Source organism: Myzus persicae, unplaced genomic scaffold, assembly GCF_001856785.1.
Source record: "Myzus persicae strain clone G006 unplaced genomic scaffold, MPER_G0061.0, whole genome shotgun sequence".
NCBI classification, from domain to species: domain Eukaryota; kingdom Metazoa; phylum Arthropoda; class Insecta; order Hemiptera; family Aphididae; genus Myzus; species Myzus persicae.
In genome coordinates, this window is record NW_019103174.1 from 95,270 (window position 1) to 156,217 (window position 60,948).

Here is a 60,948-nt window from a genome sequence, read left to right on the forward strand (position 1 = left end):
TTTGAACTGTATTCGTCGACTAATTAATGTGTTAAGTTACAACAAAATATATTATATTCCCATCTCTTTTCAACTTTTTAAGTAATATATTTTCAAATAACAGTTTCTTGATTCAAAGCCCTGCAATACTGTATTTATATATCTTTTTTTTTTTTGTTAATTATGGACATTTTTAAAACATTGGGTGGTTTATTAAATTGTGGACGGTAATTTTTTTAAGTTTACTTTGAGAACTAAATTATAACTTATAAGTTAATTACTTTTGTGTACTTGTTTTGATTACTTACAAAGCTTTATAGATGCAACAAAAACTTTACAGTAAACTCAGATAAGAATCTTATCAATTGTATATAATTAGTCTGGTCGTCAATTTTAGTCCAGGTGTTTCTTATAACAATCAATTTATTCTTTATAATATAATCTACGTTTAAGATTATTTTAATGGTTGTTTTTTACAGTACAAAATCATAAAAATGGCGTTGATAATCAGTAGACTTAAAATACCTATGCTTATAATGTATCATAAGGTATAGTTTTGTGAAATCATTTCAAGTTTAGTACTAAAAGTTATTGCTCATATTTATACATTAACGTTATTGAATTATGTTCATGATTTACATGCCATTCAAAAAAATGCTATTGTCGCAAAAAAACTAATAAAATACCCATCGTATATACTGCCAAAAGGTTATTTGAAGTAAATTTAGTAGTATTCAAATAATATTTGAATACTAAAATGGAAAATTAAATTAATTTAAAAGATTAATAAGTGTACATACTTGTCATTATAGGTTAACATTTTATTTAACATGTAAATAATACGCAAACAATAAATTTGATAAATTAATTCAAAAGAAAAGTAATTTTTATCAATATTCTAAATGCATTATAAATAATGTGATATATTTTAATGTATTTATTATGTAATCTATGAATATAAAAATGAATGTATTAATCAGTATTATTTTGTTTATTTATGCGATTCAATCCGTCAAAATAAATATTGTAAAATATTTTATAAAGGTAACAATTTTAACATTTATTTAAAGCTATTTTGTAACAGTATATTTTCTGATTATAATAATGGCTATTTGCAATATTGCAAATTCAAGAACTCCAACATATAATATTTTATCATCGATAAATATTACGTTGTATTTCTAAAAATTTTCAATTAACTCCAATGTTTAAAATAATATTAAAGTGATTGTATATAGTGTATACATGTATATTTTATTTGAATGGGTTTCAATGAATCGCGTTTTATATTATCAAATGCAAATGCGATAAAAAAAACGTATTAATTTATTTTTATCGTGTTATTATTTACTTAAGCAGAATTAATGTATTTTGTTTGACCTTTTTTTTTAATGAAATGCCATGTACCAAGAATATTTTATTTACGCTTTCAAATAACTTATATTTATTTTATATCATAATCTTTTTTTTTTTTTTTTGTAGGACATGTAGTTTGGTTTATTATTTTTTTAAACTATTATACTTTAAACTCCGTATTTGGAAACACATACTTATTACGAGGCGTATAATATTATTTCAAAGAAATAAATAGTGGGTGGTACCTATTAGTTCAATCAACGGTTTGTACAGCCAAGTGTTCGACAAACAAACTGCATAAAAATAGACTGTATGTTTATATTATGTGACAAATGTACACAGAACAAGTGCTTATAGTAGTGAGCATGCTCTCAGGCTCACAATTAAATTCAATGGATATATTATACTGGTGTAAATTAACTTTTTTACTCGAATTTTGAAGCGCATATTTAATTCAATTCGAATCCGAAACCCTATTAACTCGAGCACTAAAGAGTGTGATATAAAATATGGTAATGCAATTAATGAATGGTTGGGCTATAAACTATATATTCTATATTCATATATGTGTATTATATTTTATGTGTGAGCATGTATTTTTGGGTGTGTGAGTGTGTTAAAAAGGTACACAATATATGTTGCATCGAAGCAGGTGGGGTGGGTGCAAATATAAAAGCTCGACGGAAATATTGCTATGGATTAATTTCGAAGCCATGATGACAATAATTTGCTGTGCCCGAAAATGGGACAAGAGCAAAAATTAACGTACAATTAGTCTCACTGATTTCCGGAATATTAAATCATGCCATACAAAATGACATCGACCGTTTTCCAGCAGTTTAGCAATAGACGGCAATGTCCTTTCCCAATTCATACCATTGAAGAATATAAATGAACAACGAATTCCAACATCCAACACAGTCACACAGATGTTCGGTAAAAACAGTTTAGCGCGCAGCAGGAAGGGTTCTTCCGGCAAACCATTAAAACGCAACACGGCACGTCGCTTGCCCAAAGCATATTATTTTAAAAACACACGCGATCGCATAATCCTATCATCCGCCCGACAATATTTTTGAGTCGCGATATTGTTTGTGATCAGCTGTTGCACATGTACAATTTGAACACGGTTTTCTTAGAAAGAAATGACTGTAACATATTATTTAATCATTTCAAAAACAACCCACCAGAGACCATACCATAATATAATTATAGTTTAGCGTACAGTACGACACACTATTTCAGTGCGAAAATATAATTTAATTTTAAATATGTATAGAAACAGGTTTTTCAGTATTTAAATTGTCGTTAATAACGTTATATTTGTAACATCATTGTTGACATGTGAGCACTGACCGTTCTGCTCACATATTAAAAAGATTAGTATTTGTTGATATGAATAAATTTGTCAAATATTATAAGTGCATTGAAAATTACTAACTGACAACAATTTTCTTGAAAAAAAAAAAATTTACATTTAAAAATATAGAAAATAAGGAATTCTTTTAAATTAAACTAGTTTTGCTGTATGGTATATGTCAAATGAAGTTCGTCATTGAGTAGGTCACTGAAATTGACATGTTCAATTTAAATTCAACGAAAAATCATTGCAATTTTTAAATACGTTCTTAAGTTAAGACTAGTCAGCCAGTTTATGTATCTAAGGATATTGTATTATATAATATTTATATTGCTATAAGTAATTTATGTTTATATTCAAGTTACTAATTTCAATGATAACCAAATTGCATTTATAATATAATAATTATTTCTATTTAAGAATGATATTACTAGATAATTTTTACACATAAGTAAATAGTGTACAACGGTGATAATAGGTTCTTGAATCGTTTTATAAATAGATTAAAATTAAGCACAATGATTTGTAAATGTCCTTTGAAATGTCCCCACAAACAAAATTTTTTGAATTACAGACAACAAAATTACTAAAGTCGTTTAAATACCCAATTTTGTCAAAATTTTAAATTTAAATGTCTCAAATAAAAATTATGCATAAGTTGTTTCTAGATTTTTTGTTTGTTGTAAGAAAACACTTATAAGGAACCTTGTAATAAATTCGAAACCTTAACTAATTGAAAATGTTATACATATTTAACTACAAACTATGTAGTTTGCAAATTTTATAAATATTTGAAATTCAATAAAATAATTTACATTTTTCCACGGTTTTATAAAAATTAAACTATAAACGCTTATAGTAAATATAATCAAACGTTTTTGATATTTTTTTTAATTACAATAAGTAAAACTTATGAAAAATATCGCATGACATTTTTAAAATTATAACAATAAATAATAGTAGTAATAATGTGTCATCAATAGCAACACGAAAACTTATATTTGATTCATCATTACAAAATTAAGAACAAACAATAATGATTGTTAAATAAACAGCATATATTTTTTCACACAAATGATTATAATGTTTAACGATCGATCCAATCGTTATAATAGCATAGTTATAAGTTATAATAATAATCAACCATCAAATTTAAATATTTCGTATGTCCATTGAAGTCGAAGATGTACTTAAGATCAATAAAAAAAAACTAAAAAAAAGTTCTATTCTATGATAATAAACATTATGCTTTAGAATTATTATCCGTTTAATTGAATATTAAGTTGTAGTATATTAAACATATTCTTTAGACGAAAATTCAAACTGAACAGTATTATCTATTTTTTATCGATTTTGGAAATTTAATAAAATTTAGGGTTGCTATTCACAAGCAATTCAAACAATTTATAATGTGCATTAATTTCAGAATACGGGTTTAATCTTCTGAACTTTTCTGAGAACCGTACCATATTTTTACATGTTTGTTCAAATATCTCTAAAAGTAAGTAATAACGCAATAATAAAAGTAATATACCATAAATTAAGGTTTTTATTATTTAATAGCCATGTAAAAAGCACTAATAAAATCCCAGAGGTAAATGCATTACGTTTGTGTACAAAACATTTTCCATCAAACAATGTAAATGATCAACGCTATTCACGAATGCTCATTTATTATTAATAATGAACGAATAAGAACTATATTGTAAATATTTTTCCATAATTCAAATTTACTACATAATGTTTTTTTTTTTTTTATTGTATATAAAATACAATTGTAAATTTATAAAGTTATTTACTCAAATACTTAAGTAAAATACGAAACGTTAACGAAAACATACGTCTTCTTGTTAGTTCAGTTAATCAGTTTATGCTTCTGTTGACTCGTATTATAGTAATATAATAGCCAAATGTATGGTGTACAAATATAATTTATAATTGTGTAAACAATTAATATACCAATCCAAAACATTCGTAATTAATACGCTTTTGGTCCAATCAACTTTCGAATTATACATGATTAATGAAGCTTATATTATATATCAATTTAATATTCAAGAGTCAATGTTTGTGTAATATATAGTATTCTTTTTTAGTACCCTAAAAAAGTTCTTTTTCATTTTATAATTCCACATAAAAACATTTTTATTTGCAGTAAAATAAAACCATAAAACTACAAATGTAACAATTTAAGAAAAAACAAATATTATATAATAGAAACTTTTTTATTTTTAATAAAAGCTGTGTTTGTATTGCAAAAAAAAATTAAAAGTGTTATAAGATTTTATATATTTTTTTATGTAGACTCAAATAAAATATGCATCTTTTTTTAGTTATCGTACAAATAAATTGCATCAAAATATACTTACACGAAATATTTTTTCATACAATACATTAATATGGACACATGATAATAATTTTTAGGAGCAAGTACATAAAATGCCAATGAAAATAAGATGTTTTTGTTGCACACTGCTAGCGTCATTTTCACCTCCTATTATCTAGAGTGATAAACGTCGCTTGCTATAATTTATTATTATCATGGTGTAGACTCTAAACCTTGATTGTAACTGAAATATTTGTTTTATTATCATTCTAAATAAATTTATCATCATTATTTATTATACCTACGTATATTATTTTTACCCGTAGCCTCATTACCTGGGCATTTTTTAATTTGCAAAAATCTAACGATGGCCTTCTTCAATATGCCATGCCTAATATATATATATATGGCTGTTGTTTTGACTGGCTGTATATCTAATTTAAATGTATAATACTTTGGTAGTCGATCAACTGTTGTATCGTCAAACCACACTGCGCTATATATTTTGTTATATCATACATTTTGTTTTATAATTGCACCTAATTGCGTCTGCATTCCTATTTATTGTTCAGATATACAATATGTTTTACATTCATTATTCATACTAACTACTAAGTAATTTTGGGTAAATATTCATTATATTTACATGGACATTTTATTAATCAATACACGTTACACACATATTGTTATTATTATAAAGTAGTATTATATTATTGCAGGTTTGAGCCCCCTCCCCCTAAATTGACCTTGGTGCTCTAAACATCAACAAACCCACAAAAGTATAACGTGTAATCTATGTACCTATTTTTTTGTTTTTTTTTTTTAGATTCAGTGCTAATAATCGTTTACAGACGATGTAAATTTATTATTGTGTGATTTTTGTTTTGATTGATTGATTTAATTATATATTATATACTCTAACGGCCATTTGCATGTAAGTTTAGATAATTACACATAAATCGAATTGTATAATACAAAGTATAATTAATTTATACCAGTCGTAACTTTTTTTAATTTATCTATGACACAATCTAACGAGTTCAAAACTTCTATATTTAGGAACCTATAATATCAAATACCACAACAATTTTACATCCACATTTATTATTATTATTTTCAATTTATTTATCATCACTATCTACTGATTATCAGTTATTCATTATTATTTGAACTCGTGCACAATGATAAGCCCCGTGATGGTTTTCGTATACACACCCCATGTGCACCTAATTAACATGACTGTGAAATTAATCCACTAAAATACAATTAATTAATTATTAATTACTAAAAACTGACGGGATATGCATTTAAAAATTAAAATATACTTTAATCATTATTAATTAATTTACTTAATTAGTAATTAAGTATTTTACTTATATACTGCATAATATTCAGCTTTCAATTTAAGTTATATATTATGACGTTTGGATTAGTGTATAGAGTTTTGAGAAGTTGAACTCTGAGAGGATATAAGTCAAAATGGAAACATAAGTTATATTTTTAACATTGTATTATTCCGCTCCCGGTGCTGTAGACATTATTCACTGCAGGCCTGTTGTTCACGAAAAATAAAATCCAAATGCTGAAACTCGCATTTTACTAAAAACAAATTATTGAAAAACATTGATTGATTATTTACTTTAAAAAGTTTCCTCGACAGACGGTTTTACTTTATACTATTAGCGTTACTAACTCGTGTTAGATATTATTACATTTCCGTTAAAAGGTTCAATACCATACATAGAATATATGTATATATAATATGTATTATATAGAAATGGCGCCGAATCCTATAACTGGATATTCATCCATGGTGGTTGTCATAGTACATTTTGTTAACTCTAATGTCACTTAGGATAAAGTAGTTAAGAATTGCAATTAATATGGACACATTTCAAGTATATCTCACTATAATGGAGATATATTTTTATTTTTATCGAATAAACTGTATAAGAAAATATATTACAAAAGTAATAATAAACGATTGCCTGGTCAATTTCATTATAAAATGTAAATTTTTTTTCAAATCAAATTTCCTGTTTCTATGAATATTATTGTTCTCTTCCATTTGGACTAAATATAGTAGATATAGGATCATAAATTTACATTTCCCATTATATTATTATATTATATTTGGAAAACGAATATTAAACATTTTGATTTCAACTTTTATAACTCAGAAGATTACATTTTGTTTTTATTACTGCGTGCGAATGAGATTATTATTTTTTTTTATACTTAAGAGATTTAAAATATAATTTCAGTCATATTGAAAGTTGAATCTAAATTTTAAATATTACAATTGAAAATTATTAAGTTGTTCATAATTATAATGTATTCATTTTGTTTTAGAATAATGTGGAAAGCTGCATTGGATTTATTCATTGACAGTATGAAATACATCTGCAATGGTTGCAAAATATTATTGGACGATTTGCAATAAAATGAGATCGCTGTTATTAGATTATGACATTTTTTAATTTGATAGAATTTATTGAAATGCAATTTTCATTCAACTTACTAATAAAAAAAATACTTGTTTATAATTCGTAGAATTTTAAAATTATTGGTATGTTACTTTAATAAAGATAGGTCATTATCGTTACAATCTAATTGCATTTTATGTTTTTAATGAAAAATCCACAGGAAATGGGCTGGACATTTTAAAAGCAAAACATTGCAAATTAATGACTGTTTATGCAAAACATGGAGCTTGTTAAAATATTTAATAAAATTTGTACATTCCAATATTAGCTGTCCCTACCGAGTGCTATTTACTATAGTAACAAGAAAATATTTTATTATTATTCAATCCTTAAATACTCTATACATGAATAAGTTACAAATTTTTGAATTTTTGATTGAATCCAATAACTTTGGTATAATATTATAATCTAGACTCTGATACTCTTATACTATACTATACTATGTACTGTTACACCTTTCAAAGTCAAGTTATTCAAGATATTTAATATTAATGGGAGACTATTTTGAAAGCTCATTTAAAAATAAAATAATTAAAATTACTAATTTTTAATGTTAGTTACCTTATAATTCACATTTCACGCTGAATGATTATATTTTGTTTTATCATAAGTATATATTATTTTGTAAGTACCTACGTTTTATATTTCCGGTTTAACGATGGAAAACTACGTTATTTACATGAATAATGTATGCAATTATCACATAGGTACAGTGTTTGAACTAATTTATGACAATTTAATATAAATTAATAAGCCAGAAATGTCATATTGTATTAAATATTGAACAATAATAATCACAATTAATTGTACATATGTATGTAAATTTTTGATAAATGTAAGATATCTCATTTTTTTATGTAAATATAAAATATGCATAAATATATACATTTACTCTTACTCGTAATAATTAAGGTGCAGGTGAATGAATAAGTTAACGTCAGCAGCGAGTGGTCTAACACGACAGTTGGAAAGAACAAACAAATTCCCCAATAACAAATAGAAAACCCAATAATAATAGTGATATTGTAATTTAACATGTTTTTAATTTAAATAGTAATTCCACATATTATCATGGCCATTATATTATGATGGTTGATCGAACATATAATTTTGATATTTACATGAATTCGATCAATTAAAGACTAACAGAAAAATGACATGATTTATTTATTGAATTAGAACATGCAGGTAATGAATAAAGTGGAACAATAGGTATATAATGCCATTGACACAAATACATAATTGGGTAATTATTATTAGGCTATTGTGTCGATTGGAATTGGTAACAATAATATGATTACATAATAATTAAAAATTGAAATGTTATTTTTCCGATAATAGTTAAAATTAAATTAGGTATGCAAAGCAAAACGATATTTTATTTTTGCTTGAGTTGAAGTTATTAAAATATGTTATTCGTACATATTATGTTAAGTCTTAAATTTGTAAATAAACAGAGCCAATGCAGGGTGCCGGGTCATTTGCTATGGACCACTCTGAAGCCTGAATACATAACAAGCATAAGATTGTTGTGTTATTTTAATAACTTATTAGTTTCCAATCGGTTATTAAAAATTCGTCATCATGAAGTCCAAACCATAATACTATTGTCTGTGGCACGCATAATATTATAAAAGTATTACAATTGTATTTAAAAATAAAACCCAAGGAAATTGATGTGCTTTATAGTAGGTACCTATGTATTTGAGGTGTATCTTGTGGTTTGCCATTGAGTAGGTCATTGTAACAGTGACCTGATATAGTGTTATACTACCGACAATGATTTATTTATTTTTCTATGAGTAATACAATAGTTTAATCTTGAACTATTTTTTAAAAAAACATTGCGTTTATTATAATATTTGTATTAACTTACATAAAGTATAAGTCAATACCAACGAACTGTATTGACTGGTGTAAAGAGGTCTGACGTAAAAATAGCTTAAAACTTAAAAGTAGACAAAATATATTGAAAATAAAATTGTACATAGAAAATAATGTCTTGTAACAAGTTTCGAATCTCTATGGTTATCAATTTATTTTAATTACAACAAAATAACTAATATAATTCAATAAAATTGTTAAATACCCAATTTCATCGAAATTGGAACTTCAGACACTGTGAAAAACTGTGCATATGTACTTTAAATATTTTTGACAATATATTGAAACGGATTTCCACTGTCACTTAAATTGCTAAATATATTATTAATGTTGAAAAAATCGGCTGAAATATTTGTCAGCAGCCACAATGTAAGCGGTGCCAGTTGTGTTCGGGCACACTCAGAGATATTTCCTCGGGTATGCCTTGTCACCCATTCACTACGCAGTGTTAAATGTAGCCTCTATCACTTAGCCAAAGACTGTACTAAGTCCATTGAGCTACCGATCAAATTCGCTCTAGTCCTATCGCGCACCCCACTAACTATAAAAGCTGACCGTCTTATAAAAAGCTACAACTAATCCACAACAAGAAACATTACTTTCTTTCAAACAGTGCAAATAAAAAAAATAAAAGTTTCCTGAGATTCCGAAAACCTAGGTTCAAGAAGCACATGCCTAGAATGCCCAAAATGAGAACTTAAGCAAAAGTCGTGTCAAACGAAAATTCACAGCCAAAAATCGTCTCTACCTTATTATTACAACTAATTTCAAACTTAAATTCAATCATCAATCTACTAATTTCCCTTCTCTCTTTTGTACTAAATTCATTTATCGCTAAAGGTACCATTTCTCCTTAGTCTATCCATGTGTAATAATTTAAAGCCTATAATTATCTCCACTATCAGCCTTATGATTCCGTCACTAGTTCAATTGTATTTATAATCTTTCATTTTAAACACTACTTCTTATTTCCTACTTAATACTTTATCCTTATTTTTAAGTATATTCTACACTCAATCAATTGTTGAGCAATAAAAATATTTGATTAAAAACTAATAAAATATAAAAATAAGTATATATGTTTTTTTGCCCAAAAAAAGTTGTGAAACCCTAAAAGTGATGAATAAATATTTCCATTGTTTTCAATTTGTTTCAAGTTAAATATTTTTATTGAATATAACATGTTATTTAGGTTTGGTTTTATAAATTACCATTTAAAAAAAATCATAAGTTGACAATATTCATAATGTATGTGCTTAGCTTGATTGGTATACATCGAACAGCTGGTAGAAAAAAACACAAGGATAACACAAATGTCAACAGTGGTAAATATTACATACAGTAAATATTTAAGAGAAAAAATAATAGTTATTAATAGAATTTGAGAGAAAGGTGGTAACCGAAAAATGGTGCACTAGTGTGGCACACATGGATTCTAATCCTATACTTGCACCTAATAAAAAGGGATTGGTCTGACGTTTACGACAGACAATATAGTTTCCAAAGTAACTTGAGTCTAATAAGACTGCCCGCGATTAGCCTGTGTGCCCAAGCGAAAATGGTGTCGGAAATGGGACCATGATTGTTGTGAAGAGGAGGGTAGGCTCACTAAATTAGTTGGACAAATATCACGCATATTTATTATAACTTATAGGTGAATAAAATCTTTTGTTTGGCAAGCTTAATCGTAACAAACATGATACACATTATTTTGGCATGAAATTAGTTTATTACCCTCACAGTTTAAGACTTTTTTTTATTTACACTCATGTGTATAGTAAATAATTGATAAGTATAATTTACCTACCATCAAAAATATCATTTTAAATATGACATTTACATTTTTATAAGTTGTTAACAGACTAATATGTTAAAATATTACAAGATTGTAAACACTGAGGAATAAAGTTCTCCTGGGGTATATGTCGAAGATAAATTAAATAACCCAACCTATATTATTGAAATGGAATAAAAGTGAAATATACGATTCCAAAAATCATAGCACGTGGCCTGAAAATAATAAATTTGGGAAAAAATGAAGTTAATAAAATGAGAATAAGCTGTTTTGAAAAACTGGATATTACTAGGTCTAAGAGAGATTGTAAATCTGTTAAAATATTTCTTAGTTTTTAAGAAATCTTGTTAATAGAAACCAATGCCATCCAACTTGGCTTGGTTATTCAAAATCAAAAAATAAAAGATTTTTGTATACCATGCTAAGTTAATAAAAGTATAGTATCATAAGATTTTTTCATTTTGAAAATTCTTTCAATATGCATTTCCTTGCGTAATTCAACACCCACGTGGGTAATATTTATGATTGAAATAAATGATAATGAAGGTTTTCCGAAGATCCAATATAATAGCTTCACGGATTTTTCTGCTCGCGACCGAACATTGCAGATATTCGATCCGTACACTCACAAACGTTTATTTAAAACAATTACTGATTGCTATATTATTATGCACGTGCAGAAGTGTCACTTTTGTTTCTTTTCTTTTTTTTTTTTTTGAAATCGAATCGAAACGCATATTTGCTTACCTAATGCGGTACAGTCAAATACAAGTATTTTCAGACCTGTATGACCGTATTAATAATATGACGTTTCCTTTTTCCGCCATCGCGGAATTTCGCCAGGCACACACCGCACATAGTTGGACCGGTGGAAATTAAAAGATTAACACGTTATATATATATATATATATACTTTCACGGTCGCATTTCATATGCTAAGAAGGCGCATTGTTTAAAAACGCACCGTTGACAATTGATTTGCACGCAAAACCCGTGACACTTTACGGATCACCGTGATATCCAATTCAAAACGACCGATCGTTGCGACTGTTACCAATTGTTATCAAACACAGCATTATGCGTGCGGCGTGTGTGACTTACGAAACGACTTCGTTACAACAGAGTCAATATGTTTATGTAGATCAATGGTTGTAATAGACAAACACCAGAAGACGGGTACACTCTATGTTTGTACGATGAGCGTCTTAAAAACTAGAAAATTGCAGTGTCTCCGGTATGAAAGATTTATAGAGATTTGGCGGTGATTGAAAATTCAACAGCTTACATATTTTCCGACAACAGACGGCCCGAAAGTAACGGATCATTTTGTACTACGAGTGTTAAATAATAATGACAATCATGCATCATAATATATTATATCATATTTATACATACCTATCTGTAGTTACTCGACTTGTATTACACTACCTGTGAATAGTCATAAGCGGCGAATAGGCCTACCGGGAAGCCGGGAAATTCCCTTACAAATGACTCATGTCCTTTTTTAAATTTCCCGGTAGACCAAAAATGGCCTATCCACCCATGTGTTTAGTCGTGTAATATGTATACTGGAATGAATAATACAATTATTAGCATAAAATTCTTTGTATTTATTGCTTTGGTATAATTTAAAATAATTACGTCTGAACATTATGATGGTTGTATTGTTTATTCAATAAGCGGTGTTTCTTTTTATATATAATATTTATACCAATGGAATTATGTTTGAATGAAATAATTGAAATTTAATGAAAGAATTTCTTTGTTTGAAAAATTAACCATTGTTTTCATAATACGGCGTCGCATGCACGTGATGTATTCGCTAAATCAAAAAAATATATATATAATAATATGATTATAAATATTTCAACGAAACGATATTTTGCGTGCGTTAATTTAAAATGTATTACTAGACACTTGTAATAGACCGACTTTTATCCCCATTTTTTTTTCGTAAACTGTGATGGCTGAATTCATAAGAACACATCGAGTCTTCCCAGTACGCACATGGTTAGCATCATTAACAAGGTGTCTACCAGAGCCTCGATATGTGTGTTGACTGCCAATATTGTCAAGATGACGTTTGTACTGTTTGCTGTCTCACCGGAAGGCACTTACAATAAAAATAAAATCATTTCAAAATTTATTGATCCTCTGGGGTTGTATTGGTTGGATAAAAATAAAATAAAAAGGTAAATATAATAGGTACCAGACACTTACCTTGTATAAAATCTAATCGGTGCCAAACCAATGACAAATAAATCATTGATTGAAGTGTCGGAGTGGTTACATAATATAACTCATACTAAAATAATAGAAACATTGAAATCAATAATTGTATAGTATTATAATAAACATTAAATAAAATGTGTTTATTAATATTGTTGAAAGTAGTATTATCTCACTATATTATAGCATGTATCCACATAGTTATTATACAGTAAATTGTTTTTTATCGTCATTAAAAATTCTAAATATATAGATAATAATAAAATATTTCAATTTGAAGGTAATATATATTACATTATATTGTTGAGCAGTCAATATTCAATAAATACAACAATTACCACATTTTTTTTCTTTTTTGTAACTTGATCAATTCATCTATTTTTTCTTCAAAAATAGTGTTTCTTCGAATTAAAGCATTATGTATATAATCGAACTTAACTCTTTGTAAATCTAGAAATTAAAAAAAAAAAAAAATCTAAACGGTATTCAAATTTTTGTTTAAGGTTCAACACTCAAGTAGGAAAAATGTGGTGAGATGTTATCAACAATTATTTAGGCTGATAGAATTTGAAATCTGTCTTTTAACAGCTTCTTCTTAAAAATTCAGAAAATTAGATATTGCCTTATTCGTTTCACACGCCGATTTAAGATATCTCGCATCTCGATATTGTTTCCCTAAATTATAACTTTATGGTATATTAAAATATTATCTACCCTATCAATAACTCCATATGAATATTACTGCTTCATGATTCCATATACTAGTATTATAAAATTCCAATTTCTAAATAGCTATGGTTAAATATTTTTTAGTTAATTATCTTGGAAATATTATACGCTATTGTATATAATTTAAAAGATACAATTTTTATAGTGAACAACATAGTAATATTGTTCATAGGTTATATTTATTTAATTATTCTTAGTAATTTATTATATGCCTTTGGGGCACAATTAATTTCTAACTACGAATTACAGAATCACGAACAAATCACTAATGAAACACAAAACAAACATCTTGGAGGGAGATTTAAGTAATGTTTGTATAAAGTTGTAGTCTGTTTGAATATGGACTGAAAACATACATTCAAAATCTCAAGAACAAAGTACAAGCATTATTCGAAATGTATTTTTAGTTGGAATATTGTATATTTGTGTAAAATATTCAGTTGTCTTATTAATGGTTTTACTTTTTTTTTTAATGTATTTATTCTAGTGCATAATATTATTATTACCTAGGTGATATAAGTAAAATAAGAAAATAATTCAATAGGCAGTAAAAATTACTGTAAATAGAATTTGACTATAATTATTTTTAATAAGTATAATTTATACAATGTTCAACCAAACCTATTAAAGTCTTATTAAATATTTTAGGAGCTTTAGAATGAATAAATATGATTGAATGACATTTTTATAGAAACAACAATATTATTTATTAGTATTCTCATTTTTATAAGAAAAAAATAATTCAAATAGAAGAGCCATTGAAGTGAAACATTTTATTCATACAAAGTTTTTTTAAATTACTTTTCTTTGTTTATTTTAATTAAAATTAAACTGTACACATAATAATTGTCAATAACATTTTATTTTAAGTTTGGACGTAACTTTACAACAACTTTTAAATTACTTAAAAGAACTGATTATCCTTTTGTAAGGAAATATTTCAAAGATTGAAAAACTTAAAGTTATAATAAAAAAGATGTTTTGCAAGGTAAAGCGAATTTTTTTTGCTAAGCTCTGGTCAAGATAATAATAAAATTATTTATTCTACATGAGGTAATAATGAAATAAATTGACGACTGGAAAATATAAGCGTCTACAATGTTGCATGTACAATGAATGGTTGAGGATTTATAGTTATTTCTGAAATTATAATTAGTCCGCAGGACGGAGGGATTAAAAATAAACGTAATATGGTCGAATTGGCCCTCTGGTATGCGTATATTGGCGGTTTATCAAAACGAATGTGGATAAGTACCTACGTCTTTTTCCATAAAAGACATAACTGATTTATTTTAAGACATAATGTACAATTGCCGTACGATACTAATAATTAATAACTCCAAACGTATTTATCATTCAAGGCTTTAACCGGATCAGAATAAGGACATTAATGTACAAACTTCCTGTTATGGTTTGATCCATTGATGACCTTAATTACTATTGATGATATCCTTGAATTTAAATCTTCATCACAGTCAAATCCACCGAATCAAAAATTAATAGCAAATATGTATTTGTATTTTTGCTTTTTAATTACAGTTTTTGTTTATGATAATTAGTAGCATAATATGATGAGAATTAAGGACCAACAACAATTTTTTTTTATGGCTCATATATTATAGAATCCGTCAAGTTTGAGGTATGCAAAGAATTGGGTTTACACTGGTAATATTATTTTTTTTCTTTAAGCAGTATTTCGTGAAATAAAAAAACCCAAAAGTTTAAAGTAATTCAATCTATAGATTGGAAATTGCATTTTGGTACTGTACTCATTTTTCGAATTCTTCAGTACTTTCTTGTACTGAAAAATATTGAAGCGATGTAAAAGCATTATAAACTCAATATATATACAATACTATTAAATATTAATCTGAGTTTTTTTCAGAACCACTTTTGACTGCGATGATTCAACATTGATTTCAAATTCAATCCGATACAAATGAAAAACACTTGGGACAGTAAATTTGGCAATATCCGCCACCTGTCTTATTTGTTACACTTGTTTTCTATTGTATATTATATTAAGTTATAACCACATCATTATATAACCATGTTTTTTGTAGTATAATTTAACACGTAATAATATATAATAAATATAAAATCAAAATTTTATTTTTAACCATTTCTAAGTTTACTTAAGTACAATGTTAGATATCATACACCTTTATTGATTAAAATAAAATAAATGTAACACATTAAAAATATATCGGATTTTATTTGGATAGGAAACTTTGATAATTATTCATTTCATTGAAATCGACGACATCTGGCTATATTAATTGTCTATGTATTGTAAACTTATATTAGTTTCACGCTAATATCTAATAATATTATACTTTGGGATTTTTTTTGTATAATTGTTATTATTTATTTATCATTTCGTATACACCTACTAATCCAGGTTGACAATTTATTTTTGAATATCCATCTAATTATATCAACTCAATCATTTTTTATTTTATGGTTGCCTAATATATTTATTTTATACTGGACTACTTAAGTTCAACGTATGCCTACAAGTAAAGCAAAAACACTTCTGACGGTGTTGTATTTAATTCAAAATATGATAATGTTCATGTCAAATATTCAAATATTCTAATAACATTTAAGTTCAAAAACACAATTCTGTCCTTTAAACTTTATAATATAGAAAAATATCAAAATCAACTACTATTTTTATGATGATTTTTATTTAAGTAAAAAGAATGATAGCACATTATTTTTAATAGATTTTTCTCTTCGAATAATTGTATGAACGTCAAATGATTTATTTAACAGTGTCAAGATAGACTAGCCATGATAACAGTGTTTGTGATTAGTATTTGATATGAAAATATGATTTATAGTACATAAATATCACAAAATATACTTAATATTATCTTCTAAAACGTAGTTGACCTTTTTAGGTAGTCGTTCAACACCAAGACATAAATTTGAATAAAATATATAGAAGTAAATTAGTTAAATGTATGACATTTTGATAATATTTCATCGTCGGCATTAGTATGCCTAAATAGTCAACAATCAGTACAATCACGCGTCATAATTGTACAAAATCATTTATAATTACAAAAAATATACATCATTATTGTATTTTATCATAACTCAAAAATAAATATGTTTATTCAGTAATATCATATTATATTAATGTATATGTTCTATATATGAAATTAAATTGTACGTGTAAACAATATTTTATACCTATATTTTAATTTTTATACTGATACAGAAATCATTCAATTTTTTTGAGCATTTTATAAGTGAATAATGGTTAAAATATTTTTTTTATTATTATTGAGAGTTTTTGTATGAATTACACGTTAAAAATTATTAAACACAAACAAAACTACATTCAAAATATTGTAATTAAATCTGTGCTGATAACATAATTATTCTAATTAGTATTCATAACAATGATAATTTATTAAAGAAAGCTAATAATTGTCAAACTTCGATAATGATGATGACGATGATAATCATGGTATGATAATAATAATTTACAATTAAATTTAGTTAAAGCTAAGAATTTAGTTTTATTAAAACCAAAGTATTTATTTCACATTTAGTTTCACATTACACAAGTCCTGACTTATCATTATGTGCATACTTCTAAATAGTATACGTTTAAATTATCCTAGCGAGTATATTTATCTTTGAAAAAATTTGACTATTTTAAATATTATTTTGTATATTTTGACCATAAACTTAAACTAGAAAGTTAAAAATTGACATAATTTAATAAATATATTGGTTATTAAAATGCTCAGAGTTATTTAATTATCATTAACGTCGGTTTTCACATAAAGTGGTATCTCTGTGTAGAGATTTACATACTTCTGCAAGCATATCAATGTTTTATCTACAAGCATTCATTCGTTAATTAAAATTATTTATAATAATCCGAAATTGTACTCAACTAATTACACTTATTCTGATTCTTAAGTTCAATCTTTTATTCAAATTTGTGTATGGCAGATTTTATTAAATATGTTTAGTGTTATTATAAGTCAATATCGACTTTATCATTATACAAGAATAAAAGATAATTTGTAATTTAATTGTAAGTGCCAAGAAAATAATAGGTCTTTAGCTATCACATATTCAGCTGTTCATAGATTAATCAGTCTCAGATTAAACATTTTATTTTAAAATTATACAGATTTAAAGATGAAATAATAAAAATTATTATATTATATTATCGAATCATTGTGATACACAATCGTATCTATCGTTGATATATCAATATACCTAATGTTGATGTTTAAAATACTATTTTATTAAAATTAAAACTAAACTATGAAACTATTTCGGAAGCGCACAAATGTATATAGATTCGTATTCTTTCCATCTGAGGAGAACGGAAATGTTAGCAACATCTGTGGAGTAGTTATAATCACAATCTTAAATCATAATATAAAAAGATAGATAAGACAATAATGTGATGTAATTTATAAATCAGAAGAGTTGAAGAGAGACAAATCTAGAACTAATTTTATATGAATTTAATTATCTATAACTTAACAAATTTAGTTTAGGATATGAAGAATCAGTCAAGTGAAGTTCATATGTATATATATATATATATAAATAGATTATATTAAAATATATACGATTGTATAGTAAAGTAAAGGGAGTGTGCTTAAGAGTTATTATTGATAATTTACGAATTATTAATAATTAATCTAATCAAGTAGAACATTTCTGAAATAATTATATAAGTATTAGCCATGGACAAATATTTTTTGGACGAGCTTGAATATTTTAATGCAATGTACACTGTAGTTAGTAAATATATTTAATATATATACTAACAATATTTTTTTTTTCAATGGTCATTATAGGGGTTATTGGTGTATTATCTAATATCTTTATTCATCCCCTTAATTTTGATAAATATATCTTCTAATTTCAGGAATCATATAAAAAACATAAGCCATAGTAGATGATTAAAAATAAATTTCCTAATTACTACAATTTACGAGGTATCTTTTAAATAGTTATTTAAATTGTATACCTACCTTGATTTAAAATAATAAAAAAATGATATCTTTAAGTATATCTTAGTATAATACAAATATGTATTATATTAATATACAATAAATACATTACACATATGAAAATGTTATAAAGTTTAAACAATTTAATTTAATTTCGATTTGTCAAATTACAAGTTGTTCGTAGGTGGATTTACTTGCTGACCTAACCTGACTATAGACTGCATACTACATACTTATATACTTGTAATTCAATTTAATATCACAAACAATATTACATAGGTATTTGTTATACAATATAAAAATGTCTAGAAACTTTAAATAACTTTGCCAATTACTTTAACAGAGTACAACTCTGCATTAAGAATATATTGATTAAAAGTAACATATTGAAGTATCGTTAAAAATCATTTTAGTTAAATAATTTAAACTATTTAATATAAAACTCAATGGCACGAGACATATTAGTTGTGTTAATAAGGTATTATTATATTAATGCATACAAATGTTAAGCTTTTTCACTGTTCTTCTTGAGCACCGGCATAAAGATATTTAATAAAAAAAAAAAATTGTAAAATATCTAACTAATAACGTCCTTGATCCAAATACAGTGTAAGATGTATTATTTATTTATTTCTAATTACATTTTGCATATTTTATAACTTACTTCGTACATTCATTAGTAAGGTCTTCGTTTAAATTTGATTAAAATCTTTTCAGTTAGTAATTTAAAGGTTCGTCTATTAATCACCATTTTCTTATCGTGCACTAACCATAAACTATTAAAGAAGTAATATTAGGAACTGTTTTTTTCCATTGGACTAGAAAAAATCAGAACTTTCAAGTTTACGTGAACGAAAACCATCGTTTGCATCTACATGAGGACAACATGGCTGGCCAACACATTATAGCCCATTTACAAATTAGAACAGTCTAATAAATTAATTAATTTCGCCAACGGGACTTTAGGTGAATTTGAAAGTGGTGACATAACTAGTCTAGTCATTAAAAAAGATTTATATATTTTAAGATATTTCACTATGTTTGAGATAGAATTAAATTTTTTCTTATCTCACGAAAATGTAAAATCCAGATGGTGCAACAAATACTTTAAATAATCGATTTATCAGGAGAATTTCGATAGTAGCATTCTGCTTTTTGTCGACTATAGCTGTTTATAATAATAAATAATTATAAGCTATATTGTTATGGACATAATTGTGTTCACGACGTTAACCTGTATTATTTTTTACAACTTTAACATCATTCTCTACAGCTATACAACAATATGACAGCAGAAATATTTTTAATCAATGGTATGTATAAGGTAAGCCACTATAATAATATATGTCTAGTTGGATTAATCGTATGAACAAAAGAAGTAAAAATGATTTATTTTCAATAATTAATACTTATAATAATTTCTAAAATATATAACATAATATTAAAATTATAAATGGACAGATACAATTTATTATTATATATATTTATTATACAATATAATGGCTTAAAAATTAACAACTCAATTTAGTTGTACCAATTTGAATCGATAAAGCACATTATTTTTTTTTGTAAGAAATAATAATTATATTGTACGTACACATTAAAATATTAAATAACTGTCAATTGTATGTTACGATAATTCATAATGAATGTAATTTAATTTTTAAATATTTAATGCTTGCATTTTATTGTGAAATTTACAGTACAGAAAAATGAAATAAACGTTTTATTTTCTGTTAAAAATAAAAAGTAATATACCAGTTCAAAAAACGAAAATATTTACTATGTCAATGTTAAATATTTTATAAGACACGAATTTGTAAATATAAAATTATATTGTTCTCAAACTAGGTTATTTTATTGAATGTATGTATTATACTCTTCAAATTATTTTATTTGTTTTCTAAATTACATTTTACCTGAGTTATCTTATTTCTTTATATTACTTCATTCAAAAATGAATTCAATTTTTAGAAATTTATGAGAATACACAGAATGCTCAATTTACGTATATTTTTAATTATAAAATGTTGTGTAATTACTTTTAACGTTTTTATTAAATAGTTTTCTCTTGAAAACTTTCACCGAATATTTTCCAAAAAATATTTTATTCATTTGAAAAATGTAATCATTTAATCAATTATTCATGTTGAAGTCAATATTATCAAACAATATAAACCGCATTATTTTTTTTTTATCGAATCAAAATCATATTTATGTTTTGAATTTACATAAGGTCAAAATAAATGATTTATCTATCTTTTATAAGCAAACCTTCTGTTGGAGATGGAGAGTTTTATTACTATAAATAAGCCCAATTTTTAAAATACATGTTTACGTACAAAGTAAAATACCTATGGTGACTTGGTTAATTTACTATAACAATATTAATTAACTAATAATTATAAAAATTGTAAGTTAATAGTAATTATTATATCATAAAATACAATGAGAAAGAGAAAATTTACACCAATTATCATATTATATTTAATAAACAGAGAGAAAAGAGAAAAATATGTTATTTACAGTTAATCTAAATAATTATTTATCATAATAGTAGTTGTTAAAATTTTAGATAATTTAAAATTTAAAAGTTTTTCAATTTTCCACTTATTCATATACAATTATTGAAGATTTTTTCTCAATATTACCTAATTATTATATAAACAATTTTTTTTATTTCATCATCCAAGACATTCAAAATAAGGGCCTAAGTGTTCCACAAATCATTGACCAAGCGACGTATTTGTGTCAGATAAGGTGGCATTAATTGACATTTCTTTCAAATACCAATTATTAATATATTTATTTTAAGTTTAATTTGCTTTTAATAACAAAATTGTAGTTATCTGATATTTATTGGAGAAATGAATCAAATCATCTTTTCAACATTGTACACTTAATTTTCATCCCATTGATCCTATTATTTATAATTGATCCTATATTATTTAAAAGGTCATGACAACTATACGACATTAATAGTTATGTTCAGAAAATGTAAATATTTTTTATTCCCTAAAATAGTAAAATTAAAATAGTTAAATGTGTACAATGTACTTTTATTTTATGCTACCGTATTTCACAGATTAAAAACGTTATTATACTTTTTATATTATAGTACAACTAAAAATTATAAAATTAATAATACATTTGGCAATTGAAAGAAAAGTTGGTTTATATTTGCAGTTGACGTTTCATTGATTGATGATAAAACCTAACGTATAATGGTAAACTTAATTAATGAAGTTGCAAGTTGGTATCCGAAAATAATGGTTTAAAGTTTAGCGAAGAAAATAAAGTACCTACAAACAATAATTTAAATTTTTTAAGAAGAAATTGAAAATTTTTGAAATTGATATGCTTCTGTGTTATTAGTTTAACAGTGTAAATAATTATTTTAAAATGGAACAAAAAATTACTGAATCATAAATAAAATTTTTATTTTTATTAATAACTATTTTTATCTTAATTTTTAAGTTTTAAAGGAATAAAATAATGAATTTACGAGGAAATATAAAAATTAATGGGTACTTTCTATGTAATATTAGAATATATAATAATATAAAAGTTTTGGAATACTTAACATAATATAATATAACTATAATATTTACATTTTGTTAAAACAAATATCAACAACAATATTTAATGAAAATAACTAATTTAACATTTAAATGTACAAAAAAGTAATTTTTAAAATTGTCAAATAAACGAAAACTGAAAATTAATCTAAGAATAATTACAAAAAAATAATATTTAAAAAAAAAAACCAGAGTAATAATATTAGTGACATTGATGGATGTGCATTAGGTAAACAAACATTAATTTCATTTATTATTTTTAAAAATATTATTAAAATAAATGTATGACACTTTGTCGGGACAACTCAACGAATTCAATGTTATTTATTAAGAAGTTGTATTATACAATTTATTATGCTCCTTAGGACGTCACTCATACCATAAATAATATAGACAGAAACTATTCTCGGTTTTAATTTTACTAAAAGCTGTTTGCGATTTTCTCGTTAAAGTTATTGACATAACTAAAAGCATATAATAAACGAGTGCTAAATAGTGTACAACTCGAATCCAATTATACGTTATATCTATTCAAATTAACAATAAAGAACTTAGAAAAGTAATAAAATAGTTTTATTATTAATACGATGTAAACAATATTTTATATTGAATCTTTTATTATTATGACAAAATATACAAAATAATACTTCAATCAATACCCCTCTGTAACTATTTACATTTCATATTTTTCATTTTTATAAAAACTATTTTATAGTTATTGGGCTGGATAGTAAAATTTATTGCATGTATTTGTCAGATTATTTTTATCGAAGAAATATGATTAAATTTAAACTGTGTTAGCGAACAAATAAATCACTTGATTAATGAAATAAATTCTTATCCCATATAACTTTGATTTATATCAATTTAATGTAATAATTTTTTCAATGCATATTTAGCTCGTTATTTTAACGGAGTTCATTATGCTGACATAATATTATTAAAGTTAACATGTTTAAAAACAAATCAAAATATACAAATTATTACCTGACCTTTAAATTATTAAAAACAATATTTTATTTAACATAATTATTTTTACAATTTTTACTGCTAGGTGCAATAAGTACTAATGATAAGCAGAATGAAGTACTATATCATAATATATGCATGAATGTTGGAAAATAAAAAAGAACCCAATGGTACCCTACATATTTTATATGATTATTTGAATGAATACTCCTTTTAAAGGTTTTTAGTTGTTTGTGCGTAAGTAGTAAAAGAAAATGGAAATAACAATCGTCTAAAATTATGAGTTATATATCAGGGATTTTTATTCATTTAAAAAAAATCCTCAAAGATACAGTGACGATGCCCTCCCATCCCTGCAGAGAAAAAATACCGTTTCTACCAAGCAGTTGCAGTCTACAAATTATAAAACTTAATTTGCAATATTAATCTACAAATATTAATTAGACCAGCGTGGAGTTGGTGGATGAACTTTAACTTCACCATCGTGATAAATTCACAATATATTGTACTTAAGTTGTGACATAATATGGCCAATTATAAATTTGAATAAAAATATCTTAACATTTATGTACAACGACTCATAAACAAAACAATTTCTGCTTGTACATGCTGAATTTATCTACATACTGCATTGATGTATTTTTATTCTACAAACGGGTTTTATTATAACAGCTTATAGCATAATAAATGAATGCATAATATTATAACAATATATACACAAAAATATATGAAATGAAAACTATTTTGTTTCATACAATTTCATTATAGTATACAAACAGTAAATATATAGCTACGGAGCACTGTAAAGTTTTATTTTCATTATACTAAAAAAAGTAATACCATAAAATGCGTAAATAACGCAAGAACATAATAGATCAATAAAAAAAAAAACATCAACTTAGGTTTTTTAGTTTTTGAACTCACTCATTTTGTTGAATTGGATCAGTTATACTAATACATTTTCAATTAGTATTTTCAAACATGTTTTTAAAGAAGAAAAATTGTCGAGAATTAATTACTTGCACCAAATAAAATCATATGTAGGTACCATTCTATATTGTCACATTTGCGTTTACAGCGGTCCTACTATTCTCGCAATCCGTATCAAATCAATATTCTTTATAATAATAGAGCCAATATAATTATTCCAAGAAATAAAAACTAATTAAAACTCGTATAACGAATATTACAATTATTATTATTTTTCAATTTTAGTATATTCATCAGGATAAATAACATAATTCTCTCATTTAATTAGGTTAGGTTAATTATCTAACGTGGACGATTTCGGTTATTTAAGAATAAATGAATTTACCTACTGAAGTAATTATACTGTATACTGTTACGAAACAGATACCAATCACGCCACAAAACATAAAAATAAAATAAGTGATAAAAATGTGATTTTTTCGTGACAACTGAACCCTGCATGTTCTTAGTATTGTGTGCAAAACCCATTTTTAATAAATCATAAAAATTTAATGAGTAGATAAGTTTAACCAATAATGAATACCATCTAAAAAATTTTCTGAAATAAAAGTTTAAAAAAATGTAATTACATTTTTATAAATATGACTACTTATAGAATCAACTAGTGTCGTAGTATTTCAAAGCTCCAGGTGGGTACATAGATACACATTTTATTAAATGTGTTATTAAAGATCATTGATCATAAACAATGATGTTTTCTACGTACAATAATAAAACAATATAATTGCAAGTCAAACTAATATTTTAATTAATAATTTAATGTTATGTTGCAGCAATAACGATATATTTATTGAAGTTTTCTCCATACTATTTGTTTTTATGTGCAGGTGCTGTGTGCTAATAAACATACTCTTAATAATCTTAATAAAATAAAGAAGTAAGTACCTATAACTTTTATGATTTTGAAAAATGTTAATATTTTAACCCTACATGGTATATAAAATATAATAAAAACGAATTATACAGGTGCAATTTACAAAACCACCAACAATTAAAACATTTTTTTTTTTTTTTTTCATAAAAGAGTTTATATAGTTGAGATTATAATAATTTTTAAAGTTTCACTGTATTATGGATCTATTTAACTGTTAAAAAAAAATAATTATTATAGAAATGCGTTATTTCAAATGAATTGACAAATTGTTCAAAAAATAAACTTTTAAAGATTTATTGAATTTAAAACTGTCAGATTAAAAGGGGTTTTAAAGTGGAAACTTCGTCCAGCAACTTTAATTTCTTCGATAAATCACAGAATAATTAATCGCAACTCTGTAAATTCTAAATTAGTAGTAGTAAGGATCTCCGATTTAATATATGAAAGTAAAAATATATGTTACAAAGCTAGAGTACATAATACATCATTAACTAATTTTGACAGTTGTTACTGACAAGTAAATAAATGATTTTCCGTTACACATAATGTACTCTATAAACATCACACTGATAAATGAAACAACAAGCATACTAGGTAGGTAAAAAGGGGGAAAATAATTAAAAAGAATACAAAACTTTGTGATGTCATTTTTTGTTATGTGAAAGTTTAACGAAATATGAACTTGAAAAACAAAACTACTAATATCAATTTAAGAGTATGACATGGTTAACTATTATTTGGAATACCGAGATAAAAATAAATTGTACATATTGAAGTATAATAAAAATGTAATAAAATAATAAAATATAGATATTCATTATTCGTCAAATGCCATAGTTATGCAATACTTTTTACTGTAATAATATTTGTAGTCATGACTTTATTCAAATTTAAAACACTATTTATTTTAGAATTGCAATGATGCTTTAATATTTAAACTTTGTATGTACTTAAATATGTATGACTGGGATACATTTGCCTTTGTGCGATACACTGTAGGTACTGATGGTTCTCTAAATATATTTCCAAAGTACCTACAACGTACATAGTATTAAGTACATAGTACAGTTAAATCATATTATTAACATTATTTTACAAGTTGACATTTATACACATTTCGAGCTAGGTACGATACAGTGGTGGTCAATCCGGGTGAGGAGGTCATCCCTCATGACCTTTTTTACAAATAATAACTTATATTACAGTAACCATAAATTATATTTTTAACTATCAAAATATTGTGTAGGTATATCAAAAAAAAGCCCCACCCCCCTCCATGAAAAAATCATTTGACCGCCTCCGGTAAAACACAATAATGGTCAAATTCTTGATGTATAATTCGGTTTTTAATTTTCGAGTAATATAATGTGGAAAAGTTTTGTTGAAAGTCTTAAAATTTTCTTAAACGCTCTGTTATTTTAAATGTAAACTAGATATTTATCAATCGGATAACGGAATAAATAAATAAACACGTGTTATTGGCAAATAGAGCAAAAAAGCTAATTATGTATGTATATTTTTTGTTCAAGAACTGTACAAATCAGAAGTCTAATCAGGTTAATAGCAGACACACCGCTTTTTCGGGCACTTTGCTCCATAGACAATACATTGGTCCTGGCAGTATTCATCAGCACCGGGTAATCCTTTTATTTCGCCGATTCCAGTGCATTGTTCTCTGAAAATATAACAAACCGATATGTAATTAGCTCAAATATTTTAAAAACAAATGACACCAGTAGTACGCCATAACGAAACTCACGGACAAGTGCAAAATTCTTCAGGGCAGTTTGACGGAAAGTTTACACAATTGTTTTCACACCATTTGTCCATGCCGGGAACAATACGATACTTTTGCGTTGCGACACATACTTGGGCCCTAAATTAAAAGTAAACATTTATATTATAATATGCAGTGAATAAACATATCTACTCTGTTTATTTGAAAAGATGAAATTTGTTTGAATAAAATCAAAATAATTCTTCGTTATCTTACAGTCGGTTATGATAAAAAAAAAAAATAATAAACATGGAGTGTATTCTTAATGTACAATGGATTTGGTTGAAAATAGGTTAGTCTGCGCAAAATGAAAAGTATAAAATATATAAAAATGTTTTCATTGTGGATAGTAAAATATTGAAATTTAAAAATAATATTGAATGAATACAAAAAAACTACTATGAATATTATGATGGATATAATACTATCAACTACTACCTATATATTGCTACTTTATTTAATTAAAAAATAAACATTGTAATAAATAATACATGATATTGTTTTGTTTAGTTTTTCCGATTTGTTTTACTAGCTACTGTAAATTATAAACAGCACCTACATTATATTATAATATAAATCAGTTGATAATTTATACTCATATAATATATGAGTACAATAATATAAATGTAATAATATATATTATATATCTAGGTTTTTATTTTCGTGTAAAATGGGTCAAAAGATATTATCGTAAATATTTTCATTTTGTTTGTAGAGACAGTTCTCAATAGCATTATGTTTCGTGATCAAAAAATATAATGATAATACTATGTTGTCTTTACTCTGTAACCACTTAAAATGCTTTTGTGTGTAATAACTAATAAGTCGGGTTAACTTTATATTTTCAAATTTCATAGGGTTTAACTGCTTAAGTTCACATACACTTACTGTGAATTGTAACAAATCCCATTTTTAACAAACAAATATTGAAACGTATATAGTTCCTTTCAGAGATAAGAAAATTATATTAAACATGTTATTATTATTATATAATGGTTTTTAAAGCTAAAATATAAAAAATATAAATATTCATTTATTTTCTTGCCGTTTGGTTTAATTCAAATTTATATAATACTGTGTATTATATGAAAAACTATTTAATCGTCCAGTTCCGACAAAATGTATAAAAGTATGCAAAACATTTTCAGCAATAATATTCAAACAATTTTACATGAATATAAAATCAAAAAGTTTATTATTATTATTATTTCATAGAAATAAAAAACCGAAAGATTTAAATTGGAATATAAATTAAAATTCTTTAATGTCTAACCAAATTCTGAAATGCATTAAATAATCTTGTTTTTATCAGAGATATTTTTTAAGAAAATAATAATGTAATATTATACGGAAACTACTACTTTGACATTTTAGCAGGTGTGTTAATATTGGTAATGCTTCACCACGAAAACAAAATTGAGCAAACACGAATAATGTGGTAACTTATATAAATTTTGTAACGTAATTGTTCTCGATTATATATTTTATTTCATTATGATAAAAGAAAACGTAGAAAAAATTCAAGAACATTATACGCTTTATCATACTCGATTAAGGCCAATTGATATCCATTAATAATTAAAAATGTTATTGTTTTTAATATGACATGGAAATATGGAATTGTATTTTTCAGAAACTTGTTCTGAAAATAAAACCAATAAATCACCAGAAGGCCATATTAGTTAATACTGACTTTATTATAAGTTTAAAAAACTTTTGAATAGCATTCATTTCCATAGTATTAAAAAAGTTTCCGGCATTAACAATTTACCTGAGTCTCGAGTCACTAACAAAAATGAATTATTATTCGTTAAAATATGATTTTATTTATTTATGCATATTTTTATGTATTGTAAACTTTATTAAGACCAACAAAAGTGGAGAAACTCTGAATATATTAAAATACAGTCATGTATTCTTAGCATTTGTAAGTTGACATTTTGAATTATCTTTGCGTACTTTTAAAACATTTTACTCTGAATTATTACTTTAACTTTTTACCTACTAAATAAATATTTCTAAGTTGATTATTTAGAAATGATGTATGTAACATTGTTAGTTTTTAATTTTAACTGATTCATAATTAATTGGTACAGTAAAGGAAAAATGATTTTTGTACTGAGCTTATAGCAATGTGTATTACTAGTATGATATAACTCAAATGATAATGAAATATACCATTATTTTTAAGTAAATTGATGAAGAATAACACAGAACTTGATCTTGAAAATAATTATGCAAAAATAATATTGTTAAGAATAGGTAAATAAATTGTAAAAAAATAATTATTGATTAGTAAAAAGTTTATTGATAATTCTAAAATAAAATTAATAATAAAATATTAATAAAATTAATACATCATAAACGATTTCAAATATTTATTTCGTACTTATTTTAACGGAATTAAACATTTATTATCCACGAAAACGGTAATTTAATTTATTTTGTATTTTATTAAGTGTGGATTGTTATAATGCTAACTTATATGCATATAATATTTTGTAAGATTGATTAAGAGGCCAAGTAAAACATTTAAATAAAAAAAGTTAACTAGTAAAACATAATAAATATTTATTTAGTATACCTACAACATTAATTTGAAACTACGTATGAATAATAAATCAAACAATCAGTTTAGAATATTAATATTGTATGAAGAATGGTTTACATTTTTAATAATTATTGTAAAAAAAAGAAAACTCAACTCTATGAAGTAAAATGTTTTATTAATTATTCTATTAAAATAAATATTTTCGAATTGCTACTTAGTGAAAATGTATAGCTGCTACTGAAAGCTGGAAAGTGACAAATATATTAATATATATATAACCACAAAAAGCTTTTGCAGAGTAGAAACTTATAACTTGAGCTACTGTTTTCACTCGTACATGAAATTAATTAAATATAAAGTAATTTCCTACTTAAATTTTGAAACTTTCCTTTGAAAATGTTTGTAAATGTAGAATTTAAATGAGTTTTATTAAATTTTAATAATTTATAAGACATGTTTAAGTATTTTATACCTAATTAATATTGATGAAATTAAATGCGTATTTATAAATTAAAATGGGGGGGAAAATGTTTAAAGAAGTATCTCTATATCTGTTTCAGTCATATAATAAGGTTATTCACATCAACTATGGATCCCATTAAATATTTTATTGGAGTATAAATAGTGTATCAAAATAAACAGGTATACCTTGGATGTATGTTTAACTATTATACAAATGTAGTTTGTTACGTATTGATTGTCAAAAAAAAAATTATTTTAACAGCATTTGTTTATTTACATTTGACAGTACAAAACGAATAGCCATAAAATAACATTGTTATATATAACAAAATTAATAATACCATAAAAATGTCAACGCTCGTCATCGTCCGTAGATAATCACGGCCGTAAACTGGACGAGTGGGACGCGTGAACAAAATTAACGATTTCGAAAAAAAATAACCGACGTATTATTTCGTGCCTTATACATTGCATCGGCGTGACGAAGAAAAACATAAATTATTATTATTATTACTATATTTAATTCAGTATAAGGCATAAAGTAGGAAAAGGAAAAAGATAAACAAATCAATCCTAAGCATACTCCTCCGTTATTTTCCGATCGTGTTTTAACGAGTCAGATACTGAGACACCAGCGTCAATACTGTCGAAAATAAACAGTCACCGAAATCCGTAAATTATTGGACAACATTGTTTTCATTATTCATTGGATAAAAAATTAATATACTTTGTATTATCTGTTATATTATGAAGGGAAAACTATGTACGTTTAAATAAATTAAAAATATTATTACAGATTTGATTCGTTTTACAGAAGATGAAATATTTAAAACTGAAATTCAATTAATTTTTCAATTAAACTAGTTAAACATGGTGTAAGTTCATGTACATATACTATCCACATATACATTTTAATAGGCTAACTTTGTTTATCTACACAAATTTACACACTCAATACACATTTACACAACTTACATCGTCTGGATTATTTTAACAACATAGGTACCTAACTTTACTATGACTGAATTGCGTGTGTATAATATCAAATTTAAAAGATTTTATTGTTTTGTATACGTATGTAAAGAAGTCATAAGTACTTTGTACATATGTTTTACAATAGTATATTAAACTATACTAACCCAACTATTAAATTATATATATTTAGTTGAATATTCATACAAAAAAGCGCAATGAAAAGATAAAACTAAATACGTCCTTTTCCAACTATCAGAACACCTCCGACTACCCGCAAACTCAATTTTCAATAAACCTATGCATATAATATTATGTTCTTGACAATATATATATATTGTTCAAGTCAGTAAATTTGATATTTTTTTATTGTAAATTCGAATCTTCCCCCTGCAATCAATTTTCATACAGCCCCGATCCCCTGAGTGCGGCGAGGGATAGCAATAATATCATTAACCTTGTTTTCAGCATATTATAATGTGCGCGTGTGTGTGTGTGTGTTTGTTTAGCGTAAAAAAAGAAAAAAAACCCAATCGACAAATCGACGGCGGCACGCGAGCGCAACGTACTTGACCACAAGTGGGTAATAAATCTGCGGCGCTATCCGTAAGTCGTCGCCCCGGAGAGCCGAACTGTAGTAGTGCTGCTGCGGCCTGTTGTGTATGAACTGCGGTGGTAGACCCGACGTGCTGGTCACAATTTTGACGTCCGCACAGTTCCGGAACGTTTCCGGTAGCCCACAGCCCAATCCTTCCGTCCCGTTGTCGCATTTGCCCCACATGTTACCTGTGAACAAACGCATTACGATTACCGCCGAGACGATACGAGCTCACACGTGCATCGAACGTGTGTTAAAAACAATAACATCCAGTGAGTTTTTAATGCCACCAGAATAACGTTAATAAAATAATTATATATTATTATTCGTCGGTGGCACACTTTCCAGGGGTGAGGGGCAGTCTGGGTATTAGGTTTTTGGAACGTTTGACGGTGATGGTTATTATGTACTATGTAGACTACGAAATTTTCATATTTGAGGGGTGGGGGATCACAATATTTTCATTTTCATGGCGACTCTTCTGACAAGATTATTGCATTGGCCACTACCCGGTCGTCATGACATTGTGTTATATTCTATCGTCTATGCGCAGGTACACTGCTACAGGTATACTGCAATAACAAATATAATTGACAATACCTGGTAAGTTCCGATGAGAGTAGGTAAGTACGAAAGGAAATATTATATTTTCACTCGAAATCAATTAACTAGATCCAGATTTGAAATTAAAATATGCATCGTGTCAAACTGAAATATTAACTTTCCATTGTGTATAAGTGTATAACTATTAATAAACAATTAATATTCCAATTTATTTTAGGCGTCATCTCCGCGTACCTCTAGGTTTATTATACTTTTTATAATAATATCAATTCTTTGAATCAACAAAGATGATCACGTCAAAATTTGCACACTCCTCTCTAGTCCTCGAAATTGCGAATAAAAAGTTTTTAGTGTATAGAATATTACTTTTCCTTCTAATGACGACTTAAATTCTTTAAAATTAATATCTGTACAAACATGCATATAATGTTTTACATATGTACACTTTAAAGGACTATAATATTGACTACCTTCGATCTAATAGAAAACATATTACCCAAACATGTAATTAATATGATTTGGAAATTTATTTGGTTTGTATTCATAGGCACATATCAATGTGGTAATATTACTTACCAATTACCATACTACAGGTCCGAACAATTTTGACACTTCATACTATTATTTGATACATGTAATAATCAATGTGAATTTCCAAAGTTCAACCTACTAACTAGTTAAGTACGATTTCAATAAAATATAACACAATTAACTCACGGAAATTATTTAAAGAATTGGGAAATTAAAGAAATACACTTAACGCCTAAGACATAACCTAATTTACTCGCAGTTATTCCTATACGGTTCGAAATAATGTTTAAACTAAATAAATTAAATAACAAAATATCTAAGTACAATATGAAGTCGTAAATTATTATTTAACAGTGTATTTGGTACAAAATCATGTGGATGTGTACTTTGTTTGCTTGAGTGCTAGCTATGACCGCAGTTGTATTAGAATAAGTTTACAAAGCACTTCGCTGCTAATGACATAATAATATGACAAAATAACAAAACACAAAATAATAACATAAAAACATAACAATAGTGACTAATATTTATTGTTAATTTATTCTATAGCACGACGTACGGTACTCGAGTAAATCCCTCCCGGAACAACATCGTCTCTTCCGCTCAACCTAAAACGATGGTAGCCGCAGATGGCGAACATACCGTTCTTGCACAACTTTCAATATCACATAAAACCGTGATCCGTTAATTATTAACTATAAAATATTTTATTAGATTCCTGAAATGGGAATTCCGATATAATTAGTATTATTATAGTAGGTAGGTAATATATCATGTAACATTTACGATTTAGAAACAATTACGCGAATGTAGTTTATTTAAGTAAGTACACAATATAATGACGTGGTCTCTTGTTTGGTTTTTTTCTGGTGTAAAAGTTTAGTGTTTGGTTTTGGATATCAAGGCGGATTCTCCGAATGGTATATTAGAAAATAATATACCGATATATGAACACAATCATTAAACTATTCACTGCTTAGCTGATCAGCAAAATAAAATGATGGTAAGAAAATATTTTCTAGACTATAAATAATACTTATGCGTATAAATACAACCTATACTAGTTATTATATAAGAAAGTCTCGAGTAGTGAGAATTTCAATATAATATGTTACTGATCAGTAAAACTGATAAATATTTTTTTATTTTATTTAAAAAATAACTGTTGCTAATTATTTCATTGAAAAACTTAAAACACCCACGGCATTGGTGTTGCTAAATTGTCTACACAATACCCCGTGTTACGATGATTATTCTGTTATTAATTTTGTATTATTACCCTAGTAAATCATTAATTTTTGCAATATTGTCTTTATTTTTAAGAAGTTTTGACTAAATAGTAAATATTATTCAAATTATTTTTCAGTGCTAATTTTAATTTAACACATTACCAAATTGAAAAATACATAGGACATCCAAATACATACACATTTACGATTTACACGACGATGGTGTACTTACTACTGTACCTAGATTTCCCATCCTTAATTTTGTAATCATATTTATTTAATTGAAGTAGATAAATGGTACATCAAGGGCTGAGTGTGAATAAATTATTTTATTGGCATAGGTATTACTTTAACGGAGTATAAATCTTTTTTTTACTAGATAAATATTATTTGTATGCATATACGCAATCCACTTCTTTCTGAAACAGCGTAATTCCTATTTGATAAAATATTTGTATTACCTAAATTGTTTCGGACCGTATTTGAATTAAAAAAAGTAAATTACACTTCAGTTCATAAATAATTAATTAATTTACAATCCAATAAAAAATCATTATGATAAAATTATAGACGATTATTTTTCGAGAATAAATTTAATTTTCCAGGAATAAATTACCATGATATAATTTTATCTCTGCTAAATATTTAATATATTTCATATTTTTATATTTTAAAAATATTTTTATTCCTTTTCGAGAATTGATTCATCACAACAATATTTCAAGTTTTCTTTGTACAAAATAAAAGATTTATTTTAAGTTAATTTGAAAATAACAATACATTTAGATAAGCTTAAAGAGTATAAGCTTTTAAGTATAAGACAAAAAATGTAATATTTTATGTTCATTAGCAAACTTGCTTTTTTTAAGCGTTATAAATATTTTCATATATACATTTTATTGAATAATTCTGTGTACTCGCACATAATAGATAAAACAAATTATGTAGACACACAATGTATTAATTCAAAAAATAAGTTCATAAACGTGCTATAAATATTTTTAGAGGAAATAAAATTGAAGTTTATACCAAAGTTGTGACCCGGAATTATGTACACAATTGTAATAATCAAGAAAGAATAAATTTCTTTGTAAACTTAAAATAGTAACTCAAAAACTGTTTACTTTTATTTTTAAATAAGTAAAAAAAAAGTTTTAGAATAATTTAAGTTTGTCTGGTTATCAAGATTATTTACTTAAAACCGCATGTGCAATACATACTAATATTATATTATTTTTATTGTTTTATTTGTAAAAGTTATCAAACATGAATGCATTTTTATTACCTAATCTATGGAAAATAAAATTTTAATTTTTTTACTCTCATCATCCAATGTTATCTCTGATAAATGCAATTAATTTAACAAATTGTAATCTAAATAATTGTTGAAACTAAAATCGTGAAGATTATTTCAACTGAAGCTTTTATACACAATTTATATCTTATACACTTGTAAATTAAGTATTTACTTTTTCTTGAGAAATTAATACATATTCTCAATTAGTTTAATACTTACAAGCGCGTAACTAATAAAGCATATAACATAGTGTCATTTAACCTATCATTCTTATTTCTTAAACTTGTACTGACTTAAATAAACTTTGTATTATGAAACGATACCTCATAGTGACTACAAAATCATCAGAACCTAACAAATTTGTGGTTGATTTTAATTACATTTTGAAATACAAGTTTAACAAACAATGATAAATTATTCTAATAAATGTTTAAAAGTATTAGCAATTTTCAAAATAATTATGTATTATATAGCAAGGTAAATAATTTAATATACCTACAAAAAATAGCGTTTAATATATTATATTAAATACGGTCAACATTTTAACTTTAAACATTTAAAAAAAAATTGTGTTTGTAGTTTTAATATTTTTTAATTACTGTAGTGTGTAAGAACAATTGTTTAGGTAAGACCTTAAAATAATTTCAAAAGTTTTTGACCAATCATGACATTCTTTATTAATCATTAAAAAAAAACTTAAAAAATCGAAAATTTCGAATATCCGTGAATAGTTTAGAATCGGTCGATATATTTTGAAAATTACATGGAAAGTAGAAAATGATAATTCAAGTTATGAGGGGATGTTTTGTGTTCCAACAAATAATATTTTTTGAATTCACAAAATTAATATTTAACTTACATATATAATTGACTGAAATAATATTAATAATATTAACTAAATAAAATTAATATTTCCTACTCACCCGTGTAATAAGTCCATTGAAGAACACACTGAGAGCAGGTGAGATAAGGTGGTAACCTCACCCTGTACTTGAAAATATCTTTCTTCTTTGAATTTTCCGGAATAAGATATCGGACCTGCCGTGTGCCAGCTATGTACAACGGATACCTCAAGAAAACAGGAAAATTTAAAATTACAATATTATAGATTTCTTATACTAATTTCCTAAAGTTTTTTATAATTTATTATTATTTTATTTTGAATGTTATAGATTGAGTATAATATACAGAAAACATGAAATACTATACAAATCGCCTTTTGCTGGTAATAAATAGCAAAAACAAATTTAATCGTATTAAATCAAATTAATATTATCGTGCCCAACTGATGAACGCCTTTATAATTATGTTTAGATAATTCATATAACCTTAACGCACACTTATTTGCTTACCTCTCTATACAAGACTGTGTCGCTTCGTACTTAGGATTATTATTTGGACAGAGGTGCATTTCGAATCTTCCTTTGTGGTTAGCAGTTAACTCAATTTCGACATCAATCGTCTGAAATCCAATGAACCTTTCATTATTTTTACTATAAATATATTAAAACGAAAAGTAATTTAATTTTATATTAGTTTTTTTGTGACGTAACATAAAAAATTAATTTATTATTTTGAAACTAAGTTTCGCATAACTTTTTACATTACCACTAGTATAAATAATTTTTTATAGTGTTTTTTACAGAAGTGTATATTATATAATAGTAATGTAAATTGTAGAGACAATTTTTTAAGTTGAATCATCTGAACATACATGAACATGATTCATAATATTATTATCGAATAAGAAATTCCGATTAATACGATAAATGTATTAAATTTAGAAACAAGATAATGATAATACTTATAAGAGTAATGATAGTTAAGTAATGTCTTAAAATTTATCTTAGATAATATAATTAAATCATCAATAATCAAATTTATATAGCTTTTACATCAAATCAAATTTCAAATTTTTAAACATTACATTTATTCCGTATTACACGTAATTCTTTGGATAATTAATTATTCATCATATATTATTATAGTTGATGATTAATTATTATATCATCTGTATCATAATTCAAATGATAAGAAAAAAAATATAATACTAAAATGAAATATAAATTACAATATTATTGTACTTATTGTGTTTACCTACTATCCACTCAAATGTACACAATTTGCTTTGGAAAATATATAGAAACATATAGAGCTCAAGTACTTATATGACACATTTCAGTTGGCAATTATATAAATCTATAATGTTTTAATTTAAAAAGCCAATATCAACAAATTATAATTATTTTCATGTTATTTACATAAAAATTTAATTTTTAATAAATAAGAAATATTATTTGTTTTTGTAATAATTAAAATCAAACATTAAATAGTATACAAATTAGATAATATACATATATTTTTCATAAATAATTAATTATGTAAAAACATCAATGTCTTCCCACTGCTACAAGTAACTTTTGAATAACAATTTTTTTTAGTAGCTAATAAACATTTTTACTGATATTAAAATTCAAAAAAAACTGATGTTACACAGTTAACTTATTAATCTAATATCATTTTCTCGATAACTCAATAATTATGTAACTTTATAAAATATAGCCATTTTTTTAGTGTATTACATTTTTCTTTTCTATGTAAAGAAAATACCGAATCATAATTATATTCATTGATATTTTTTTTATAAACAACACATAATTGTCTAAACTATAAATGAATTTATTGTCATAAATGTTTATTTTTAAATAATTATATTTTTAGATAATATTTCTCAGATATACAATATTAAAATATTCCTTATTATCATTAGTTATTTTGTAATGAACAATTTGAGTGATAATAATGTGATCAGGCCTTAGCCAATAAATAAGGTTTTAACTATTCTAACGAATTAAACAAGAAAAGTTTATTCTACTTATTATAGAAATGTTAAAACTTTGTGACCTACTTTATATAATATGGTACGTTTATTATCAGTTTAAAAATTGTAATATTTTAAGTTTATTAGTAAACCAATGTAATTAAAAATAAACGTATTATTTATTTAAGCTACATAAAGAGCCAAATTTATGAACAGCTAAAACAAACTTAAATTACTTTTTAGAAGCAAATCCAATTTTCGTTTTAATTAAAGTATACTGTGTGCTTAAGCATTAGTACCTACATTTCAGCATTTTATGATCATCGAATTTCTTTAAAAATCAAATTTAAGTGCTTTGTATTCTCTGATGTCATTGTCGTAAATTGTAAAACTGTTTATTGATCGATAATTATTATTATATGCATGTAATTTCGATGGTCCTAATTCGTATCAGGTAACTTGGAATTTTGACGATTTACAAAAAGCTTTGCCTCCTTAGAGGATTTCAATTCTAAATGACATACTGAGCAAAACTTTCGTTAAAACTTTTTTCCACATTGTGTTTTATTAATATTTCACGAGGCCATAAAAGTTCTTAGAAAAAGTTAAAGTGTAAATGGTAATTACATCCATAGATTTTGTATAAGAAGTTTTTTTTTTACTCTGTAACCAAACTTTATCCGACAATTAAATAAGAAGGTATTTCATTGAATACAATCATAGCAATATTATTTAAGTACAATTGACGGTTAATAATAATAAATTTATGTTTGAAGAACAATAATCACGACAAACGTGATCTAAACGTATCGCAATAATGGCACAGTGTTATATTATGCGCATCATTTATTGGAGTATAATGAAAAAAAACGCTCATAATTGTTTCAATTGACCTTACCTGACCTGCAAAATAATGCCTGCTGATTATCCCTCTGCCGTATTCACCCCCCGCTTCGTGTCGTCTAGGTTGAGCTTGATCATACGCGTCCCCGCACACTCCGCATTTCCCGTCGTTAACGCTCCATTGAACTAAAAACATACATTATTACCTTCTTACTTGTTTTTTTCTTTGCTCTACGTTTCGATATTAGCAATTCGAGCTCGTAAAGTAAAAATAATAATAATAAAAATAATCGACGGATTTTCTCGATCTGGATTTACATCGTACCAGAATGGCCTCCGCAAAACAATTCGTTATCGTTGTAATCGACCGGATTAGGATATCCGAACCGCCACATACTGTTTCTTGACGGTGGCTCCATAAGTCTTCCATGCCCGACCACAGAATCGAATAGATGTACCTATTCAAGAAACAAACAAAAATCACTAAATTTAATATTAGTGCAGACGAGTAGAAAATATGTTAATATATCTTCACCAAATACCCACTTGTAAATATTGATTACTTAATACATACTATACTCATGTACCAATAACGAGTATAGACTGAGTTTTCCAACGATTTTGAATATCGATGATTCGATATGATATCGAAATCGTGGAATTTATTTTGATATATGCGATATCGATATTCATGAAAAAATCATCTGAAATAGCACCTGCACTCTTTTTCTGGCTTTTCTAATGTGATACGCCTAACTATTGTTATTTATTCACCTTCTCATATTATTCCATTTATTATACACACTGTATGGATTGTAAATATTCATTAAATAAACTAATTTAAAAAAAATAATAAAAAGTATAATAACTAAAGAAAAATACTTAACACTTCATTTAAGTAGTTAAGTATATGTATTTAAATCGCCAAAAAGTACTTAAGTATCGTTTATACTTAATTAATGGAGTTCTTTGCCAACGCTTATTTAGTGAATTTATAATGGTCATATAAAAACAAAAAAAATAGACTATTAACCGAAAGCGTACACCACCTTTCATTTCTAAACTAATATGTAAAATCAAATACAAATCCTGAAACGTTGATGGTGAATACTATCATTTTTATAGAAATACACATCCAATTAAAATTATTAATACTAATGTTTTAATATTTGCATTTAATTTATGTTACAAGACCAAGTATTCGATAAATGGAACTTGAATGTAAAATATAATGAATATTATGAATTAAGAATTAAGCAGCGGTTCATAAAAAAAAAAAACATTTAAGTCTCGGAATTCAATATTAAATGTACCTCACTTTTAATTTAAATTCATAATTTCTCCAATACACTTCAATAATTCTTAGCTAACTACTATTTAATTGTTTATCTGTATTGCGTATCTTTAACAAATAAATTTATAAAACTTTGATATTAATATTGGTAAAATAAAAATGATTTCGATAACAAAAAATATATTGTTAACCAACACTAAATAATAACATAATTAACATAAATTTCAATTAAAAAAGAGGGAAAGTAGGTAATAGCTCTGTGGATAATGTAATGTATGTGTTAAATTTGAATTCAATGATAAATCATTGCATAAGGAAAACGATTTTGTGCTATATTCAGTATATTTTATTACATACTACATTATATTAAAATTGCTATAGTAGTAATTTATTTTGCAATTAGTAATGCAGTAGGTTAAATTATATTTTTCCGACATTGCATTTGTGAAACAATCTTTTATTCAAATAATTTTTGACAGAGTGGAAATATCAAATATAATATTACATTATATAACATTTTACCAATATTTATGGATAGAAAAAAATCAAAAACGTCAAATATATATATATATATATATTATACATCTAAAAAGTTATCATATTTTGAAAATTGTATTATGCATAGAAAATACAGACATAAATATTTCTTGAAAATTTGTTTTTTTGCATTTTTGACTCTAACTATAGTACTAAGTCACTACTAACTATGTCTAATTTTCTACCAGAAACCAACCTCAAAGTGAAATATTGAATCATTTTAAGGCCCCAAAAGATGCCAACAGACAGAAAAAATATCATTGTGAAATCAATACATTTGTCTATCAGAATCTAAAATCTGAGAGACTAATACACTACTAACAAAACATAATGATAATTTTATTATTTTTAGGCGATTATTAGTGAACATTTTAATTTGTAATTAAACTTGATTTCAGTATTTTCAGTTATTTTATGGAATTGTTAAAACTTTATTTTCGAATAACTTAGGAACTATTTTTCATGATAATGATTTTATACATTTTTAATTTATTATAAAGTAAAAACATGTATATTTTGTTTAATATCCTGAACTAGAACATTTTGTATATTTAGTTATTTTTAAGAATGCAATGTTTCATCTACAATTGGTGAGGTGCAACAGGGGGTATTCCTTAGACTATTTCATTTGTCTTAGTATGGAATAATAATAAATAGGGCTGAGATTTAAATGTTAATACTTCATATTTTTACTGAAACATGACAAATTCATTGAGATATTTAATAAACTGGTATCTTAAAATTTTCAATAAAATGTTCACATATCAAGGTATAGTAAAAGTCATATTTTATTTTACATATTTCGTCATAATATTGTATACAATATTTATAATAATTTCGTATTTTTTTTTCATACCTTTTACATATTCTCGTTTACAATACTCAAAACTAAAATTATTTGTCAATTATTCTTATCGTTAAAGTTGGAACAAAGACGATTCGTGGTCAGAGGTGGAAATTGATAGTAGGATCGTATTAATATTGTAAGAGTGTACTGCATTCATTTTAAAATACTATCTAGTTGCAATTGTTCGATTGTTCTATTTTGGTATGATAAGAATATAAAAACAATTGTATTTCACTAAATTTTTATTAAAAAAGTTGAATCAAAAATTCAATGTCATAAAGGTATTTGTAATTTCTTATTATATATTATTTTAAATTCTTATACTCTACCTATTTTGGTTATTTTAATTACTTATAATTTCACACACTTTGACTTTAATATTACATAAACCTAAATTACAACCATACAGTACTACATTTTGGTTCAATTGGTAAGTTAGTAAAATTGTTTGATGTAGAATATTATTCAATAAATATTGATTTGCATGAAAAAGTAAAAACCTAATATGTCATTATGATATAAAATAAATGTACGAATATTTCTATTTTCTGTATTTTATAAGCAAAACGGCCATAAATACTAAGCGCTAACACTAAATTTATTTAGATACGATAACTGCTGCCCATCAATAAAATTATCAATCTAAAATTAATGACAATTTAACTAGTTTTTTGAACTTGCTTAAGTCATTACTTTTAACCACTTGATGTATCTAACAGTGTTATGCTAAAAAAAAACTTTAGAAGTAAAATAGAAACACAATAAGTTTGTTAAAAATTACATTTTGAAAGCAATTATATTGTCAGATTATATTTAAGATTCTAAGTAGAATATGCATTTTCTATGTTTTTAGAACATTTAGGTACATTGCAAGTATTTATATAAATTAAATTATTATTACAAGTACCCATTTAACTAACTTATTCATGTTCATTTTGTAAAAATAATTAATTTAATAAATTTCAATGTTTTAGATATTAAATAGAGTCACAGAGATGTTATACAAAACTTTTATACATTTTTTTCACATTAGAATAATATGTACATGATTTAAAATCAATAGTTTCCCCCTATTCTTAGAATATAAATAAAATATAATTTAATTACACAAAATCATCTACAATACGGCATGAGCTAAATTTAGTACTTTTAAGCTATATTCAAGTTAGGCTACAACCATTTTATTAAATTATCTTATAAATTGCAAATGAATTATTAACATTTACATAGTAATTACTTCATTATTATTACTTTAATTAATCTTGATAAATGTGAATTTGGAAAATGAAATGAAAATGAAAATAAATACGAAAAAGTAAACATTTTGTAAAATAGATTACGTTAGATATTTCCTGACTTGTTTATTATTTTAAATTAAATAAAAATGGTTTTTTTATATTTTTAATCTATTATAAGATCATCAAATTGTAGTAAATACTGCCGACGAAAATTGTTTAAATATATGTGCCTACATTTTTTATTTGTATACACTATATAGTATATACTATACATATTATACAGTAATAATAGTGTTATAAGTTATAACAGACATAATATAAATATAAATAATATATACGTATACTCTTTCAATGAACATAAATATGATTTATTTTTAAACGAGAATATATAGTTTATCATACAATTTAATAAATTCTTTAAATCTTAAATCATAATTTTTATTTGAACACACGACCGAATACTTTTGTTGTCGTTGTAAGTTATTCAATTTGTATATTTATTAGTACAAAAAGGGCGTTGCGATGGAAACGGATTTTAAATGTATGAGTTCACTGAAGGCGAAGTTCCACGATCTGATAATGTTATTTATGTCATTTTAACAATGGTCTGCGTAGGTGCCAAAAACGATATTATTAAAGTTCGTTAGTGTTGCATAAATTCCATTATATATTGTAGATGTGATGAAATTAAATATTCCAAAAAGGTGACAATACTCGAACAACCTAATTTTAATCTAAACCGGTTTTGTACAACACATTAAAATCACACTTTTTAAACAATTTTTTGTTGTATAGTAGTTGCAAACAACTAATATTAGTTAAGCTTATACACTTAGTATAAGCTGCTGATTGCTAGTATACCTACATATTTTTACCCGAACAACTTATTTTTATATAAACGGAAATTGATTTTGAAGTGATGTCTCTTATTACGCTCACGTAACTTAGTAAGTAGCAGTATTTTTTAATTTCTACATTTATTTAATTGAGAAATAAAAACACTTTAAACAAAATGTACACCTATGTAAAAATAATATAAAACATTATTCTGTATGAAAAGCATTTTTTTTTATTATTATTATTATATATAATTAACTATAGTTAATAATTCAATCTGTCTTCAAAAACTATAATCAAAAATCAATAACTAAATTAATAACATGTTTTAAATAAATTGATTTATTATTTCACCCTGTGTTATCGTGTTATTCTGGTAATTACTAGTCATCTATTCATATGTTATAGTTTTACAGATCATTTAATATTATAAATGTAAAATTCATAAATTATCTTCAACAAAAACCTGTTTTATAATATCTTAATATATAGGTACTTCAAAATACTCAATAAAATATATGCTTCAGTCATTTTAAAATGTGTAGGTACATAGGTATGTACCAGGTGCATTGTACCTAACACCGAACTATGTACATTGAAAATCTTTTGTTATTATCTTTAAAAGCTATATTATGTATAGACAATAGACCTATAGTCTCTACTCTTTATAAATAATAAAATATAATACTTCTTGTATAATAAACAATTTATTAACACCCTACAATTAGTAAGAAATAAATTGTAATTAAATTTTTTTTTTAAGTTTTTTACATTCTTTTATTATACAATAATTTATGTCCCGATGTTCTGTTGTTATATTTTGTTTAATAAAATGTAAAGCTCGGGTGAAGGAACATACTGTACCATGTATATTTTAAATTATGTGAAATGTTAAAATAAATACTTTAAGCATAGTATTCAAAAACTACACTTGACTTCTTTGAATGAGCTTTCGTTTCTAATAATTATTATTCTAAAAGAATTCATGGAAAATAATAATACTATATCATTATAAATGGAAACAAACTTGAGTACAAAGTAAAAACTGTATTTATTTCACAATTATTTGTTGTTTTAATTACATATTTTATTTTAGCATAGTTAAAATGTGCTTTGTGCTCTTCCTAAGTGAACAAAGCATAATTTAATAATTTATTACGCCTTAATGTTTATAAATTATAATTAATATGATATAATATAAGTATATGCATACAATCCGTTTATAGAGTGATTGAACATTCTTATCTATTCTGTACTATTAGAGTAGCTGGCTGAAACTATTTTACGTCGTATACCTATTGTTACTATAGTTTATACCTAACAATGGAACCATAATACGTTTTTATTTATTATTTTGTGTACTCACCCAAAGTAAACAAACTGGAATGAAGATTTGCAGAGTCCATTGAGTAGATGTCAAACATTTTTTCATTTTTGTACTATTACACTTCAAAACGACTGCATTCAAACTGGAAAAAAAAACTATAAGATAATACCAAATATTATGTTATAGCGAGTGATCTTTAAAAATAATTTGAATCGTTTCACTGGTCCCCCCAAACAAATAATGATCACTGAACGATTAGTTATCATGTTTCGCACCTTTTAACCTTCGACCGCGACAGATCCATTCGGGAATCAAATTATATTTTTTGTTTATTACGTTTTTATTAAGCGATATGAAATCTTTAAACACATTTAGATCAGGAACAGTAGTATTAAATGTTCGTATTACTTTGCAAAGTGGAGTAAACCAGTCGTTAATTGACCCTCGAGGGGCTGCGTGCTACGTTTTTATGAGTATGAAAAAACATGGAAATCTGTCGTCCGACAAGGCCAAACCCTCAGGAAAAATGAAGAGAGGGAACTACTAAAATACAATAGTCCAAAACAAAAACAAAACAAAAATATTACGATGGTAAAGAATAAAAAATAAAAGATGGTAAAAAAACACATACAGATCTAACACAATGTGAATATGATCGGAATTTACTCGCTTCAATTGTACAATATCGACGACGATCACCATAAGAACGTCGACCACGTCGAAAAGGTCATGTACCACGTTTGTTTATGGTATAGGTATTAGGTACTTGTTCTCAAAACTTTGTCGACCACGGCAAGGGGGAAATATAATGTATGGAGTCGTTTGTTGATTTTATGCTATATTATTCGCAGTGTTTTATGTCTTCTTCCTCTTCATCTACTCTCCGTCCCAATCACCATCCCCACCACCAGCCCCAACCCCAACCACCCGAGACACATCCAGACAGTCGGCAGTATGGGTAAGACATATTATACATACATTGTACAGGTACTTGCCGGTCGTGATACTCGGGGAACGACGACCTTCGATTGTGGCTTGTGGCGGCGGTCCACAGAGCAATCGCGACACGCAAAATGTGTGTAATATTAATATAATGTTTATAGTTTGAATATATTATTATTCGATTGTGTTCACCCTTTAGTAGAAAAAAATGTATAAATATATCATGTACCTATGCGATGTGCAGACCGTCAAACTCGTATACACATTATATTTATATTTATATATATATATAATATATATATAGGTACCTATCAAGGATCCCGACCGTGAAATATATTATGAGGTATATTATAATTTTGAAATCCGTAGGCACTTTGACGATGTCTCAATAATAAAACACAGTGAAGCGATTAGTAACGCCTCCTGTGATTTCGAGTTCGTTCGTACGGGTAAACGGAAGCGCGATAAATAGTTTAAGTATTATACAACAGAACATTGGTACTGGGTAGGTACTGTAGGTACTCTCTTACTACATTAAATGTTTCAATCCATAATTGTTATAGCATTACTAAAATATTAATATATCTAAAGACGCTCGTTATTTGTTATGCTACGGTTATCTCATATTTAATTTTTTGTGTGCGAGTTCTAAAATCATGAGAGTCTTTATTATTATATGTATTTGTACGTATTTTAGCTTGCATGAACAAAACTGTTACAACATAATTTGTTTGGAGCACACACGATATGCAAACAAATTATATTTTGTATAAAAAATATGAGGGTAGCATTTCTGCTCGAATAAAGTTCACAAAATAAACAGAACTCTAGATTTAGGATTTATATAATTTGAATAAGAATAGGTACGGATTCCTAGAAAAATCATAGATTCTAACAGAATGTGTTATCGGTTCTTTTTATATTATATATCTATAAAAAATCTTGAATATTCTGTTGGTGTACTCTTTGAGATTTGAGTTATTTAAATTCTCTAGAATTCATTTTCAAACTGTTACAGCGCTACATAAATGCATAATATTATAAAAACGCATCAGTAACTTAATAAATGCTCTTAAAATAACAACACTTAAGAGTCGTAGATAATATTCTGGTGCTAAATTTTTAAATGGTTTAATTTCCTAGTCAAATTAATGCATCAACGTGACTATCTAGAGTGGGATTCCGAATACTGAGTACTCGGGAGCCATTACAAATAGTGACGGCAAATACAACTATAGAAGTTAGGTACCTAGAAGCAGATCCTCTGTAAGGAAAGCCATGTCTCTAACGATATCACGATAATAATTTATTGCACAATCAAATGTACTGTATGTTAAAATATATGTTTTTCTATTTCCTGTAAACAATAACCGAATGGCATTTGTTATTTAAAATTAATAATTAAATATTAATTTATGAGTGTATTATACATCTAAACATACCATGATAGATAATATAAAGCTTTGATACTATCCTACATAAAGTATTTTGTAATACACATCAATATTGTTGGCAAATATGAATACGATAATAGTTAAATTATTTACTTAACGATATCAAGTACATTTACCTCTAGTCGTATCTACAATCTACTGAGTATTAGGTACTTACCTAATACACACACATTCATACATTTCTAAGTTCTAGTTACATATTCTTTGACACTTCAGATATATAATAATTAATATTTACTATCGTTATGGATGGGTAATTAGTTTACGAAAAAAATATTCAATTGCCTTCAACTTTAAATACGTCATCGGGTTTTAATACAGGAACTACTACATGCTTATAATTAAATAATAATTGTTTTTGCTCAATAGTCACCTATATAACAACTATAATTCTGTTATTTTATTACTCGGATACGTTAGCCGATTTAGATACTTATTAGTTATTACTAATACATATATTTCACCTGTGATTTGGAAAACTCGTAATATAAACATAGACAATTCTTGAATATTTGTTAAAATATGAATTAAAATAATATAATATCTAGAAAGTAAAAGTATTAAAGAATACCAAAATAAAAATAATAATAAAGATGTATATAATTTTAATATTTTGATTTCCATTATTATTTTATCATACGTTGCGCTAATTTCAAACTATAAAATAACAATACTTTACAATATTTTATGTTCAAATTTAACTACTATTGAACATTTTAAAACTACAAGTATTTCGTTAGAATATTTCTAATCCCATACTGTATTTAGTTTATAAAATAGGGATAGCAAATAAAAATCGTAAATGGAGTCTAAAAACTACCATGAATCATGATCGTATTAAAATACCAAAGACCAATTACTCACTGATTGGCAATCATTTGTCGCAATATTTTAACTGCTGACTCACGATGCATACTGGTTTGTCTTCATTCTTCTTGTTCAACTAAGTATACGGGAGTATGGAACTTTATGGAGTGTTGTGTATGCAGTGCAACAGATACTAATAATAAAATAGATAAATATTTTTATTTAACTACAGAAAATAAATATTCTCAATTTCCGTAACAATTTATAATAAACATACTAGTACACAAATATTCTTTACCACTAAAAATAGTTTGAAATGTTTGAATACACCACTGGGATTTTCTCAGTCACTAAGTTATAGGAAATTTATGAAAAATGAGTTTAAAATTAAAACTATAATATTAAGAGGCTACATTTTTTATAATTTTAAACGTTTTTAAGATTGCCTAAACTCAAATTAAAAATAAATATACTTCTTGGTATAACTTAAAAATCTTAGATGATTAATTATTTAATTATTTGTATTTATGTATGTTCTAAAACTTAGGTGAGATAGAAATATAGAATAGATAAGTATTATACTTAATTATTTGAATTTATAAGCTATTTATCACTTTCCTCTGACCTACCCCTTGTCTATGAACATTAAAGACATTTGCATACCTACATATTTTATGAATAAAAAAAATTGTGGAATACAAAACATTTAATAATTTTGAATTGAAATTAAAAATATTATTTGTGCTTAACAATGTGGTTACTGTTTAATACGACTTATTCAACTTTTATTCATGAAAATATTTAACGTTTTTATTTTAATGAAACCATAGAAATAAAATTTTACCATTTTATTATTATTAAAACCATAACGATGTACTAGTTAAATTATTTTATAAATAATTGAAAAGTTTTAATTAAGAACAATTTTTAATTGTTAATATCTATATTATTTAATACTGTGAGTTATGATAAATTTCAAATTATATTATTTATAATCAAAATATTTTAACTTTCAAACATATAGGTTATTACTTATTTATATGCGATTTAAACTTGAGATTGAAATTAATAATTAGTAGTAACGAAGTATGTTTGCTTATTCGAGATATCAATTATCTTACCTGTATTAAGTATATGACATAAAGAAGAAAGTGAATTTTGAATAGTCATTTTATATAATACCTATTCAAAGGATGCTAATACAAACAACAATTTAAAAGGAAAATAAGAGTAATAAATTCCCAGAAAATAAAACTATATAAACACGAACAATTTTGCACCTATAATGGCTATAATATTGAGACTTTGAGAGCATCTTTCAGTTAATAAATATTTTCAGGAACCTTACAACATAATATCGCCATCTCTGACACAAAAGTGAATGAAATAAAATGTTAAAATATGTAAAGCGAATTTATTTTGTTTTTGACTACATGATTATCATATATTTAAATACTATATTTTATTTGCGCATATATTAATATTATATTTTAATTATTGGAGGAAATTAGTAACAGCTGAGTAAATGTTACTCTATAATAAATAAAACATTTTAAAAAGCGTTGAAAAACGACTGTTAAAGTATTAGAAAAATATAAATATTTATAAATTAGAGGAGTGAATGTATTTATGTGATCGATTTCTAGGAGATAAAAGGTAAAAACTTACAATCGTAATAGAAATAAGACATTGAAATGAAATAAAATGTTAACGTGATAAATTGAACTTCAAATGTAAAATATCGCTTGCGTATACCTATTACGAACATCTACTGCACTATATTATATTTGACGTTTTCGTTTACAATGTGCATTCGCGTTTACCGAACTTGTTTTACCATAACTCCATGAGCATTAATATTTTAACGAAATGAATGACACGCTAATATTTTATGCGGCAGATAAACCTATTTCAAATACATAATATTACTATACATGTTATTAATAATGATATGTTGTACAGTATTCTTGCAAGGCGCATTCGCTCATAATAATAATAAATAATATCTTACAATACAAAAAACATAAACGTATACATTTTTATTTTCCCGCCCAGACGTGGTTAACTAGTGTACGTGTGTGTTTGTGTTGTTTTTTTTCGCTACACAATGGCCAGACTAGTATTTTCAATTAGGGTAACCCAAGAAGGTTTTTCAAAAGTCGGTAAACAGCACGGTTGCCCGTTATACGTTCTGTTTGCACATCTCTCAGGATATTCGTTTTTATCTCTCTGTCCGCACAACATGTATATGCACACACGCACACACACGCACACACTGTATATATCCCTCTCAACTAGAGTACGTGTGTGTGTGTGTGTGTGTGTGTGTGTGTGTGTGTGTGTGTGTGTAAGTGCGCATGTATTTGCGCCTACTTCGAAATCACGCCAGAGGTCAGTAACCATTTTCAATAAGTGGATTAGTCACCGGTCGATTCGGCTGACGGGGCATATTATATAGTGGTTACACATATATAGAGGTACAAGACAAACTTGACCTATCCGGAGAACATGGTTAACGTACCTCGGCTCGCACGTAAGTATATATAATATCGTCGCGGACAGTAATGCGTGCAAGCAATAACCATTGGGTCGGAATACAATTTCGTCAGCTGCGAGAGACGAGGAATAAAAATGACCATTAATCCAAATCGCCGCGGAACCGTATCGCGTGACTCCTAATCCTCCTGTCCTGTGTGGTTGTTCTCTGGGCCAAACGGGTCCTGCTGCTGCGTTGACATTTCGCAATGATTTTCCACGTTTGTTAATGTTTTATTTATCATTTTTTTTTTCATGTTTTATGTCTTATAAATGTCAACATAAGCCGTTCAAACTCTACTTACGCGAGTCTACACTTCAATCGACACTCACGCGTCTTTGTCTTCAAAGGTTTTTACTTATATATGCAATATGCATATATACCTACACAGCCTGAGAACCGTCTGTAAAGAGATTGTAATACGTGGTCGAAACTTCTTTAAGTGTTCGTATACATTATAAACGTATGTAAATAGATTTGTTATAAGTATATACCGCAAGACTGCAGGAAAGACTAAGTGATAAAAATTGTGTAAATAATCTGTCAATTCATAACTACTAAAATACTAGGTACTCAAAAAGTGTATTGATATACCTATGTATTATATATAATAGTATTTTCTACAGAATATTACTTTATTATAACGATAGTTTGTTATAGATAATATGCACACAACAACTTTAATTAAGAATTGTTGTTGTTATTAATTATTATACTTTATTTTTACAAAAAGTTAAAATTATTATTTATTTTTTTAACTTTCCCAGTATACTGAAAAAAAAAAACATAATTAAATTACTGATTCAAACAAACAATAACATGTTACTGTAGTAAAATTAAGAGACGCTTGTCCATAAAAATAAACTAACATTTTAAAACGAAGGACACACTATCTTATAAAATAATTAAATTAAATTTTTTGTAGATTATTTTTATGAATAGTGTCTTAAACTGTATTTGAACTTTTGAAGACGCTATTAAATACCTACTTAAAATACTTATGATAAAAATAAAATACATTTTAAGAAAATTATGTTTTCTAAACATACACATTGCAAGCATAATATTTACATAATATCATGATTAAAAACAAATAATGATTGATTATATCTTGATTTAAAATGAATACTGAACAAAATGTTTAAATGTTACTGCTTTATAAGTCAAAGATAATATTATGCATTATTTCAAACTTCAGAATTTATTTTTTTTATTTTATTTCCCTAAAAATGGATATAAAAAAATGTATTAACACGTATGTAAAATGCATACAAAACAAATATTATTTTAGTTAGATATTCTTATAATACAACTTTTTAAATCAACAATTCAAGTATGTTTTAAATTCACTTTCTGTAAAATAATGGTGTATAATGATTACATTTTTTTTAGATTTTGGTTTAAGCAAGAAAATATAGATGATTTGTTTTAAAAAAATACTGTAAGCACTTTCTAGTGATAAAAACTCAAAAGCTTCAAATGTTCCCTGTAGCCCTATCTATTGGCTGAATATTGCGTCTAGTTAGTTCTTTGAAAAGGTCGTTTCAACGGTCTCAGCAAGATTAATAAATTATATAACTAATTATATAACTAGCCTTGTACACAGTATACAAACATTAATATTACCTAAAACCCGCAAAAATTATTGAAGAACTTACAGTTTATGCAACATTTCAAATTTAAGCATAAAAATAATGGACCACCAAGACTCTCTCATATCAAACCGAGCGAACCGACACAAGTGGTGAGTGCCACGTCACTGTGTCTTGCCTGGCTATTTAAATTTAATCATCACTAATCATGATGTATTTGATTCCAATGAAAACAATATTATTTATTTGTGAGTATAATTATCGTATTGGATAAAATAAAGTAAAATAAATAAGGATACTTAAGTTAACTTTATAAGTTATTTTTAATTTTTATATGATAATGAAAATAATCAAATGTGAATTATTTGTAACCACTTTTATGTTTATGGTATTGCCGTTTAGGTAATAGTTATAAAAATAAAATTTCTATAATATTAGTGCTGTAAGTACTTATAAAGTTAAAACCGTTATACTTAAAAAGAAACAATACATTTAATTATGCCTTAAGCTTTTAGTAATATTTTTTCACATACATTTTCCATTAAACTTAGATTAAGAAACGAAAAATAAATTATGTACCTTGAATATCATACTGATATTATATTATCATAATTCATAATGCAATATTATAACCTATGGGTATAATATAATAAAACTGCCAATAAAGACGATACACCCATCACTCGTAGTGCCATGATTTTAGCATAAAAAAATGGTATAATATAATAGATACTTAGGTATTAATATATTATTATGCCAATATTGTATATTGTATAATGTTAACAAATGTTAATCATTTTGTTTAAAAACAAAATTAGTTAAATATTTTCCCAAACTGCATTGCCTTGTTTATTACAGTACATATTATTATCTGATTATAAACATATTATATGATTTGTATGTTTCATTAAATAACCACATACATTTTTTTTTTTAAATTAAATTATTTCTGTGACGTTATGCAGGTACCTATAACTTTCCTATTGAAAATAATTTTGAATTGAATTAATTAATTAATATTAGTTGTATAAACTGCACCGAAAAAATATTTTTTAAATAATATATTACTTAAATATATTATGAGGTACAAACATACATAACTGTATCCCTAAAACAAAAATAACCTGAATATTTCATATACCTACTATTATTGACGTTTAAATATTATTAGTTTCTTAAATAGTTCAAGTTTTGTGTTTTTAAACCAAGTATGCAATATGTATATTGAAAAAAATGAAAGGAGGTTTTTAGGCTAGGCGGTGGCAATCGTGAAGTTTTTGCACATATGTTTCTTTATCCAGTTGCCGAGCGGTTCAAGCCATTGTTGATGTTAGATATATTTATATAATTATTATTAATCTTCTTGTCCTGCCGAATAATGCTTTAAATTCTAAATACGACGAAGTTAAGTCTACACGGGAAACGAAAACCTGTGGTTCGGAACCCGGAGGAACCAAGCCGAATTATGTATGGCCACATGAAAAATGGTTCATTGGTTTCGTCTCCAATGATCTCCCCGAGACAAATCGGTTTGATTAATAGGTGTACACTTTGACCTCTCTTGAACAGTTCGTCGTGATGACAAAATTTTATCACGTGCCTTGTCTATTATACAAAAAAATCACCCTACTATTTACAAAACTACGGTAACCGTTAAGACGCTATATGGTCTATCAACACGACCATGTTCTCAAGGTCAAGATCAACGTCTGCAGCTTATATCATATTATAATCGCATAATGAATGTATTCTATATTATATAATATAATCCTAATAGACTCAATGGGTTATTACTATTGTGGATAATTACCCATAATTATATTTAGTAATAACATTTAAACCTTAAAGTACCTAAGCGGTTGTTCAATTTGTGCACTAAGATGAGTGAAACAAACTGAACTTATTTTATTATTTTAAAACTGTTTTTTTTTTTTTGTTTACATAGAAATATAAACGCGTTATCACTCTACCATTTAATCAAAACCAATCATATCTATATTTATGTTTAATGTCTATACATATTAAAAAATGTTCACATTTCTTTGTAGTTTTTAAATCCACAATGCTCAAACTATGTTATTTTTGTGTTCACGAAATACAACTCTGATATTATGGGAATAAATGGGTCTATAATAAGTACGTCTGTACGGCCATAGAACAATGGTATGGTGTAGGTAATGTTCCTTAGACGTTATAATGACATTTTTATACTGCTGTGTTAGTTACTTTGGCTATTAAATATTGTATAGAGTTATACAAAAGTGTATGTTATAATAGTGTATTTCCTGGTGGAAACCAACTCTGCTCGTTTTGAAATACACCCCGTATTGTAATTTTGTGAGGATTCTACATTTTACACAATATAGAGTACCCAATCGTCGTTTAGCCAACTTATACTAATCCACAAAGCTCAGAAATAACTTATAAGGATTATTTAACTCGCAAAGCGTTTGAGTCGAATAAACTGATACACTATAGCTGAACACGTGCGTACGAGTATACAATGAATGTTTGGAGATTATCAAAAGGATTGCGTTTTATATAACGGCCAATACATTATTGTTTGGAAGTTAATTTTTTTTTCTCGACAAACAATATTATCATTTTTATTATTATTATATGGCTATGTAGATACACTATAATATTATATAACCTATATCGGTATTTATTATACTGATTTATAAATGTTGAGTAATTCGTGGTTGGCATATTGACAAATGCAGGTAATGGAATTGTAGAATATTGTATAGATGCAGCATAACAGCATACAAACTGTATACACTGACACACAGTAGAATTGAGTTGCAAAAATAACGTTGAATATTATATATTTTAATTTGTGGGAGGTATATTTATTGTCTAAACTAAAACACGTGTCGTTTTGTTAATGGAAATGAATGTTAATGGAAAATAATAATAGCAAAAAATTAACATTTGACATTAAAACGCAAATATTCAGCAACTCGTAAAACTAACTTTGACAGTGCCTTCACTGTAATTACGTGAATAATTTTAAAAGGTTGTAAATGATGAATATTTTTTGAATAATTTATTATGTATTATAATATATTAAATTGAGACAAATGATAAGCTGCTGTACCAACGTTTTATAATTTAATCTATTTAAATATTACAGGATCATTTTTAATTTACTACAGAGCTGATCGAATGTGAACGTGATTTCAATTACAATTTACTTAGTTTAGAATTTGAAATGCCAACAAAACTGACCTTCAATATGTATTTTGAAGCATAGTCAAATCCAAAATAGCCTTCGTACACAAGATACGTGCAAAACAACCTTTATGATCTAATAAAAATAATAAGTTTTTTCAATTACCTACAACAACCAGTCTCGTCAAACAGAAAAATGATTTAAATACCTAAACCACAAGATTAAATTATACATGTTATATAAAAATCAAATTAATAATATAATATGATAGTTCATACTACACGCATTAATAATTTACATGGATTTGACAAAACAAAGCAAGTTAGCGGTAGACATGTAATATTTTACATAATATTACTATACACGTTTCCTATAAAATATTTTAGTGTATAGTGTATTTACTTATGATCCTGCAATAATTAATTTAATTTAATGAGTAATTTCTGCGTATACACTGGTATAGTTAATACATAAACTTTCGTTTTATTAATTTAATCACACCGTACACGGAATTGAAAATGTTAATAAGACACTATTACTTATTTTAATAAATTAAAATCAATACTTGTAATTGGGTACATAATTATTAATGAAAATAAATATACAAAAATACCCATTCATACTATTATTTTTTTTAAATTATATTGATAGTAATAAATTGGTTTAAAAATTAATTGAGATTGATTAAAAATTTTTTGTAATGGTAACTGGAAATCGTATTAAACTTTCAATCGTATTTCAGATTCACCATGCATTCCCTTAATTTAATAAAAACTTTTTTTGTTAATACTATGGAAATGTAATTCGTTTAAATATTAATATTAATCATTGTATGATAACTATAGGTATTCTCATTATGAAAAATGAAATAAAACAAAGATCAAATATTGTAATATTGTATAATAATCATAATAAGTTTTCAGATGTCGGTCAAAATGAACGCATCAACTTATGGGTGACGCATTTTAATGAAATATACCTATTGACATAGAAAGTTATAAGACATTGAGAATATCAATTGTCATTTATTCCATCTCATTCGAACAGTGAAATTAAAACAAAATCACAAAAACTATTTAATATTCTAGTTCACACTCCGACCTTGACCAAAAAATACTCGCAACTTGGAATTCATAAAATCCTTAAATATATTATTGGTAAATAAAATATGTACACTACAATCGTATGAGTGTATACCTAACATATTATATTATCATGTATACAATACCCCATGGTCCTGTCGTCCCTTCGATATTTAAACAAAATTTGGAATAACAATCGTAAACAATACAACATTTTTACAATGCAATTCGATCGGTTTGACTGAACTTAATGGCTATATATATATATCTGAATATTTCGATAAAATAACGTTACGAGTATAACAGGAATAATTGAGAAAACGCGATGTGACATATTATACCAATATAAGTGATGAACAAAATAACCGATTGAACTTCAGTTATTATTGTGAAATCGTTCAACAACTTTCAATATTTCAACGAGCCCAATGTTTATTTTCAAATTTATCATTACTCGATACTTAAGATTTTCATTATATTTATAAATGCCCTTAATGATGTCATTGCGTGTGATTTAAATTTCGTCTCACGCGTTCAATAGACGTGTCAGTAGCACTCACGATTATCAAACCGGCAGTTAATGAACCGGCAACTATAGCTGCTACAATAAAACGAAAAATACCGCTCGAGGTCGTGCGCCTCGCGCAAGTTTATGTGACAAGAATATCGGAGCTTCTAAAATCTGCCGCCATATTATTATTATCTATTATTTTTGCTTTAGGTCATAATCCGTACAGTTCGGTTAGGTTAGCTTAGAGAAACGATTTATTACAGGGTAATTTGGTTTGTGTTATAATGACATATATATTATACGAATAACATTCGACACGGAAATGCACAACACCGACTGCACCGACATAATAATATGTATTTCTATAGTCACATTTGATAGTTGGGTCTAGTTGTGAATAGTTATCGGCACGTAACTCCGATATCGGTTTAACTCTAAAATATGTGTTTACAACCACTATCTATATAGATTAAAACTGATGAAAAAAATACCTACGGATTTATCTGAGAAACATAAAAATACTAAAAATTAATATAGGTGGCTTCGTATTGAATTGCTGTGAATTAACGTAATTAGTGGTTGTTATAATGAAATTCCTTGTCTTATACTTAAAGAGAATATTTCAATAATTTTCACTGACTTGTCACGATTAAAAATAAAAACGTTTCGAATGGCGTGTTCTCTTTATAAAGAGACGGAAATCATTATTTTTGTATTTATATTTTTATCTTATAAATGGAAATTAACAGTTCATTCAACAATCATTCAAGTCACGTAAATAAAATTTATTTCAATTGAAAAATTAAAATTAAATCTACAAATTTATCTAAACGTATGAAAAACTTTTGAAATTCTAGTAAAATACATCTACTTAATAAGGCTTATGAAAGAATTATTATAGTAATCAAATAGATCCAATATGACGATAAAACAACTTGAATGTACTTATAATTTAAATTGATGAAGGAAATTATAAAAATAATCTCGTATTTTATTAAGAAAAGTACTAAAATAAACCGATGTAAAAAACTATTTTTTCAAACCATGTTACGTTAAATAAATATTGTATTATAGTTAAATTTCTCTTACCTTTTCAACAAGTGATGAAAACCAAAAACAGCAATGTTGTGTTATAACAATATTCAACGAACAAATAATAAACAAAATTGAATTATAATATAAATTGCGCTGGTGTTGAACTATAGGATACAACAATGCGTAATGTATACCGAAGGTGACAATAACATCATAAAGTTAACGTACCCACTATACTGATCCAGCTCGTTGAGGTCTCCAACGTATTTATATTGTGGTTCACTAGTCACATTCATCTCTTCTACTATAGGTAGAAATAGCCGGTACCCCCCGCGCGTCTCTGATATTCTCCAGTTGTAAAATGTATGAATATTTAGAGAATACATTTTTTTACGTCTATATAATTTATGTTGTTTATTATACACATGAGTAAATATAAGTTAGTTGGTTTTTAATTTGTTTAAACGGTAACAAATATACCGATTTAAATTCATAATAACCACACGTCATATTAGTGACCGTGTTCTGTATTTTATCATATTATTATAATCTTGATTGTATTAAATAGAAGTTGTTTACTGTGTATAAACAGTTTGAAAATAAAATTTAGCACGCAAATAAATACCGATTAAATGACGAACCAAGAAAATATCACATTCTCGTTATCAAATTAAGAATATGCATAACGGTATATTATGTTATAAAATAATATACATAGGTATATAATATTGATTTAGAAAATATGTAAAGTAAATTAATCTAATTCGTATATTTGCACACAGTTTCTACAATAAAATTAAAAATATACATACAATATATAAATATGTAATATTAGTAAAATTATAAGACTTTTGCAATTATTATAAAATTGATGAATCATTTGCTAAGTTATTTTACAAAATATCCGTATCTTTTTAAAAACTCAAAAAACACAGAAAATAACCTATAATATATAACCTTATATTTCAATATAATAATTTATTTCAAATTATTTAACTAATGGTATAATAGGTAAACATAGAAATGTAGCAATCTATAAGTGCCAGCAAAATTATTAAAGAAAATAACTACCAACTAATAAAAATATTTAAAAATTATAAAAATTAAAAATTATCTTTATAGATACACATTATTTATTTTATAAATCAGCTTTTTGTATTTAGTTTTTTAATACATCAATATACAAAACAATTGAATACCAAGTTATATGTAAGATGCAACTCATCATTACATATTATAACACAATTACAATAAATTATAAGTTTAAACATGATATTTTTGTAGAGTTTGCGTTTAAATATTTGCTGAAATATTGCAGCAAATATTTGTAAATAAATAATATGCTTATAAGGGTATTTCAACAACTATTGACGATTAAATCAGCCCCTTAGTCCTATATCCTATAGTATTATAAATTTTAAAATCAAAAAGTATTTTGTATGTGATTTTATTTGAAACTAAATTACAAAAAGTTTTAAAAGTCTTCCTTGGTGAATATTATATAATGTACATTTTCATTTTTAATTAAAATTTATAAACGTAAGTACCATAGTTTTAACTTTAAAATCTCTTGAGATTAAATTTGAAATCTGAATTACTATATATTAGAAACAATAAATTAAAAGTTAATCAGTGTAATTTTAACATGAATTATTATTAAATTAATTATTATAGTCAAACAAATATTAATAATAAAAACTTCTTCATAAACTCGCTTATGGATCATTCACTGTTTTCGTGATCAACGTCCAAATTTATATAATGTATAAAACTAAAAGACGAATTTTAAGATAGTCAGACCATAAAGAAAGACCATTGACCTCTTACCTATTTACGAATAAGGATAATTCTGATATACCTAAAGGCTAAAATCATCTATACGAAATTATGCAAACAATAGCAGTCATTCAAGTCATCGGCACACAACAAACACGATCACGTTAAAATATTAATAAAAATATCAATAACAAAAATTAATAAAGAATAGGAGAGATTTATGGGAAAATTAAAACAACTATTACAGTGCATTTAAGATGAAGTATATACCTAATATCAAGTAAAATACAATTTGCCACTTATTTATTTAAGCAATTTTTATTATAAATTAAAAAATGTTATTATAATTGAAATTAATATATTATATATTATATTATATATAATAATTAATTAATAACGCATTAATAATATTAAAACAAAGACAAACGTAATCATATACTATTTATAAAATAAGAATTTAATCCTGATGAGTGTGGGTGTGTGTGTGACTGTGTGAGTGTGTAATTTGGCATAATATGGAAGAGTCAAAGAAAATAATTCCCAGTATATCTATATTTTTCTAAAATTAGCAAAACAGACATTTTTAAACAAAAGCTGTTCAAAATCGTAATTGTTTTTTTTTTTTTTTTGTAATACCAAAAGAGACCTTAAATATTCACCAAATATATATTATACTATAGTATTTTCTAGACATAGCGTTTTCAAAATATTTTCTCTCTCTCTCTCCTTGTGTTATTTGTGGATATTTAAAATTTTTGAAT

General features: G+C 25.8%; 1 protein-coding gene across 4 annotated transcripts; it reads right to left on the reverse strand.

The window, feature by feature from the left end:
• Positions 1-27,027: 27,027 nt before the first annotated feature.
• On the reverse strand, positions 27,028-58,665 carry LOC111033934. 4 transcript variants are annotated; one of them, XM_022314892.1, is made up of 10 exons: positions 50,149-50,257; positions 48,538-48,673; positions 45,317-45,419; positions 39,523-39,655; positions 39,253-39,383; positions 36,886-36,995; positions 36,457-36,602; positions 31,884-32,100; positions 27,312-27,428; positions 27,028-27,227 (listed from the first exon to the last, which is right to left on the reverse strand). In XM_022314892.1, exons 2-10 carry the CDS (start codon positions 48,585-48,587, stop codon positions 27,110-27,112), a joined length of 1,125 nt encoding a protein of 374 aa, XP_022170584.1. In that variant the 5' UTR covers positions 48,588-48,673; positions 50,149-50,257; the 3' UTR covers positions 27,028-27,109. The 4 variants fall into 4 exon arrangements, with proteins under 4 accessions (XP_022170584.1, XP_022170586.1, XP_022170587.1 ...); XM_022314894.1 differs by lacking the exons at positions 48,538-48,673; positions 50,149-50,257 and adding an exon at positions 58,466-58,665; XM_022314895.1 differs by lacking the exons at positions 48,538-48,673; positions 50,149-50,257 and adding an exon at positions 51,002-51,025.
• Positions 58,666-60,948: the final 2,283 nt, after the last annotated feature.

What these genes read in the sequence shown, in the direction of transcription:
- LOC111033934 (XM_022314892.1), bottom strand. Translation starts at nt 48,587, where the DNA reads ATGCATCGTGAGTCAGCAGTTAAAATATTGCGACAAATGATTGCCAAT. An exon ending in TCAATGGACTTATTACACGG is followed by an intron (nt 32,101 to 36,456) that starts GTGAGTAGGAAA and finishes GTTTGTTCACAG; the next exon opens with GTAACATGTGGGGCAAATGC. An exon ending in TATTACCCACTTGTGGTCAA is followed by an intron (nt 27,429 to 31,883) that starts GTACGTTGCGCT and finishes CTTTTAATTTAG; the next exon opens with GGCCCAAGTATGTGTCGCAA.